This window comes from Motacilla alba, chromosome 1A, assembly GCF_015832195.1.
Source record: "Motacilla alba alba isolate MOTALB_02 chromosome 1A, Motacilla_alba_V1.0_pri, whole genome shotgun sequence".
Classification (NCBI taxonomy): Eukaryota; Metazoa; Chordata; class Aves; order Passeriformes; family Motacillidae; genus Motacilla; species Motacilla alba.
The window spans coordinates 42,540,663-42,601,610 of NC_052031.1; the positions used below are offsets into that span (position 1 = coordinate 42,540,663).

Sequence of the window (60,948 nt, forward strand, 5' to 3'; positions counted from 1 at the left end):
CATTTTCCTCTGCTTTCATTGCTGAGCAGATGCCAAAAAGTGTGGAAATCCCTTTCTTCAGCTTGGGTCAGCTGCCCTGGCTGTGTCCCCTCCCACGAGCTGTCTCAGCCTGCTGGTGAGGGGAGAATGTTGGAGACACAGCCTTGGTGCTGCTCCAGCACCGCTCAGCAGTATCCAAAACACCTCTGTGTTATCAACACCTTTCCAACACCAACAGGCCAAACCCATTAATGAAAATGAATTGAGTAAAAGTTGAAGATTGGGCATATGTTAACTGGTTTACAGAACTGAAACTTCAGATTTCTGAGCAAGAAATTAAGTCTGACTGCCGTAGAAAAATTAACCACATCCATCATTACACAGAAGAATATCTGTACTTACTAATTTCATAATTCAGTTGAACACTTAGGTAGTTAGGCCAGTGTAAATGTAGCCTTAATTAATTTAATTACATAAACTAAAGTAAAAGGATATATTAATACTTTGTGGATTAGCAAACTAAATACAATTTTTAACCTTACTGGTGAAGTTTCCCAACAAGTGCAGGAAAAGCACAGTAATCAAAGTACAGTAGTGTCCCGGAGCCAGTCAAGTGCTCTTACCACTGGGCTACAGAGCTAGACTTCATCTAGTTCAATTTTTTCCCCCAAAATACAGAATTTTTCTGGGATAACAAGCAGAAATTAATGTTTCAGTAAAAGTATTGAAGGATGTCCCAAACTACACAGTCTCCTTTGAACTGACCCTCCCTTTTGATCCTGTGCCTATGTAGCTAGTACACACTTCCCAAATGGGTGAGTTTTAGACTTAAATTTCTACACTTAGTGAAGTGTATGGATTCAGGTTTAGCACTTTGATATAAAAATATTGTAGTGCTAATATATGCTACTATCCACCTCCTCCTTGAATCCAGGTCTTTGAATGAAAAAGACTGAGACTGTCCATTTCTGTGCAGAAATGAGGTGGGTGAGACATATTTTAAACCATCTACTAAATCAGGGGTTGCTGCTAAGAACTGTTTTGTTGCAAATCTGCATAAAACCGATCTACAATAGAATTGAGGTGGGAAATGGGTCGACAACCTCTCAAAATGGATTGTTTGTTTAGATTTAGACTTCTATATTTTTGTATCTAGAAAATATCATGATCCAAAATGTTGACACCAGCAGTGCACAAAGGTCTCAAGTATCTGGCAGCCTTATAAAAGGCTTTTCAGGATCACTGTGAAATCTTTCATTGCATAAAATATTTTTAGTATTTACTGCAGATTCTTTGAATCTATGCTTTCTCCGTGTTATGTTGAATTAAAGTTTCCCACCTTCAGAGTGCTGATCTGAGATTGAGTGAGCTGCTATGAAGCTTCACAGAAAATATTTTCTTCTGCCTGTTAAGTAAGACCAATGACTAAACAGGTTAATAGCCAAGAGTTTTAATGCAAGTATCTTTTTATATTGCCCAAAAAAATGGTAACACTTTGGTTTGCAAATAAGAAATTAAGTACTTCATAAAAAAGAAGACTTAAAAAATATTTCTAACTTTAAAAATATTTTTTAAAAAACATCAGACTAGAGTAATTAATCTGGATTATTACAGCCACAAATACTATTGAGAATGTAGGCAAACCATCATCTTACCATATGCAGTAGGGACAAACTCTGCTAGGAAATATTTTGTAACATATTTAAATCATGGAAATGATTGGTGTATATTTCAAGTATTTGTGATTAAGCAGAAGCTTAAGACTTCATTGATGCTGAAACTAAATTATTTAAATTGACCTTCTTATTTTTCATGGGCATGATTTCCCTGTTACTGCACTCATAAACAATACAATGGAGATGAGTTGAATATACTTAGTAGAGCCAAAACCTCAAGTATTAGTAAGTGAAGTGCAGTGGTCAAAGGCAGTCAAACCATGCATTCTAAACAGGTAATTTACGAAAGTGTGAGCAAGGTATGTCCCCTGTATTATTAAAAGTAAGCTATTGTGTAAGTCCTGTATACTTGAAGGCTATCATTACAATTTACAGATGATGTTTTACTCTTAACAATATAATAGTCACAAGACATGAATCATGTAGGTATCTTAAGTAGCATTTTTATTTGTTATTATTATTAATTCATTAGAAATTTATAAAATCTTATATAATTATTGTATACTGAATGTAAAAAATAATTTTTAGTGATTTATTTTTTGCATATGGTAGAATTTATTAATTTTTATAATTTTTTAAGGAAATTATATAAATTTTCCTTCTATTTTGTTTCGTATCTACTTATTTTATCTGGCAAAACATGCCTAGTCTTCAAAATGTATCCTTTTTACTAGTCAAAAAGCTCAGCCCTAACCCACAGATAGTAATTGTGTTCATCACTTTTTATCCAGTTGACGTGATTGATGATAATTACTTGAAGCAGGAATATAATAGAGTATATGGGTGGAACTGGAGGTCAGATTTGGCTCCAGGCACTGCTGTTAAAGATAGCAAAATGGTCCTACACTCACTTCTTAGTTTCCCCATGTTGATATTGTACAAATGACAAATAAACACTATTGATAAAGCGGGACCAATATAAAGAGTGAAATAAGCTCCTAGTGAGAGACAGCCTTTCTTTTGATTGCAACAAAAGTAAGAAATGTGAGCATCTAGGACTGTGTGTCCTCCATCTTTGTTTGTTTGTTTGTTTGTTTGGTGCTTTGGTTTGTGATTTTGTTTGTTTGGTTTTGTTGTGTATGTTTGTTTGGTTTTGGTGTTTTGTTTTGGTTTGTTGTTGTTGTTGTTGTTGTTGTTGTTGTTGTTGTTGTTGTTGTTGTTGTTGTTGTTGTTGTTGCAGTTTCATTACTTTTCTTCTTTCCATCCCATTTTTTGAGTGTGTGAAGTGCCCATCCAAAGAACAATAGAATCCATCCCGGGCTTCTCTGCTGGAAAGATTTGGGCTAACTCACCTGTGGGGTATGGCACTGTGGGGGACTGAGGAGGGAAAGGATCTAAATGTACTGAAAGTATTAGGAGACATGAATAGTACCTCAAGAATAAAATATTCAGGGTACTGGGAAAGTGGTAATCTTTACACCCCAATAGAATTCTTCAGGAATAAATCAGAGACACAACTTGTAATAGTTAAAGGAGAATAGCAGGAGAAGACATTAATATTGCTCTTGTCTTAATGACCACCATGAAAACTTGATAGCCTCCATTCCCAGATGACAAGGGACCATTATTTTCAATGTTCTGTTCAGGATAAAAACTTTAAAACCTTATCCCACTTAAGCTATATTAAGATTTATTATCAGAAAGTCATTTAAGTAATTTCAAAAATGTTCCAGGGGTTCAGATTAACAACCATTCATTACTTACTACCTTTTTAAACTAGGATTTAACATATTGGTCCATTTCAGCATCAAGTGAGGTTGAGACTTTGCCATCATTCGTTTTTGAATGTCTGTTCTTGCTGAGGCTTACTTAAGCATGAATGGTTTTTCTTGGTTTTATACCATGAGATTTTATCTCCTAAACCTACTTAACCTATTTGTGGCCTTCCAATTAGCATTTAGCCAATGCTCAGTTGACTGATCTTTTGCTACATAATTAGAAAAGATTTTGCTTAAAAATAATCATCCTATTACATTTGACTAATAACAAGGGGAACAATGTATATAAAATGTGTAACTGAGGAACAATATACAAATTCAAATTAATTTAGATGATTTTTCCCAATGCAGATGATAAAATTTAGTGTCTTTTCAGTATCCATAGGGATTTGATTTCTGGAAAGGTTTAATTTGTAGAGTAAATGATTCCAGAAGTGTCTGTGTAAAGATGCAGAGGTACTGCATAATGAGTCAAATATATTAATAACACCATCTGTAAAGATATAGTGAGTTTCTCAATCTTTATTTTACTTTTTAGAGCTGTAAAGAAATTCTGCTTCTCACATCTCCTTTTTGAATTGCTAGTAAATTTTCTGTATTAGCAATTTAAAGTAAGTAAAATTCAGAAAATTTTTAGTAATAAAAAGTCCATTAATGTTTACTTTATCCAAATGATGATTTTGCATATTTTTATTTAATCCACTCTCCTCAGCTATATCCAGTTCATCCTACTTGATCTTTTAAATCAAGTATCAGAATGCATGATTAACTGAAGTCAGTCCTTGACCTCCTATATGACTCTCTCAAAATGAAAATCTAAGCCCTTAAACTTTTATGATGCCACCTAGCTTATTTCAGGGTTGAAATTACAGGGCTTAGTGTATTCAAAGCTAATTATAAAGTCATTCTGAGACAGAGCAGAGACAACCAAACCAGATGGAATCTATTACCAATTCTACTCCTGAGACTGTCTGGTATTATTAAAATGTGTAATATTTCCATGTAGCAGTGTCTATTGAAATCAGTTTCTGTCTAGGTACCAACACTAGAGTCACTTCTATGAGCTCTTTGTAGAGGCTATCTCTTCTCTTTGCAGAAATAGGTCTTGTCATACTTGACTCTTTCATCTGAATTAAATGGACAGTCCAAAATGAATTTGAAGATAGTAGGATGCTTCAAGAGCAATAAAACTGCAGAACAAATAGTTCAGGATTTGTTGAAATGAAAAGAAATAGGAAAAGTATGTTTAACAGCTGATAGAAAAGCAAATAGTACTTCAGATTAATTGAGAAAAAAATTGGTTTCCATTTTGGAGTCCCAAGGAAAAATTTGGAATAAAAACTCATTTCTTATTTACATGTCTGCTTCCCCTCCCCCTGTTTCTTTTGTCTTATGGAAGAGAAAGAGTAAAGAAAGAGGACAACAAATGCCACACATATTTTGAACTTCTCATAAGCACTCAAAATTTGTTTGGGCTGACTGAAATGTGTGTCACCATTTCTTATTCAGATAGAAGCATTTTTAAACCATCTGCACTCCAAACTAGTACACAGACTTTATCAGGTTGTGAGTACAACCTGATACATCTCACCTCCCATCCAGGCTGATTAGCTGAGTATTACCCTAACCATTGCTAAAGCACCTTCAGTGCAGAGCTGGCTTGGGTCCACGAGTCCTAGGGCTTGTGGAGGGGTCTATTTAATTGCAAAACCCTGCATTAACACAATAGCATGAAGAATAGGACTAGATATCACTATGAAAGAGAAATTTCATCAGTATGAAATAAATTCTATTAGTTTGAAAAATTATGAACATCAGATATGAAACTAAGCATGTTTAATTATCTTAGTAGGAAACAGCCAACATGTTTACAGGGATACTGATTATACTCTTTTATTGTTTTAAATTTCACAACTGAAGAACAGGCTCACAGGACTGAAGATATGAAAAGTGAGATTTGTAATTAATAAATTAAGATAATGATGTCTTAAATTTCCTGTCTCAACATGATGTTACTCCCTATTCTACATCACTCACACTTGAGCAATTGTCCTGGCTCCTGCAGGAGAAAGTCAGAAGATCTTCAAGTTGCTTATTTTCATCTGTAGCCCATTTTATCTAGAATTCATAATGTGTATACTTTCCAAATTAGATTATTAGTTAAAGAAATTTAGAAGCAATTTATCAAATACTGTAAGGCAGTAAATCCTTTTTTAGAACCTGCTAAAAATATCTCTGTTAAAAGCACATAAATGACACTAGAAGTTGATCCCATTTAAACAGAGAGTTGGAGGTTAGTCCCTTTTCTTGAAGAATAGGGACAGTGCACTCAAGATTTCTGAGGCTCATATTGGATTCAGCTGTGAAGTCTTTATTTCTAAGCAAGTGTCACCATGTGGACCTAGTATAGAAAAATCTGCCTCCTGCTCTGGTGTGTCAGTGCTTGCCCTCAGGAAAGGATTTAGAGTTCTGAACAAGGGGGGGGAAATGCTCACTGTGATTTCTGAGCTGAAGCTTTCTATTTAGATGCCTTTTGATATTTCCTGCAAGCCAGCCTGGAGCAATACCGTGTCCAGCTGCTGAGTGGCAATTCAATATCTTCTGGCCTTTGTGTGGGAAGAAAACGTGCTTCATTAAGAAGTTGTAATCCAAGGTGCAATTTCAAACCTGGCTGACTTTATGTGGGATCACTTCAGTACAAAAACCCTTCACACCTGAAAGCAAGGGGAAAAAAAATCCCAACCCTAAACTTTGTCTTCAAGGAAGAAATTTTCTAGCAGGGTAGTTTTCTTTCAAATTGCCTCTGGGAAAGTATGTTATAGCTGCCCTGAAAAAGACTACCACAGCACTCAGGTTGAGTTGGCTTGTGTTACCACCTCTCCAAAGACTTAGCTCTTCATTCATCCAAGATGGGCATGTGTAATGCTACCCAAGAACCACATACTCCTGAGTTTCAGGCAGCTTTATAGTTCTGCAGTTGAGATGGACTCATCAGCTCAAGGTGCTTCTCCACCCACTGGCCATAGCAGGGATCTAGATGAACTAGTTCAATCTAGAAGCCTCACTCTTACATAGCAAACTTAGGAAAGATGAATCCCAATGTGACTGCACTGAGGCATCTCAGAAATTTCTCCTAGAAATTTCTCCTAGATCTAATGCTGAATGTGCTAACACAGAGAGTGAGGGAAAAAATATTTTAGCAGTAGGTATCAGGCTAGAATCAAGCTGTGCTCCATAAATCCTAAAATGATTCTTAAAATAAGAAAGCTTTCTGTGTTTTAGCAATATAAAAATAATTATTCAGCTAAAATGGAATGAAAACCAGCTGGTTTATCTAGTTGCACATTATTTGATTTCTCATTTATGAACTTTAAAATGAATATATACAAGAAAGCAGACCAAGAAAGTAGACTGAGCAGGGTTCAGTACAAGGCCGATGAAAAACAGAACCCTTGCTGTTCTTATCAAGCAAATGGAAGACAGGTAGCACTAAAAAAATAATAGGAGGAACCAACAGGTTAATGTGGTAAAAATTCCTGCACTTGCAGCACTAATGTGTTTATTGGCAGAGATGCAAAAATGCATGTAGCCTACTTTCAATTTCCCAGAGCACAACAGATTGAACGCTCTCATGTTGCTCAGGGTAACAGACTCCCACCTAGGAGTCCTCCCACGTCACAAGATCAATGGGACCCTGGAAGTTGCAGCAGAAAGAAATTATAACGTGCACCAAATTGTAGGAGCTGATAAAGAAAGCACATTTGCCCTTCATGTATTTTTAAAAAGGTTCTTTTTCATTATGACTGGTAAATGGTTCCTCTGTGAACTGCACAGATAAAATTAAAAGAGGTTTTTTTCCCCCCAGTTTTTGGAAATCTGCATGTCTCTTGTCCAAAGGATGTTAATATTTCAGGATTACAGATTAAACTAGTCTACTTGCCTGCTTTGAGTCAAGGTCAAGTATAACTGAGCAGCCCCTGACAGATGTTTTTCTCCTGTGTTAATCATAAAAACATTCAGCACAGAGTTTCAACATCTTCCCAAACTAGCTTGATCCCATTTGACAATCCTTACAGTTAGAAATGTTTTCTAATATTTTATCATATTAACTATTGAAGCAAATTTAAACTGGTTGTGTGTTTTTTTTTTTTTTTCCCTAGTCCTGTGTTCTACAACTGTGGAATGTTACCAATTACTGTTTCCTTGGTTAACATTTCACATAGTTGAACTTTTCTATGGTCCTTGCTCTAATTTCCTTCCTAATGCTTTTATCCTACCTTTCCTTCTGCACCTTAACAATCTCATTCCTTGATACAGAAAATTTACAAATTTCCTTTCTTACTGATTTTCCCCTAATTTGCATTAAGTCGTTGAAAAATGTTTGAAACTGTTCTTATATATGAGAAAGAACTTGGAATAGAATTACTGTCTTAACAGTAACACAATGACATCTGGCTTTAATGGAAAAATCAACTAAGTCAGAAAGATATTTCCAGACTTTGTAGTTCTCCCCTTTAGGATTCTGTAACATTCTGTTCAGCTAGTTAGTTCTCAATTTGAAGCTATGGATTTGATTTTCTTCCTGGATGTGATATCTCCATTTGATACTACGAAAAATAACCTTACTGTATCACCAAATCTCCAGTTTACCCATGTCATTTGAATTCAAATCTGACCCTTCCAAGATTTTTAAGCCTTTTACGGCTAAATATTATGCAGTGATTTTCCAAGTACAGGCCCTATTTTATGATCTAAACATCCCACCAGATCTGTCTTTCTAATTTGACAACAAACCATTCATAACTACACTGAGAATGTTCGTTTCCAACTATTTGTGCATGGAATTATTAGCAGTTTGTTCTTTTCTGTTTTTTCTAACTTTCCCACTGCATCACAGGATAGAACTATGTCCAGAGGGCTGTTGGGATCAAGATGCTGCAGTCATCTCTCTGGAATTCACAGGCCAGTAATCTCATCAAACGATTACACTGCTGTGACATTAGCTGCTCTTGACAAATTCATATTGGTGGGTAGTAATTTCCTCTTAGGTGAATAACCATGTTTCTGCATAGTTTCAGGAACTAAGTTAATTGAACTGTTCTGTAAATCCATCACTCTTGTTTTCTCCATCAGAGGAAGTTTTATCTAAGCTGAGCATGTGTCTTATCTCTGCATCAGAGATGTACAGATGTACCTGATCTACTGGTATTAACGATAATAGCAGTGTCAGGCAGAACTGAACCTTTCTATCTGAAGTGTCATAGCAGAAAAAAAAAATTAAATTCTTGTGCCATTCATGATATTTTCACACCTAGTCAAATAAATATAGTTTCTTTAAAAAAAGGATATATTTATTAATTCATTTAAAAATAACTTTTATGTTGCCAGCTGAAATGCTTCCCGCATGTTAGGCTTTAGGATTTTTTTAACCCCTACCCTGTTTTCGTTATTAATTAATATTCTGTGGTTGTCTTTTATTGATTTTCAGGGTATTAGGTAACTATACTATCTTAACATCCTACTGAAGAAATGTAGGAAATTGGTATATCAGGCAGTTTCTTTGTTTAACCAATTTCAAAATTATTTCTTTTTATTTAAAAAAAAAATAATTCTCAAAATTAGTGTGGAAGTAACCTTCCACTGCAGGGCTTAAATGCAGACAGTGGGAGGAAGACCAATTAATTTGAAACAACAACAGAAAAAAATGTAGCAATTTAATCATGTGAGTAGTATGTTATGACTAAATATAAAAAAAAAACCCATTCTTTTTTAATGTTGAAAATTAGTGGAATTAATCTCAAAATTATTGTAATTTCTGAATTAAAACCCTTAAGCCTACAACAACATGATGTTGGTATGACAAAGAATCCCAATATGGAAACTACTTTTTTTTTCTTATTCTTTGAGCTTGGCTTGAAATGCTAACCACTGCCAGAAAAACAAGGGACCATATAATAGCAAATTGTGATAAAGAGCAAATTTCTGTTAACTGTTTACAGAACAGTGCTCTAAGGCATCTACTGTGAAGCAGTTTAAATTAGTGTCACTTTCTTTAACTTCCTAATGTTTGCTCTTGTAATCTTAATAATTAAGAGTGATCTTATCTATACATCTATATGTAACTGTGTATGCAGTGACAGTGCATGTAAAACTAGGCTCTCGCTAACAGTTAAAATGTGATGCCTCACAGCATGCAATTCTATTTCTAGTTCTTTAAAAGTTTAAGATATATTAATAGATCTTAATTAGTAATAATTTATATATTTAATATGAAATATAATTATTTCCCAACAAATTTTAAAGTTTAAGTTTCCAGGCTGAAATTTTCCTCTAGAACAGAAAACATTAGAAATGAAACAGAAAACAGGAAACTATTATCAGATAATATGTACCCCTCTAACAAAAAATGTCATCATACACTAAGATACATGCTTTGAAAGATAGAAATGAGACACCCTTAGAGTTACAGATACACTTAGTCAACGGTATGAAAATGTATCCAAATATATGATTTACTCAAAAAATATCTCTGTTCATAGTCAGCCATGTGGCTAGTAGCTCATGTACCAGCTTCTTATTCACTGTGTTGAATTGTTGATGCAGGTCTTTAATGAATGGAAAGAGTAAATTTGACGTTTTCTTCAGTCACCTCCTTTAGCTGTCCTTAGACCATGACTCTGCATGTAAATATAACTCATAAGAGCTTTGCATTGATTGGCTCTCGTTTCCAGGATAGTGTCTTGCCTCTGTTCTGCTAACCCTTTCTACGACCATCAACCATTTCTACCTGCTCTCTTTTGGAAAACTAACTTCAATAAAACCTATCACAAGGCCAGCCTACCTTGCATGTGGCTCCTGCTAAATTCACATATCAGAATAAGGCAGTTATTCTGTGCTTTACATTTCTGCAAGTTTTAAAAAAATTTTTGCTGTATATTACATTCCCAAATTGAAAGGAGCAATATCACAATCTCCTAGTACAAGGTGTATTTCTTTCTACATATTACTCATTAATACTCCAATTTGATTTTTTTCCAGCAAAATATTTAACGACACACCAGGTTTTCTTCTCCGTATTTCTTAATTATTGTTTTTAATTTATGTTGTCCTTATTCTGGATGTTCTACTCTAGAATCCAGGGAACTAGAATAGGGAAATAAAAGAGGTTTCTTTAAGCTGCTTTATTTGTGAGAAACCCTTGGCTGGTAACTGGGTGTCAGGAGCCTGTACTTCAAGGAACTTTATAAAAGTTAAGTAGTTGTTATCTCTCCCTCCCACACATATGGACATGCAAAATTTCCTATTTTTTCTAGTCAGGCTGCCTTGAGTTGTCCTGATATGTCAGATTAAATAACGTTTCCAGACTTTTGAGTCCTAGTAATGGAAGTTTATGATGTCCTTCGTGCTCCTTGTCAGGCTCAAACTAGCGAAAACAAACCTTTCTTTCAATAAACATCTATAATATTTTCTCACATCACAGACTTTCTCTTTGAAACTATGTGATAATCCCCATATCTTTTAATTATAATTAAAATATATAATTATATTATAAACTTTGAATTTAATGTTAGGGTATAAGACATATTCTGCATTGGCATACCATCACTTGCTTCTGTAAGTCTGGAATTTTTTGCTTGTTTTGATGGGGTTTTTTCTTTGTGTTTTTGTTTTAATAAACAGCTTGTGGTGGTTTCAGTGCTGGCCAGTGCACTTTAGAAGGGCATTATTGCTATAAGGTTAGGTCTAGTTTCTATTTTGTGACCTACGGATGTATATAAAAGTAAAGGGCATAGTATTAAATTCCCCAAGATGGATGACAACTGATGGATGATTCATTGTGTGAGACAGAACACATCATACAATCAGCCTGCCAACCATACTCCTTTGTGCTCAACTTTGTTTTTTTAAAGAGGAGGAGATAGAATTTGGGTATGGGAATTTTGCCCTGTTATTGTTTGATAACCACAGACAAATATGACACGTTTGCTGTTCATGCACGTACAAATATCCCATGATGAGACAATGGGATGAATAATACAGGACAAGGAAAGTGATTGAGGAAGTCCCCCAAGAACTTAAAGAATCACAGGTGAGTCAATATTAGAAAATTGTACAGTCTCATAAGGCAAATACTCTAGCACTTTTAGTTTATCCTGATCTGTGCCATAATTTTTTTGTTATGTGCATTTGGCTAGCAGCTTCTTAGCCAACATGATAAGCAAGTAAATTTTGTTTACTTAACCCTTGCATTCCGGCACAGAAGGGGATCATCAACAAGCTTTGCTCTATTTAGTAATAAGAGAAGTATAGTGTGTAGTAAAGAATACCAGAGCTCATGACAACTGTATGTGTTTGAGTACAACTGTAATTTTAGATTTTTTTACTAACATCAATTGCAGTAGCCTAAAGAGAAGCAGACATGTAACATACCATTAAACTGATGCATTCATGTTTGAGAGGAAGCCTTACAAGAGTGAATGTCCCAAAGAGAATCATGTTGGCCTCTAAAGATTAACATGAGTTATGTGCAAAACATAAATCTTTATTTTCTTCAAGAAATTCAGTTAATTGAATTTTTTGTCTTTGTATGATGTGACTCTTGGTCCCTGTTAACTGTAATGTATATATTTTCTTCTGCATTGAGTCGATTGAAAAGTATGTAACAAGAGATTATTTTCATTCCTCACCTCCATGTACATATATATCCACCCCATGTGTACAAAACCACATTTCCCTGTACGTGTGCATGTATATATATACATTTCTGAGTCGAGAGTATGTATCTTTAAAATATTATTTTTATTTATTTTGGAAGCCTAAAGAGTGAATTTGAAAATGTAAATTCAGTTCTTATGTCAACTATTTCGTTTACTACCATGGAGTGTTTCAAAGTGCATCCATCTACAAGAGATCCTAAACAAGTCTTTATGCAATGTTTCATGAGTTCCTGTGGCCATTTCTGTATTGGTTGCAGAAATTCAGCTATTCTGAATAATGAAAGGAGTAAGACAGATTGCCACTCGGGGGGAGAAAGATTTGGAAAAAAATTCTTGCTAGAGATTTGTGCAGATTTCATATAAAAACAAGCCTGGTAGGAGAAATAGAAAATGGAAAACTGCTCCTGCAGAAATAACCTGGCCACAAGGGAAGACAGTGGCTCAGTGGCCCGTTTTTGCTATAACCAAATAGAATTGTTAATTGATTGAACTTTCAGACATGCTCAGGAAAAGGCCATTGTCAATTCTGTGATAATTTGTACTCAGTTTTTACGGCCAACTGTGACATGCAGTGCTAGTTATTTCTTGAAGTGTAGAGTTTTCCTGAGAATAAGGTTTACACAGACCAGAAAAATAGGCACCTACTGCTCCCATCAAACCCTGCAGTTATTTGTCAACTGTTTCTACAAATCCATTATATATGCAACAGAAAGCACAACTGACAGAACAAAATAGCAGTCTAAAAAGAGAAACAAAGGTACCATTTTGGCAGTCAAACAGCATTCATTTCTTTCCCATTAGTCATCATGTAGCTTGACTCCCAGTGTTTGGCTAAAGAAGCAAACCCAAACTGAGTCATAATATAAAATCTTATTCCTTTACACATTTAGGAGTACATACAGCATTCCTCTTTTCCTCCTCCATCATCATCAACAGCAAGTAGCTTTTGCTCTTTATGACTTCATTATAACATCACATAACTTGCATTAAACCTATTTTTATAAACTCCCTCACCATTGTCAAAAGTTTATTTCCAAACTGCTTTGACAAAGCAGCGAATGGACATGTTAAATCTGTGGTAGTTTTGTCCTTTTACCCTAGTTCAGATAATGAGATTATCAACATTAGGAAGCAAATGTGACTAAGTGGGTTTGTGTATTTCCCTAGAGTGCTTATTTCAGCATGACTGGCCTACAGTTATGTAGTCATGATACTTCAAATAAGAGATGAAAATCTGGAATATCTACTAGAGATTTTACAACCTGATATTGTGTGCGCACTTAGTTCATTGACTTCAAGCTGTACAACATTTTGTGAATTTACAATTATGTTACATAGGAAGGGATTTAATTTAAAATATTTTGGAGTCTTAGTTAAGGTTTATCATGTTTGCATCTTACGGTACCATCTTTTTTTGTCTTTCCTTTTTAGCACGTGCTATCTGGACATCTCTGCCATTCAACATTATACCTTTTTGTGTCATATCTCTTGTTTGCTACCAACATAGAGAGTTTTTTGAACTCTGGTCTTGCCTTTTCTTTTAGTTTTTCTCCTTTTTATTTTAGGGGATTTTTTTAAGATCTTTTTTACTTCCATTGTATTTTCTGCAGCTGTTTCATGGGACCCTGTCCTTGAACCAATTCTTGTCTGACATAATTTCATGTTAATATCTCCAAATGAGAACTATCTATGAGATAAACTAGTAGCTGAATTGTGTCCAAACCCATCTTGTCTGCCTTTTGGAAGTATTTTGCAGAAATTTGCTGTAAGCTGAAGCTCTACTTGGCTAAAATCTCTCTTAATCTCTCCCACACGAATCTTTCCTTCCTTACTTTCTCAACTGTTATGTCATTCCTCTGCTGGCATTTAAAACTCTTTCTGTCTCAGAGAGCTTTCTGGATTTTCACGACTAGGATATATTTCATTTCATCTTCTGTAAAACCTCTCTCTCCTCTCTAGCCAGATTCCTTTTGCTATAAGTCTCTGATGGTACAGCTATCCTTTCTCTGGACCCAGAAATGCCTTATTCCCCTCCTCACCTCATGTTCAGAAGCATGTTTTCATGTTTACCTACCCAAACCTGGAATAAATATTTTAGTAGAACTAGGATAGATCCTTCTAGTTAATAATTTAAATATTTCCTTTGAGAATCAGGAGTGAAATAAAATAGTGATAGAACGGATTTTCTGAAATGGTTTTGTGTGTTTTCTATCATATTTCAGTCAACCTCTCCTGTGACTCACATTTCTCATGTGATTCTCCCAGTCCTCCTCACCAATACACATCAGAGTTCTTCATTTGCAACTTCATCTGGACTCAAAGAAATTGGCCAGGGTCTTCTTTAGAGCCATTAAACTATCTTTAATTAATATCTGCCAAGGTAATTAATAATTTTTCAACATATAGTAACTCACGTTAAAAAAAAAATGAAAAAAGACTAAAATAGGTCAAGGTAAAACAAACCTAGCAAGCAAACATCCTGAAGTGCTTGAGAGATGTTGAAAGCTTCCTGTCACAGAGAAACATCTCAGAAATTTTAACCCAAGTCATTTAATAAAGCTAGCAATAAAAAACCTTTTGAAGGTAGTGTTCCTGCTCTAGCGAAGAGATAATACCAGAAACACAAATGGAAACCTTCCCACTTTCAGTCACGATCTTTCTGGTCCATTCCAGCCAAAATCAGGAACTGACAAGAGAGTTTGTGTTTTCTGATGTAATGCTACAAGCCAGAAAAAAACATTTAAGTAAGTGACTAACATCTTTTAGTCCAATTATTTGTCACATTACTGAAAGGATGATTGACTCAGTCATTCCATCAATACTTTCTGGATGAACACCAATTGATGCAATTGTTGAATGAACTTTACTTTGAGCATAAAGTTCACCTTGAAAAAACCTTTTTCTTTCCACAAAACAAATTGCAGTATTCTCTTTTTGCTCCATCTTAAGAATGTACTAAGTAGCATGCTGGAAATAAAAGCCAAGAGTTATAGCTTTCTGTTTGATATTCTGTTTGCTGAAATGGGATATCCCCTTAGGCCTCTTTATAACCCAAATGAGGAAGCGATATCCCTCAGGGAAAATGAACTTCTACTAAATTTCAATTGTAGCTACATACAGCTTAAATATTACTAGATATGACTTCTCCTTGTTTCCCCACTAGAGTTCAGTGATTTCTTTCTGCTTAGAAAAGCTTCAAAATATGTGTTAAAGCATTTTATGCTAAGAAGCCAGGGATAGCCATGACCAGCTTCTAGAATTTATCATCTAGGCTCCACAGCCCACTTTGGAAACACGCTTACGGGGCTTTACTGAATGCATGTCTAGTTCTCATCAGATTTCAGAGCCCTGTGAGAGACACTGTAACGAACTTTGAAATCTGAACAAGGAACAGATTCCTGAATTCTGATTTGAGGAAGGAGTCATCAGTTAACTGAGACTATTTTGTGTGTGAAGACTGATAACGTAACCTGCTAAGAGAGGCTTTCTTGTGATGTCCTTCACCATAACCGGACCTGACCAGAAAGTCCTGTAGCACTTCTTGCGTCCTGGTGTCTGAGAACAAATTACTCACTCCATCATTGTTTCAGTAGGATTCAAAAAACTTCAAAACTTACACTTGATAAGCTTCCTTTTTGAATGAAATATATCTTTATGTGTTTCATATTTATGTGTTAAGCACTATACAAATTTTCATATTTAATTTCAGTGTTTACCAAAAACTATACCAATTTGGAATCTCTCCTTCCAAAGAGAAGACAACATAGCAAAAGTAGAAGGAAGTTAGCAATGTTTTTGTTGACATTTTTTCAGTTCAAGGAAAGGGTGCAGAAGTAAACTCTCCTATGACATTTAAATAATCTGTCTTTCTCAGTGAGATACTGACATGTCTTAACAATTTTGATACAAGCCTATGTTATTTCACTGTCCCATCATGAACTAACAGACAAATCACAGGGCACAAGCAGAGTGACATTTTCTTTGTTTTGAATTATGCTTTTACTGCAGTATGGAAGCTTAATCTAGCTGGATTTAGTACATTATGTGAGAAAAGGATTTCAAAGCAGTCTTTTTCCTGTGAAATCTGATCAGATATTTACAGACTGTCACTGACAATTATGGCAATTATCTGTTTATGACAAGGCTGATAAACAAATTATTGTACAAAGTCATAAGAAAAGCCTCCATGATCTGACTCAAGACGACATAATTAGAGAGATCCACCTCAAAGTCTTACTTTAAGATGACCAATAAAAAGAAACTTAAAAATGCAGCTCAACAATATGGAGCATTTTGAAAGTAAGGTAAAAAAGGAAAAATTTTATTCAAGGTTATTAATAATAAATACATGTTGCAGATGGTCATTAGGATTTATTTAAAATTAGCAGAGAATCTAATGAGACACATCAGAAAACTATTAAATGAATAAACTTATTTTTAGCATCTTAGCATTCAGAAACATTTAAAATTATTCCCTGTGACTTTTCCCAGGTATGTAATTTCAGGCAACTTGACCCCCTCAGGAAACCCTTCACTCACATTTTCATTTATTATGTAAATAAACACATATTTTTTTTTCCTTTCTCTCTGCCCAGAGAAGACTGTATCATTCAGTAGTTTATTTTAGTCACTTAAGATATATAGTCATCTGGAAGCCTAAAACTTTGAAACTGAATTGTGAAGATAAAGCATAACAATGACAGTTCAATCTGAATGAAGATGCAATGCCTAGACCATTGGGCCTCTCTCATCATAGATGCCTTACAGAGCAATTTTCTAAATATTCCACATTACTAATCTCTGCTTCCTAGCTAACAGCGCCATTACTGGATGCACAGTAAGGCAAATTATTGCCTTTCAGGTAAAGAAACAGAACAGGTGTCAGAGATATATTTCAAGGTGGTTTTAAACCAGATGTCATTGTAAGAAAAAACAATATTTTCTTATACTCTGTTTACTTTTTCTGTAATATTAAGTAAGGAAGATTAAAAATGTTCGGTATTTTTTTTCCAAAATGGAAAGCATATTTTTTATGTTTCTTCATGTTTTGTTTTTTGTTTTGGCTCTAGTTTTGGCTGTTTTTTTCTGTTGTTTTGTTGTTTACTTTTGATGGGGTCTTTCTGGGTTTTTGGGGGGGGGTTTGGATTTTTTTTTGAATGATGCTGATGTGCTACTGTCCTAGTGGGAGGGAAGTAACACCTTTTTGCAATGGAATATATAAAAGAATACAATAATGTAGATACAGATTGTTGCCAGTACGCCAAGCCAAACAAGTGGGAATAGAGCTGCTATCCTGACCACCAGCACTCAAAGGACTTAAGATCAAACTGTCCATCTTTCCAGCTGCAGATTTTATGGAATAGTGGTATAAAGACACCTAAATTCCATGTTTTATTTTTAAATGCAGTTCACTTCAGCCACAAGCAGATTTGACAATTTAATAATATCTGTCTATTTATCTGCAGCTTTTTTGTGGGCTTCAAGTTTTTAGATACACGTCTAGAAAAATTGCAGTGCTGGGTTTTGTTCCATTTTCGTTTTCCCAAAGGTTTGGTAGATTAGTGCTTGTGTAAAATTGTATGTGCTGGCAGGAGCACATGACTAGTGAAATCTCTCCCATTCACACAGGTACAAGTTTGGTCTGGCTATCTGAAAAACAGAACTCTGCTTTAAAACTCTGGAAGAAAATACAGTAGGGACGATCCCACTGCAGGTCTTACTTCAGAGGTTTCAGGGAAGCATTGGGACTTAGGTCCTGTGCAGATATCAGGGAAAGTAAAATTGTAAAATTTAAATATCAACATTTAAATTGTAGGAAATGCTTTAAGGTTGAGAAGAGAAAAAAAATTGTCCCTTATTTGTGGAGACCCTGCTACACAGCAAGTTCTCACACCAGCAGAAATTTTTCTGGTCTTCAACAGGAGATAACATTAAATCATATTGAAAAACCCTGGGCTCTTCAAAGAAAGAATGAAACAATACCCTTCCTCCCCTGGCATCCTGAAGCCAACTGTGTGAATGAAAATTAGTTATTAAAAATTAATAGCTTCTGGGTTGATTTGGTTTTTTTTGCTATTTTCCCTATACAAAAACTGTCTTTCCTGACTAAATTAAATTCAGGTTACCTGGAGCACAATCCTGGGTCACAGCTACATCTTCAGCCTGTTCTGTGTGTAAATGAGACGAACCATTTTTAAAATGGCCTTTCGTTTGTTTCTACTCTTTTTATTTTCCCTGTTGCAGATTTTTCATCCGTCAGCCCCTTTTTGTGTTTAATGTGCCAGTGAGGTGAATATTTCAGCCTGTGAGATCCAAAGCTCCTTCAGTCTTCCTTGCTATAAGCCTGTGCTTTGGCTGTGTACCTCAGAGGTTGAATGGTAGCATTTGATGTGTAAAAAGACAGAGCTTCCATATTTCTGACTGGCACACAAGATGTTTGTGTGCAACACATGAAACCAACAAATATGCGACCACTTTGGACCAGTGAGTCCAATGTATATGGGGTCTGCCATGTTTGAATCTCTGCCCTAGCACTTGTGGTGTTGAACTGGTCTCATCTCTGACTAAATTAGATACGGCACCCAAGTACATCCAGCCCAGTTTGCAAAACAAGCGTGTCCATATCTCCATCCTCTACACAGTGCAGTCGGTAAGGTCTGTGATTCCCAGGTATCACTAGCCCCTGGTGGGCCTATTAGGATCACTGCAATTTTACATACTAAGGCGCCTGGACTCTCTAAATCCCATACTAATGGTCAAAGAAACCTAACAGTGGTAAATGATACCTTAGAAAAAGTGCAGGTAGGGAGATACCTTAGAAAATGTGCAGGTAGGGAGACTGCCTTGGAAACATGTTCATGGCAACCTTTCCATCTGGCTGGTAAGCATTTTCAGCTATGAGATTACCATGCCTTTTTGATCTACAGCCAATTTTCTTCAGCTCTTTATTCATCTCCTATGGAGTACACTGCTGAATATATTTTTTCAAGCCATGTCTTGACTAGAGTTACTGCCACTCCACAGTGGAACTCCTTCCAAATCCCAGACAAAGCTACAAACAGCCCTCAGGAACAGGCAGTTGTGTCTCAAGGGAAATTAAAAAATCCCCCAGTCTTTTACTACCTATATTTAACCAAATTTATATGGGGATTTTGTACCATTAAGCACAGGGGAAATAGTGCTGCCAATATTTCAGACCCTTAGGCTTCCATCAGAAACAGGCTGCTGCAAAAAAATGTATTTAAACCATATTTAGATCATAATATCAGTATCCCAAAATTGGCTCTCAGTGGAAGGCTGAGATTTTTCTCCTGAAGAAGGAACCCCTCCATAATTCATTAGCTTCTTTTCTGTATCGTAGATTAAAAAAATGAGCAAAAAAGCTATTAAATGATTTTAAGTTTCATGAAATGGATTGTATAATATTAGGCTTCTGGTACACAAAAGTTGTAAAATATATACATTTAATAGGCCTAGAAAAGAAATTCTCATTATTTTGCTCAGCAACAAGAAAGTCTTATATTTCAGAGGAGTTTTTCACCTGTGTGCAGCCTAGTTTATGAAGTGAGAAAAAACATTTACAAGAATTACCTGACTTTTTTGAATCTCATGTTGGCAAAAAACTTTAGACTGGAGCCTGTGTACTTATCGACTTAAAAGGCATAGCCACCATAGCTGATACCAGTAGAAAGCAGCTGGCAATTTGAAATTCATCCCGTTCTTTTCTGCCACCCCTGAAAACTTACTCTCTGCAAAAGGCATCGTGCTGGGAGGTGTGCAGAAGAGTTTCCATGGCTGATTATCTTCCTACAAAGCCTTATCTATTTGTTTATGAACTCACAAAGGAATGGGGACACAGCAAAAATCTATACATCCAGTGCCTTGTGCTTGCTATTGCTGCCACCTTAGTGAGGCAAGGAGAGATGTATGCAACATCACACAGATTACAAAAGTCGTGTGCTGACTTCACTTTTGTAGCACTTCCTAAAACATGGGGCTGTTTCCTGCTAGCAACGATAATTTGGGGCCAATTTTGGTAATTAGATAATTTTTAAATGCCTTACTAAAAGCATTCAAGTGTACATTAAGCTCCCACATGGACAACGTCATTAATACTTTGACTTTTTCCTCCTGAGGAAGCAGTAGGATGGGTAGCAAAATTAAGAATTAGTCATGTTGCTAGGAAGTAAGAGTTTTATACATGCAGCATAATCTGTTCTGAATATTGCTGCTGTATTTAATTGCAAGGTTTGCAAAAAGAAAAGTTCTGAATTAAGAGTAAAAAGAATTTTTAAGAAAAACTATATTCTAGACTTTGTTTTAAAAGTCTAGATTATTTAATTGACAAAGAAAGGCTATCTATTTGCCAAACTTAATATAATGTTCTTGACATTAAAAACAAATTTTACATACAATTGCATTATAGTACATGCCACTCATTTTTCTTACAGCCATGAACTTTTTTTCTCTCTTATTCATCATTTTCACGAGAAAATTGTGAGAAGAATAAGCCCTTATCATTTAGACAAATAGCAATCAATTGACTAAAGAACTATCATCCGAATGCCACTGTAGGTACATTATTTTAAAAATCTCCAATAGGTAGGCCTGAATATAAATCTTAGATCAGAACTTTGAATTCAGGACCTACACATCCTCTTCCTTTATTTGTGGAACACAAATATTCTGTTCTAAACTCTTATACATATTATACATATAGGTTTGGAGCCTGAACTCATTGTTGCGTACATCCTAGAAACGTTTTAAAATCAGCTGGATTGCTGATTGCAAACTGGGACCATGGTCAGACCTTGTTTTACTTGGTCATCTTTTCCACTGCTTTCAGACTGTTTGTGCCATTTGCTGGGTGTGGCTGTAAATGGAGAAATCTGGGTTGAGGCGGGAGATCAGACTCCCTGGCCATTTCTGCCCTGCTGGAGAAAGAGCTCTGCATAGCAAAGGAAGAACAGGCTTGCTTTGAACACTGGTCTCATACTGCAGGTCTTCATCCAGAAGAGGACTCAAGCACTGAGCAATTAGAAAAAAGATTCTTCATGAAATCATTATTGATTATAGAATATAGTTGCACATACAGTCAAAATTAATCTGAGTCTCCTAAAATCCCATGGCATATATTTTACAGATGAACCTGCTTCTGGGCCCCCCCTAGCTTACAGTAATTTTTTGGCCAATTTATTCCTTTGAATCTCCTATTAAATTCTGTCTGAATTGTTGCACAGGTGCAAAATTTCCCTATGCCTGTTGTAAAGTGTGTGATAATTTTTAAACATTCACTCCTAGTTGTATCTGTACCTCCATAGTCTATACTCCAATTTACAGTTTTCAGTTTAAAGAATCACATCCTTGTTTTAATGAATAATTGATGTTGAGAGCACTGTATGCTTCAAGATTTTGTGGCATCTAGATAAAAAATGATTTAATATGCACAAGAAGCAAGCTGACTTTTCTCTTTTTTATTTTTTATCACTTGTATTGATATCAAATAGACAGGGATGTAAAGGCAGCCTCTAATTTGTCTCTGTGTACTAAACATAAAAAGAAGAACAAGGCTTTTAAAATTCAGAGCAGTTCTGTCAAAAGATTGCTACATGCAGGTACTTAATTCCACTTCACTTCTCATTTACATATGAAAACTTGTCTGACAGGCCTCTGAGTCCAGAGTAAATTAGAAAAGTTAACCACTCTTTATCCATTATTTATGTGCTGCATATTCTAAAATTACAAAGTTTTCTTCATATACACTGTGCTAAGGTATAAAATTAGATATAGAATGGGTTTGAGTGGTTTTTTTTTTTAATTTGCTAGAAATAAGAGCATAAAAGCATTATCAATGGTTTTCTTTATAATTAACAACTGGCATTTTAAAGTATCAAGATATAAGCTGCAAAGGAGAGCTTTATAACCTACCCTGAAGAGGAAAGAGAAATTATTATCTAAGGTAATGAACTCAGTTCTGCAATGCACTGGCTAGGGCTTATTGATATGAAGTAATAAGAAAATCTGGCTAAAAGCTGAAAGGGGAAAATCTTCAAGCTGTTGTGAAATGACCACAGAGAACTGATGACAGAAAAGTAAGTCAGACAGTAAGTATGCAGCAGGATCTGTAAAACTGCCACTAGATTTCCTGCCGAACAAAGTTGCACTGAAGAATTGTATGACTTCTACAGTATAAAGGAGGAGTATAAGGCAACGTCTCATCTTAGTCCATAGAAAAATCAAAGAAGACAGAGTAAATATGTTTATTTCAGTTTCAGACATTGTGTTTCTAATTGGACATTTGCTATTTTGGCTTAGAAAAGAAGATTCAGTAGACTACATTTTGGGCCTGTTTTCAACAGTATGCTCTCCCTCCAACACCTACTTTGGCTGACGTTCGTAGAATTTCTACATAGTCAGATCTGTCATCAGCAAGATAATCATAGATATCATTGTGTATGTACTTTTGTTGGAGAATCTGCATTACCTTCTCAGATTATTTCTACTTCCAAATCCTTTACCTGAAGAGAAGTTTTAAAGAAACTTCTACTTCCTCCTGCTCGGAACCATTCATTAATTACATCCACTCAATCATTATTCAGAGAGTCACAGACTTGTAGGATGGTTTGGGCTGTAAGGGAACTTTAGGGTCATCTATGATGACCCTGCAACAAGGAGGAACATCTTCAACTACATCAGGTTGCTCAGAGCCCAATCTAACCTGATCTTGAATGTTTCCAGGGATGGGGCATCAACCACTTCTCATGGCAATCTATGCCAGTGTTTCATTATCCCCACTGTAAAAAATTGCTTCCTTATATCTAGTCTGAACTTATGCTCTTTTAGCTTAAACCTTAGCACTTGTTCTATCAGGCCCTGCTAAAAAACCTGTCCCCATCTTTCTTTTAAGCTTATTTTAAGTATTGAAAAGCCACAATAAGGCTCCCCTTGAGCCTTTTTTCCTTCAGGCTGGACAGCTCCATCTCTTTCAACCTTTCCTCATGGAACTGGTGCTCTATCCCTGTGACCATTTTTGTGGCCCTCCTTTGGATCCAGTCCAACAAGTTCATGTCTTTCTTGTGCTGGGTGCCCAGAGTTGGGTGCAAAATGTCAGTGGGTCTCATTGAAGTGTAGTGGAGGGGAGGAATCACCTACCAGAAGCTTCTGGCCACACTCTCATTTGATGAAGCCCAGGATCCTCAGCTGTGCCAATGACACTCCTTGCATGATCATACAGTGAAATGGACCAGGGAACTTGTCCATTTTAGATTAAAGCTAATCCTAAAATCTGATTCTTATATTTAAAATAGACCATTAAAGAGAATTTTCAGATGAACTAGCAGCCTAAGTAAGAAAGGAAGATGTGGAAAAAAGAGATCAGGAGCAGGATGGGATGGCAATTTTTTGGTATGGTGCCCTGAAGATGGGTTCAGAAGCCCTACAAGTGCTCTCCCAGAAAATCAGAAGCATTAATTAGCCAGAAAATATTTAAATCCCAGTCCCCAATTTCTGTACTATCATCCTAATTACCTTCATAAAAATGTATTGGGGGGGACTAGAGTGGGTAATTCACTGCTTATCTTGATGAACACAGTTCAGAAGTTTGCAGGGCTATTGAGCAAGCAGGGGGTCAAAACTCTGAAGCCTGGTGACTCAAGCACCTGCCTGTAGGAAGGGCTTCTACCTTTCAAGGATTTGAAATGCATTTCACACTAAACTATAATGGACAGAAGCAATTAGTGGTCTTGACGAGCTAGAAGGTGTTTGATCTGTGAAATTCAGTGACATATTTGTCTTATTGACATTGAAAGTATTTAGGCATCCTGTAATGGTAGGATTTAAAAGTCACCCTTATGTTCAGCATCTCCTCTTGGCCAAGTTTGGTAGCTCTCAATCTGACAGACTGACTGCTGTGATCCTCTGACAAGTCCCATGTGCTTCCTCAGCTTAGGATGAGAGTTGAGGTTTACCACTGACTGCAGATTCCAGTCTCAGTGGGTATGCTTCTAAATTAGGCATTGTAATGCTAAGCAACACAGTACAGAAACCACCTTGTGAAAGTACATAAATGAGTGAAAAAATCAGAGACTGGATAATCAGATTTCTACTCTCTATTGCTTCTAATATGTTGCCTGAAATTTCTCTTCAGATACAAATAACTGATAAAACAAAATTGTTATATATTCTGTTTTAAGTGAAATGCCTAAAAGGCTTCTTTTTCTAATAAATAAATATAAAGGACAACTTCTTGATGTGAGGATAAATGCTTGACTTTCTGAGGTTGGAAAAATCCCCTATGTCTGAGTCATGTTTCTGATAGAAGCTTGCCACAACCTGGCAAATTTGCAAGAGTCAAGCAGTGTGGAATTTTCCGTGAACTGGTGCCACCACAGTATGCACTGTGTAAAGTTAAGTTTATAAGTATTTAGGGAAAAAATAACAACAAACACAAAACAGGAAGTCTGTAACTTTTGGCAAAGTAGAAAACTAGATTTTCAGTCATGGGTTATCTTCTGAGATTATTCTTTTAACTCTGTGTTAGCTGATTCACATAGATTTAAAAGAAAGCAGAACTTTATTATTATCATCAGTGACATAGGAAAAATATCAGAAAAATAATGGAAATTTCATGCATACAGTGCATGTCCCAGCATGTGCAGATATCACAGTGATGAAAAAAGGGTAGCAATTTTTTTTCCTTAATTGTTTAGGTTTTTGAAATTCATGTATGCTTTTTCAGAATGGTGATAAACCCGAAGTAGGCCATTTATCTTAGACACACTTGTACATAGGCATATTTCAGTAGTAGGGAAAAGGGTTGCAAAGAGCCTTCTTCTTCCCCAACCTGCTCCTCCAAGTCAGTGACACCTGTCCAAGCATCAGTGGTGCCTGTGGGTGTTTGAACTCAAGAAGGAAAGAAAGCTTAATCCCTCTGATGAACAAACTCCAGAAGCCACATGATGCTGCATGTTGAGAGCTAAACATGAGACTGGTGTTTTGAGAGCAGCAGCTGAATAATGAAACACAAATTATAAGCTCAGGCTTGGGCCTAGAGCACTAGAGCAGTAACCCAGGTTACTGCACTTAATGCAGTCTTAGGTCTTGAGTTATCCAGAACAGTGTCAGAGAGTCAGGAGTTTAAACAAAGTCTGGTAGGTGAACATAACCCACTGATGAAGACAAGAGCACTAAAGACTTTTCAGTATCTATTCCCATCAATTTTATTTGTTAAAATAAAACCACATTTAATTTGTAGTTGAGTGTGACATGGTACTAGTCAGAGAAAACCATATTTAAGTTAGTAGCAGTTTAAAAACAGACCCTGAATGAACTGTTCCAAGTGTTTAAGACACTGTCTTAATTGTGCTGTTTCCCTTATGTTTACTTGCAAAGCAACTCATAAACAAAACAGATAAATAAGGTCGGTCTTCTAGGATGAGAGCATCTGTTACTCGAGGACAAAACTCTTCTCTGCTGTCTTTCAATTAGAATCAACAGGAGCTTAAAGTCACGCATATGTATGAGCAGTATGCTGATTTGAAATAATAATGAGAATTCCATCATTTAAGCCCTGCATGTTTTTAAATATAACTTCAGATGTAACTTCAAGTAGCAAATTACTTCTCAATGTTCAGTGACACACAGAAGAGCAGACAAAAATAGAATAAACACACTTGTGATTTGCATAAAATTCATACTAAGAAAGAATTTGCTATGGTTAGAAAGATTTAAAAAAATACAACAATCCAGTGAGAGCAGTGGGAAATAATGTCATTCTTGTGTGAATTACTTCCAGTTGTAGACACTGGATATCTTAAAGAAATGCTAAATGTACTACTGAATAATTTTATATCTGTAGAGTTCAAAAAACCAGTAAAATATTGCTGTTTGAGGTCTGAACCTAACAAACATTAGGAAGGCTTTGCCAAAGTAAGTATTGACAAAGAGCAGCCAAGGGATTACTTAAGAAAAGGGAACAGAAACAAATTAGTCATTTCAAACAAACTGCCTCTCAAGGGAAATGGAAAATAAACTCATACAAACGCCTGGCAGTGTAGTTTTTAAAAAACATGACAATCAAGGTGACATGGGAATATGTCAGAGAGAAAAATGTAGTATTTACTCTGTCCCTCAGATTTTAAGTGAAAACTTGTCTCTGTTGATCTCCTAGTTTAATCTCTAGTTCTTCCATTAATGTCTACAGTGTTCTCAGCTGTAACATTATATATCATATAACAAAGTATCATCTACCTAGAACCAATTAGTCAATCCCAATATGACATATTTTATATTTAGGATTAATTTGATGTGCCAATCTATGATTCATTTCTTTTCATATAATTTTAATATTAATCTTTGGTGTTGAGTGATAAACTCTATGTCTTCTTTCTTTGACAGTTAACTGCTTACCACACACACAGCATGTATTGCTCATTAGTACCTATGGTTCACTCAGTAACTTGATAATTCATAGCACAGGAGAAACCCAAAGATGGAGGTACCCAGGGCTCAGTTCTGAAAGATACTGAGTAGCCTGGCTCTCACCCAGTAAAGCACTGAAGCATGTATTTACAGTTTGGGTTTTTTGTCAAGAGATGCATAAAAATAAAGCAAATGACTAAGGCTTTTGCTGAAGGATCTCCAGGACCATCTATTTCTGATGATGCCATGTATTTGCTGGCAGAGTTGATTGCAGAAACAGACCTGCTTCTAATACCAGTCTTTGCTTTAATTTTATTCTATCATAAGTGTGAAAGCTTCTTCATAGTTGTTTTGAAGGATGCTCTCTGTGGCATTGCACCAATGTACCCTTTCCTTACCTTCAGGATGTTGACATTGATGTGAACCCTCTTTTTCCATTCTCTCCTCCCCTTTTCCTCCAAAGCATTACTGATGTAAAAAAAAACCCCTCTGTTCCAGTGAAGCCACTATTCACTGGGCAAAGGAAAAGATTTACTGTTTTAATTTTAAATGCTGTGTCTGAATGCTTTCACAGATGAGAAACAGAAATGATGTAGCATGTACCTAGCAAAGTCTCTTTAAACTGAGAATGACAAAGAGATTTAAAGAAAATAAGCCCTGTGCCCACAACTCTGATAGAATACTTGCACTTTTACAACTTAATGATTTTTTTTTTGAAGACAGTTTTCTATTAGGGACAGGTGAAGGGAAAAAATATGTATCCCATGCAGGCTGGACATATTTGTAGAACAATTCATCTTACAAAAGCATGTTTACCTGTTCTTGGGTAACTAAAAGAAAACAAGAAAAATACCATTTCAATTAAGAAACATCACCTCCATTCTCCTCTCTTCTGACAGAGATTTACTCTATGGTGTCCCTAGCCTATTGTGGTCTAGATCACATGAACAGAGGCTGTTAGCTATCCAAAACATCTTGAAAAAAAGTTTTTCCTTTCTATTGCATGTTTGAAATATCTGCTTTTCATTGTGTTCAGAAAGAAGAACAAAATGGAGGGGATTAATACCCGTGAGGTGTAATGGTGAGGAAGCACAAGGGCACTTATCAAAATATTTTTGCTGTCCATCTTGGGCCTTGCCACAGGAAACCCCACTCAACCCAGTGACTTTTGAAGAGAATGCTCCAACTGGACACAGAGAAAACCTTCTGAGAAGGGGCTTGTGCTTGTCGTGCTGCTGTCAGGTGTAAGAAGGTCAATAGGAAGGACAGCCACCATATTTCCATGGGGACTTCTCTAAATTAAAGAGCCTGGAAAGCTCAGAGACGCTATTGTGTACAAGCACATTCCTTTATGTGCCATTTGCCTATTTTCCTTGTGTCTCACTCCAAAATTTCCACGTCTGTGAAGGATAACAGGAATGATTTTCACTAGGCAGAATAAGGAATAAATGGGTATGGTACTCTGGTGAGAATGGCACAGAAAGGTTGTCCATAATTTTCTATGGAGATTGAAACAGTTTCCAGTCATCCTGAAGTATGTGCCAAAGGACCTTAGAGAGGATCCAAACTTTCTCCTCTGAACTAAAAATACAATCTGGAAGCATCTTGTCCAGCTTTGCTGGTCCTCATTCTCACAAAGAATCAATCTATCATGGTGTCATGTGAGTCTTGCATATAAAGGGCTTGTCAAATTGTTATATTTGGGATCTGGACTCCTTTCCTTTTTACAACTTATAATTAGAGTACCCAAAATCAAATATTGCCAACCATCACAAAAACCATGCACTTCTTAATTTTTTCTTCTTTTCTTACTTTTTTTCCTTCTTTCTTGCACTCTTATCTCTTCCATGTAAGGAGTACCACATTGGCAGCAGCCAAAGGAATAATTCAGTCTTTGTCTGGGACTGCCTTCAGTGGCACTTCACATTGCTAAATCAAACATTAGATTTGGAGCATCCCAGATTTGGTCTAGAACACTCATCTTCTTTGACTCCGTCCTATAAAAACATTTAAACATATGCATGCTCTTTAGCTTTTATTTCCCCTGTTCTGAATGAGACACTAAGGTAGGTACAAATGTGGTAAAAAGCATTCATGATTAAGCATGTACATCACTGTTTTGCTGGGTGAAGGAACAAATGCCTTCTCTTAAACTATTTATATAAAGGCCCCAATCCTGTAGGTTTGCAGCCTATGCTCTGGCTTTCAGTTGCATTTGTTTCCATATCCAAATGCCTTTCAAATTCAGTTCTGCTCTCTGGGCTAAAATGAACACTCGTAAGAACACAGTAATTAAACACAATTACAAAGATGTGCACATTCCACGCTGAACAGCCACAGGCCGCTTTCCAAGAACCCCTTTTTATTTTCGTCATCATCTGTAATTTTCCTGGCTTCTTATTTACGCTCCTCAGCTAACAAACCAGTTTTGTGGGACCCCAGGAAATTCTTCGTAATTTTTGTTGCTGTTGCAGACTCCCACTACACTTCTCTGGCAAGTGAACAAATAGAAACTCAGGAAGGAGAAAAGATTCAGTAATCTGTGGAACCCAGCTTCCACTGGCTTTGCCAGCTTTAAGTCATGGCAGAATTTATAAAATCGCCTGAGAAGCCAAAAACAAAAAAGAGGTTTAATAGAATTGCTCCCTGTCCATACTGAAGTGTGTCATGCCTTTGTGGGAGTTAATCTTATGAAACAAAGGCCACATTTGACCTGTCAGCATTGGGAGACGTTGGCCTCTAGATCACCTGTGCTTCAAACATCATCAATCTTAATATTTTCTAAAACATTTTTTGAAATATATCTGTGTTCTTTATACAGAAATTCATTGCCAAACCTTAAAGTCAGTTGAACAGATATGGGGAGGTTTTTTACAAAATTTATGTTATTTTCTTGTTAAATCCTTTAATGCCATCTGGTAGAAAGGTTTCAAAATGCAAATATTTTGGGATCTTTTGTTGTCTCCTACTGTATGTAGCTCTTTTTACATGTTGTCAAGTGGCAGGTTAGTTAGTGGTTAGAAAGAAGCAGTCTTTATAGCAGCACTAGAATTTAGGTCTTCAACTGTTATGGAGTTTGGCTTACTTGTCCCAGGTGAGAATGAGGCTCTGAGGCATTCTTTCTAAGTCTTCAAATGAGGGATCTCATGATCTGGGGGATGATTTATTATAGAATAATTAAAATATATAATAATATATATTTTAATATCTATTCTGCATATAGACTATATTATTCATGCCACATATTTTAGACAAGGCAGTATGATAAGTAATCTAGCTTTCTTGTGCTCTAAAAATAGCCAGTGGATAGACAGACTTATCCAAAGAGAAATTCAGGGCATGCTGCTGGGTTTCTGCACTGAAGCATTCTCTCAAAGAGCTCTTTTCCCCACACCAGTTATACAGGCAGCTCAGAGAGACAGAACAGCAAAATAAGATGCATGAAATTATGTGATGAAACCATCCCCTGCCAGTCCTAATTCTAATGCATCAAGGCTCAGGAGAATATTGGACATCACAGTGGTTTAAGGGAGAAAATAGGAATAATTGCTCACAGGCATCTATGAACTGCTCATCAAAAAAAAAAAAAAAAAAAAAAAAAAGAGAGGTCAAGAAAAGGAAGAAAAGCACCAATTGTTTCTTCCTTCTATTAATGGGGACTTTGAAACATTTTGTTTGGCAGAGATTCAAAAAATATTATTTTCAGGGTTGCTTCTCATGGGCTCATTGACAGCCGTGGTGGTGTTTTGTGCTCTTTTTTTGTTTCTATTTTTGTTTTTGCTTTTTTTTTTGTTTTGTTTTGTTTTTAATTACAATGTCATCCTAATTCAACCCCATAAATCCCACTATTATGCAGATCTCAGGACCTCACACTCAGAATTGCTCAAGTGAGGCCCAAAATGGGAAAAGCAAGTAATAACAGATCATGGCTGTAAAGCATACCACTGTTTGGGACAGCCTGTCACCCGCTGATCACTGACTGGTGTCCAAGTCTAGAGGCACAGATGTGCATACCAAACATGGTGAGAGAAATCAGAACCAGAAGAGAAAGGAAAAATGAAACAAAAATAAAACACATCAACTAGAAAAAGAAGGAAAACATACTACATATCCTCATGGGGAATCAGAAATTCCTGTACTTCTAAGATTACATTAGATTATGACTTTTTCTGCTTTCTAGAAGTTTAAATATTTGCCCTTGTCATTTCATGCGGTATAGGAGAGTGCATGGCTGCATAGTTTGAATACTTGTGCCTGGCTTTATACTGGAGTGCTCTGTGACTACTTAAGCCAAGCATCCTGTGCAATGGCAACAGATTCTAAAAACTAAGTTTAAGATAATAAAAATTGCCTCTTGCCATCTATAAATATGTTGATAGAGACTGTACGCTAACAGGTAATGCTAAGATTGAGAAAGCATTTTTGGAGAATGAAAACTGAACTGGAGCTACAGGAAGAGAAACAAAATCTATTTACTTATAGGTCTCACTTGGTAATGGCAAAATATTTAAAGCATAATTCTGAAGGGAAATTTCCAAAAAAGCTTCTCAGCAAAAGCAAGCACTGAGGTGTTGCCTCTGGCTTTGAATCACTAACTAAGAACTTTGTTGCCTCTGCTCATACCATGGGCATCCAGAAAAAGCTTTACTGGAACCATCAAGAATTTCTTGGTAAAAATAAGAGAAGCTCTTTACTTCAGCTATCTTTATCTTTTAAACCCAGATGGACCATTATTTCCTTGGTTTTCAGTTATCATTGATTACCAAAACTTCTGCCTGTGAATGACATCAGTGAAAGTCATCTCTAATACATGATCTTATACTCTCATTTACTCTAAATATATAAGTAGTCTGACTGACTTCAGTGAAATTACCCACACAAGGTTGTGAGCATATGTATGTCCCTATAATGAGGGACTATGTGGAGGAAATTTTTAAAAAAGTAAATAAAAAAATTGGTGTGAATTAAATGATACATGAACTTCTATTTCTATCTGGTCAGAACCACTATAAGAAAGAAAGAAAGAAAGAAAGAAAGAAAGAAAGAAAGAAAGAAAGAAAGAAAGAAAGAAAGAAAGAAAGAAAGAAAGAAGAGAGAGAGAGAGAGAAAGAAAGAAAGAAAGAAAGAAAGAAAGAAAGAAAGAAAGAAAGAAAGAAAGAAAGAAAGAAAGAAAGAAAGAAAGTTTTTTGCAGAGATTCTTAGCATAAACATAGCAATTCTATAGAAATGCAGCTATAGGTAATGTCAAACTTCCAAAAATATGTCAAAAATAATTCACTTGCTGAATTTTCTACACCATATATTTTCAAGAAGAGACTCCTCTCTAAGGCATGCTCTCAGCAAAGGTATTAAGAAGCAGTAACACCTTAAATCATTATAGACAGTCATTATATTGATAAATACACCTGACTTCCCAAAATGTTTCTATTTAGCTTTAAATAACTTTGCTTTACTAAAAGATATTACATATACTAGTCAGAGTCATGTTTTTTTCCAAAGTTTATTTTTGTTGTGGGGGTTGTTTTTCCCTCTTCAGTTAAAAAAATACCAAAAAGCACTGGTTTCTTGGAATACTCAGCACTGAAAATTACCTGAACATTTACTATGAAATGCAGGGAGAACAGTTAATTTACTTAAACATACACTGAAGTAGACAATGCCATTAAATTGCAAAAGCAAATAGATATTTATACATCATCTGGGGTCAGCTTGGCATTGTAATGTTTCCTAAATGTATAAAGTTGTTCTCAGGCAATAAATCAGAGTACAAAAAAGGAAAATTAGTGTTAGGTTGTACTAAGCAAAATATTTTTTGTATCTTCTCAACAAACTCAAAAAACAACATGGAAATCAAAGTTTTTTGTGTTAAGAATGCCAATGCAAATGCCATCATGATTTCTCAACAGCTTCTAAAAAAATTACTCTTTTGGTATTTTTTTTTCAAACTTTGAATAAAAACAATATGATTTCATTCATGGCAGGAATAATAAATTTTGCTAAAAACTACTAAAAATTGTAACAGACTCTGATGTGATGGCAGTACATGATAACATAGCTAAACAGGTAAAAGGTAGTACAGCTCAACGATAACACTCTTTGGAATACGAAATCAAAGTATTGAATAAGAATCCTACCTCCTTTGTTTAGCCTTCGGTGACCTATTCTCAAGCTATGAGTTGTTTAAAAGTACAGCATCCTTGAGAACTAAGAATAATTCACCACTGCAATTATTACAATTTATTTATTTATTCATTTGGAAAAATAAAAATTAGAGTTTTGGATGTTAAAGTGATAATTAATAAACAAATAAAATTGTATTGAAACATAGTATCTGAAGACAAATTGCTCAACTACTATTTATGCCTAATAAATTAGTTAGGAAGAAAAGATAACATAGCCCTAGTTTAAGGTTTGGTGGTTTTTGTTTGTTGGTTTGTTTGCTTTTGTTTTGCTTTGTATTTTTCATTTTTAAAACTTAAAAGAAGGGTAGCATTTTCTTTCCTCTGTTTTGTTTCCCCTATTCTATTTCATTCCATGAATACCTTGTCTGTGCATTGACACCCATTTTAGGGCCTTGCAACTCTTTAAAAGCGGGGTATCACACGGTAATTGTCTCTTTCAAATAAGAATTAACACGCACTTGTGTTTGCAGGGGAATCAACAGGCGCTACAATGAGAAGATGCTGCTGTTCTGCTGCTCTGTGGTGCCGCCCCCCTGTGTGAGGCTAAAGCCCCTCCAGTTACAATTCTCTGCTAAACCTGCTACATGTCTGTCTGCCTGTACCAATCTTGTTCAAAGTATCTGCTCTCTGTGCAGTAACTTAGTAAAGACCTGTCTCATGCACAAAAATTCTCCCTTCAGGGCATAAGCATTCTGTCTCAAGGCACATGCATTATCTTACAGCATTAAAAAATGAAAAAGGAATGAGTAGATTTCAGTCTTTCTTACCTGAAATATGATATAATGTACAATAGAGTAAATAAACCTTTCGCTTATGCTCTATTTTCTGCCAAATTTAATATTTTATAACACTTTATAAATTATTACTCCGATGTAATGGAGCCTTGAATACATTATTCTCACATTTCTCTATGCTTTCTGGGCCAATAACCAGCATAAACTTTGTGCTGAATCATTCAGGTGCTGCATAGGTATTGTCAGGAGTTTTCATGAGGGGACTTCAAGTCAGCCAAAGTTTAAAGCTGAAACTCCAAATTTTTTTGAAATGAGTGCTTCAGAAGTAGAAGAACTGAAACTAATGCCATTTTCACCAGTCCCACTTTCCTCCAGCCTTGCTTTCCAAGCCACTGACTTTCCAGCAGTTTTCCTCCAAATCAAATTGTACACCGTTCATTTTGGTTCCTTTACAATATTTCCTCCTCTCATCTCAAGATTTAAGTCTCTGTTCTTTTTGTCTTTCTCTTCCTGACAGGCTTGTTTCACATCTTCTTCCTCATTTAGACAAGGCACATAGACTGACTTCAGCTCTGCTGTCAGTCTCTGTACTTTAAATAGTTGTAAACACTATTCAGGATATAGCCTATTAGCTAACAAATAAAACAGGTATACCATCCATCACAGTCTAGACTAAAGTAAATCTTACATTTTTTCTACATAATCTGATACAGACAAATTTTCACACAGAAAATTCAGCCTTCTACTCTAAATCCAATCTCATAAATCTGGTCTACATTTCTACAGTCCTAGGCCAAGATTTCCAAGTCACATCCAGTCCAGACTCTTAGGAAGAGAGCTAATTAATCTGAGAAGACAACAAAGCAGGAACAAAACAGAGAATTTGAAATCACTCATTTGTGCAATAATGGGGCTTTCAATACCCAGTGAAATTTATTTGCAAAGGATTACACTAATGAAAAATATTACTAATATTAGCTTGTTTCTTGAGAAGATAATTTTACCTCCTTACCCACATTATAAAGCTTTTCAGTTGACTATGAACTTGTCTTATGCAGTTACAGCAACTGCGTGTTGGTTTTGTACAATTTTTTTCACAAGTAGTTTTTTTTTTTTTTTTTTTTTTTGCATAAAATAAAGCAGAAACTTTTAACTAGTTATATTTGAGAAAAAAAAAATTGTTGGCTATACCAGCAGTAAGAGCAAAGGTGGCAGGAATATAGTTTATTGTTACCCAACCTATTTAAACTAGTGAGTTCCAGGACATGCCAGAGGAAATTCTTCTAAAACTTCACACTTACTTTATGTGCAAAATGGAAGTTAAGGACTTCCATCAGTAGTTATATTTTAATCAACTTTTGCATGAAAATATACATGAATAATATATTAAATTTACAGCAACCCTGTATCTCAGTGGCATACTTTCTTCCTCATTGTTAATGAGAAAACAGAGGTGCATTCTATGCAAGGCAGAAAGAATGAAAACACTCTATGACTTAAAATGGCATCAAGCTATTCTTGGCAGAGCTAGTGATTTGAGAACAAAAACACAATAGCCTTTCTTCTATTAAATTCAAACTGTGCTCTTCATTGTAAAGCAAGAAAGATACAGGTTCAAGCACTAAAGGTTTACTGCCATGAAAAGTTACACAGCGTACTGTTGTCTCTGTGATAGAAAAAAAGCACCGCTATGTCAGACCACAGTACAACAGAGCACAACGCATGAGCTGGTTGAGACACTGGTGAGTCACAGCACAAGGGTTTTGTCAGAACAGAAACTGCACAACAAAACTGTTCAATTAGTCAAGATGCATACAGAATTCTGCATATTTTTCATAAGAATAAACACTATTGAATCTTCAGTCAAGATAGGCAAAGAGTGAAAATATTCCTGACAGTATTCAGATGACATTTTAAATGAATGCTCTGGTTATGTTACACTGAGGTGGTTTTTTCTGTCACTGAGATTTCTGTCACAAACAGACAATGAAGTTCAAATCACAACAATTTTTCCCTAAGTAAGCTAAAGTATTTAGCACATATGAATATTGAGCTAAGAGATTGCACAGTTTTTCAAGTGCTGCGGGAAAACTATGCTGTAGATATTCTCTAAGCACCCAAGAGACTCTTGGCTGTAAATAAGCACAACAAATGAGCAATGTAAGATATGTAAAAGTTTATTTATAAATAGTTTAAATACTACTAAACTGAAAACATTATCTATAAGCAAATCAAGGGGCTGAAGTAATTATGCAGAATACCCTTGTAAAGTTGTAAATGTTCAGTACGAAGAAGGAAGCAACTGGGTATGTCATTGTAGCCATTTTTTTCTGATTCCAGAATCTCACAGATAAAAAACTAACTGAGCTAAATAAACAGCCATATTAATAGTTGCAGCTGAACAAAATTTTCATAATGGCGTTCTCAACTTCATTATGGAAGTGGCTCTCTAGAGGGGACAAAACTGATATGATTCACCTCAGGCTGATACAGGATCATCAGCTGCCCACATCACCTCATTTTTAAATGAAGATCCTCCAGCAAGACCTCATTCCTTAGCGTATACATCACTGAACTCTTTGCATTTTCCCAAATCCAAGGTTTTCAGGTTATATAGTACCATAGCAACAAAGTTTTCCTACCTCTTCCTTCTTGCACATCTACTGAGATTTAAACTCTCTTCCTATCCTTTTAACCAGTTATTACACAACTAAAATATAAAATCTTTTTTCTGCATCCATTCTAACAAGTGGATACATAAAAACACCTGCAATATATTTCCTAGATTATTCATGAGATACTTGTTTCGGGAGAAAAAATTGGACATCGGGAAGTATTTTTTGTTATAAGAGAACAGTGGAGTGACATGAAACAATGTGAAAGCGAAAGGAAGAATAGAACATCCCCATGTTAATGGTCATATCTATTTGAGCAGCAAAATAACTTGGTCTTTACATTTTTATTTGTTGACGTGTAGGCCTGTACTAAAAGAATAAATAATTAAATTCCCATGTAGCCTTCGCCATTCTGAATCTTTACCTGTCCATCCCTTTCTCTATGTAAGCTGTTTTAGATTTAAAGCATTTGAGGAGAGTATTTTTGTCTTTGTACGCATTTGCAGCAAACAGGAAGCAGAAACATAAATCTTTGCATGGTTCTGTGGATACTATCTCAAAAGAATCAATAATGCAGACGTTTTATTTGAAGACTTCTACAAATAAAATCTGTTTTTCGGCAATACTGTCTTACCTTGATTATTATGTAGCCTACTTTCTTCCACAAATCCCTTTCCAATCACATTAATGGAACACGATATATTATTTGAAAAAGTAATAAGTTAAAACTGTAAAAAAAACAATAGAAATCTCTTTTCTCAGTCCAAAACTCTTCCAGTGCCTGTCACAATTCAAAAAGGGACAAATATAAACCTGGATAGTTTGTCTGAAGCCTCATGAACAAGAGACTAAACAACCTCAGTGTCAAGTCTACCCTGCCTTTATCTTGCTTAAAAAAATATATATACAGTGAGATAAATGGACCATAAATAATTTTTGCTTTGGACTTTTATTTTCTTGAAAATTACAGTGAAAAATATTTCATTTTATAGTCCTTCTAATACTGGCCAAAGAAACAAGAGGCTGGATTCACAGAATAGGAGCAGAGTTGAACAGTTCTTTATGACATTGACAGCTGTGATATGTTAACCCCACATGCGGATGTTGGAGCTCCAGTCCAGTATTTTTTAACCAACAGATGAATAAACTTCTGGATGAGTCTTTCTCAGTCTTGCTTAATATTTAAAGGGATATTAGAGACTGGAACATACATTTCCTTACCTGCCTTAAAATGGTTCTGAAAACTAAGGTAGGGAAATATTCTCAGTGTATCTATGCAAAGAGGAAGAGCTCAGGCAGAACACAGTGAGGCCAAATAAACTTTGGTTTTGAGAGGTGGAAGGCTGAGCTGGGTCATCTCAGTGGTGAATGAGGTCCCTTGGAATGGACCTACTATTTAGATAAAGACCACCTCCCACCAAGGAAATTTGGGGAGGTAAAAAGTAGCTCACCATAATTTCACAATTCCAATGACAGCCACATTCTGGGGCATATATCTTGTGCTTGTCTTCTCCTATACAGTATTTATTACCTACCACCTCTCATTTTCATTTAAATATTTTAATGCTTTATTAAATGAGGTACAGTGTCTCTTGAGATAAGCTTCTAACCAATAAAAATGGTGCCTTTAGGTGAAGAGTAATGCAGGCGAGTCTATATGCCAGTACTGGTTTTAGAAAGAAATGTGAATCATATTTGATTTTAAATTAAAAAAAAATATTTAAACAAGCAAGAAGGCAATTATGACAAGATGCAATTTGCTGTGATTAGCAATGGTCCAGCTCATCTGAAAAAGGGTGAGGACTTCTTAATTTCTACAAGTTATCAGGGCTATGGCTTTATATTCCAGCTGAGATTGCATTTCCAGAAGGGAATGTTGTCTTCTGCCATGCTGGAATCGTCTTCTCTCGGCAGTTTCATAGAGATAAGAGTGACACCTAGTGAATCATTAACACTTCCAGCATTTTTTCTGGGAATGAAAATGGTGGGGAAGGAACCCTTATTAATCCCTCAAGCAATAGTTAGATAATCCTGTTAAAGATCTGATGAAATTTCAGGCTTAAATAGTTTAACAGTATTACATGACAAGATTAAATATTAAAGAATTATATTAAGTGTGCCTGGTGTGTCTAATTTTTAAAATTTTGATAATGCATTTGGTAAAAGAGTATAATAAATTACAAGGTTTCTCTGAGAAAATAGAAACTCTTCCTTCCTTTTCAATAACATTATGATACAAAGAAAGTGCAAGAACAAATTTATTTTCTTTTTCACATCATTTTCATCTTATTCAACTATTAAAAAACAAATCCTTTGGGTCTTACTAAATATTTAGGTTATCTGTATTTTCATGAAACTATAATCAACACATTCTTACCATGGAAGACAATGAAGGGAATATTTCAGTCCATCCTAGTTCAGGTAATTTAGAAATTATTCTTTGGTAAGGCTGACTGAAAAGTGACTGCAGTTCTTCCTCCATTTTAGCAGACTTCATACAATGTTTCATGAGTCTAGAAGTCCTTTAAGGTTTAAATGAACATAAAGTGCCTTTGCTATTAGTCTAGCATTATCAAAAATGTTGGCACTGAAATACTTTAAGTGTAATTCAGTTTCTTTTACCTCTTTGCTGTTCAAAGAAAATGAGGAAGAAAAAAAATCTACATGCAGGCCAGAATGTTGTCCTGTAGTTTCCATTTCTACTGATATGTGTCCTGTAGTTTCCAATCTACTGATTTTTAGCACTCAAAGATGGATGGATTTTATTGCAAGAATATATCTCTTTTTCCAAGGCAATAAAGTTGTCAACAAGTCACAACAGACAACAGCATAACTATTAATTCACGTTATGAGGAAAGTAAATTTTCCAACTTTTTAAATCAAAGGTATGCTTTAGTTGTAATTCTGTGAAGACTGTTACTTTAAAAATAGTACAATTATCAGAATAAAAAAACTGCAGTCTCCCAGCAGTCCATGTGTTCAACTTATGATGATGTTGTAATTGCATGTCAAATTCAGTAAAAGCAGTTGATTTCCACAGTGTGCCAGATACCAGCAAGTCAGGACACTACACCTATTGTAAAGCAGAATTTGCAATCAGGAGATAGTTTTGTGACACAAGTTAAAAATTATCTATCAGTATAGTCTGATGTTTGTTATTTATATCAGTTAAAATCTGTGATTCAGTTTTATTATAATTCATTATATGCTGATTTAGATAACCTCTCAGTGGAATTTTCAAGATCCATTGGGGTGAAAAATGCTGGTTAGGTTTACATGAACTTAGTAAAAACAAAGCAGGAAAGTTTTTCAGGAAACAATTTGAGGATGCGGCATGTCCAGCCTAGTTGTGTGTCCTGGCAATCTCAGATGTCAGTGATAATTCTCCTTTTACCACTTTTTCAAGAGTGTGTTTGAGCCAGACAGGAATAGCTGTGTACCACTGCCTTTTTTCCACCTCAAATACTGATAATACTCCATCTTCAGAGTTACAAAATGAGAGGTTACAAAACCTCTTACCCCCAAAATAGAGAAAGTTTTTGATCCTGTCCAGCATTAGTGAGGACTTCCTAATGACAGGACTTTAAAATTGTAGTTTCCAATTTCCAAAAGACTCTGTATTTTACATCCAGGTTTCTCCAGATCTGGAGCTGGTCTTGAGTCTTTCCATATGTATGCTGATTTACATGAATGTTATATCATAGCATAGCCTCCAGCACATCACAACACTCACTGCTTACAAAAGAACCCCAGCCTCAACAAAGGAGAAAAAAGAGGTTGACAGTAAACTTATTTATAAGCATGTTGCTCAAAGGTATCACACTAAAAACACCAGTTCAACTCATTCAGAAACTGAAAAAATACCAGCCAGAAGAAATTTCGGAATAAGTTCTTAACGTTGAAACCTTTGGAAACTTCTGAAGTGTTATCACACAACTGATACATATTCTCTTCAAAAGAGCAGATCTCCAAAAAACACCAAATACAATTGTGAGTCAACAGGTAATCACCGACTTTTTAACACTGGTATTCAGCCAATTCTTCACTTTTTGTTTTCATGATGATTCATTTATTTAAGCATCCACGGACTGGATCTCATGAAAATTTTGACATGTATTTTTTAGACTCCACTGTGCCTCACTTTCAAGAACGTGGCCCACAGCAGGACCAACACCCAATATAGTAATTGCTTGTAGAACACATCTGCCCTCAGCCAAGCTCTGAGTGCTGTAACCTTTGACACAGCATTGTGCAAACCCTGCTAACCTGCTTCTTCAACAGTCCTGCTTCCTGCCTCACCAGCAGAACTGGAGCATTTCCATTTGTCCATGAGGTCTTTCACATGTTGCAGGTCTGGGAAGTGTTTGGCCCCTCATGCTGGAATAGTCCCACTCATGATAGTTAAGACACAATAGAAGCTATGCCTGAAATCCTGCACCATTCCACTACTTGGATAAGACAGAGCCAGACACTTCCATGCTCTGCAATTTTAGAATCCAAAAATCTGTTCTTGAAGGTAGAGGCAACTGTTATGTGAAATGCCAAGCAGAATTCATAGTTTTATTTTTTAAAATTTAGTTCTATATTCACAAATTCCATTGCATCTCTTATTCTTTGGTTTACAAGATATTTTTTCTATGTAATAATCCGACAGAAGTGATTCTTCTCTTTGTCATTCTTGTCACCTGAAGTATCTGATTTCTTCTAACAGTTTTGCAAATAGAAATTTGCCTCTTCAAGTATGCCTAAATACACATGAGGAAAGATAAACAGAAAATTTAAATTTTAATTTTGTGTGGGCTTACTATGAGAGGTATCTCATTAAAGTAGTTTCAACATTTGTTTATTCATATTCCCAGAATCGTTATAAGCTAAGTATTATAATCCATTTATAGATGAAAAACTTTGCTGCTGTCAAACAAGATAACTACTCACCCAAAATGTTTTACAGACTTATGAGTATAATCTGGACATCTTGCCTTGTAGCCAGGGTTTTCCTAGTGTCAAAAGGAAAAAAAAAAAAAAGAGAGGGAGAGAAATCTAGAAAGAATAAATATGAATGCCTGGCAATATTTCCTCAGCTGTATTGCATATTGCTGAACAACAAAGTAAATCAGAGGATAAAAGTCTTTCTATGAAACTACAGGGGAGGTCCAGATGATCTCTCATTGTTTCTGCCTTCATTCAGAAGAATTAGGAACATATCTGCAGAAATCACCACATTTTGCTGGGGACCTTATATCCATGCTGTATTTCTTTCAGGGTGTTTTGCTTTGAACTGTATCCAGCCTGGTCCCATGCACTGAGTGTTCTCAGCAGCTGGTGTGCTTTAGATGTAATTTGGGAATGCATCTTCTGGCTTGTCTTGCTCAAATGAAATTCAGTTTGTCTGCTCTGAGTCATCCAGGCAATAAGAACCAAAGCCCAGCAAATGGGAACAGCCAGGATATTTGCTTTAGTGCGCTCCAGATTCTAGCAAAAATGCTGAAGAGGACGTATCCTTTTTATTTGTTGTGTCAGTTAGGCACATTTCTAGTGTGCTTTATAGCAGCCTGACCTCGGAGCGGCAAGAGACTTTAGGAATTCCCTGTCTCCTCTCCACTAGCTACAAGAAAGACAGCTGCTGCATTTTGAGCACCAAATTGTGCTGCTCTGCATGGTTATTTCCAAGCTCTACAGGACCTGAATATTAATGTCTCCTTTCCACAGCAAAAGAAGCATTAACTTGGCCTTCAGACTGTATCCAGAAGGAGTCATATAGGCAGTTATCAACTGTTACAAAAAAATGCAACCAAGTCAAGCCAAATATTTAATTAACATCTCCTATATTTGATAAATGCGTTGGATTAAAAGAATTTGCTAGTCTAATAAAAACGCCCAAAAAAATTAACACCGTCAAAAATACAAAACAAACCAAACACAAACCTAACCAAACCTAAACACACCAAAATGAAAAAACAAAAAACCCAACATTACCCTCTGCCCCAAACCACCATTTTAATCTCTAGTGATTTGTAGGGCTTGTAAAAACTTAAGAAATTTCTGTCATAATTTAAAAAAAAATCAGGACAACTTCATTTTGAGACTTATTTCTATTTTATTTTAAATGAATTTTAAAATAATTTTTATTGCTTTTATTTTCTTTATCTTTCTAGGCCTGAAAATGAATACTTGAAATAGATATGTACATATGAATACATATTACTTACTGGAAAATAACAACTTTAGTTTTAAATACCATAATATTATATGTATAAAATACTGCAGTATTGTAAGTATTACTACAGTATCTTAGAAAATACTAACAGAATAGAACCAATTTCTGCAAAATTTAGGTGGCATTCCTAATTTGTATAGATCTTATTTCTCTTAATAGCACAGCACATTCATGCCTAGATGTTCTATATTTCTACCATGCCTTTGATATGAAAGGTTCTTTAAAGACCTCTAGAAATATAGATTGGGGAAATATTTGCTGATTCTCCTGACTCCATCTGATCAGTCTGAGTCACATTGTGCAATGTGAAATTACTTTTATTATGACAACCTCTGTTGTCCCAGACATCACAGAGAAAATGATGCAAGAATTTAGGATTCAGAATGCCTCACAGCAAGCCATGCAAAAAAAAAAAAAAAATTCAATAGAAGCAAAATTTAAAAAAAAAACAACAAAACAAAACCAATTAAAATTAAAATTAAATTAAATCAAAAAGAACATCAGAGTGTTAACACAAGTTACATACAGAAAATGAAATATTTCTGTTAGGAAGAAGCAAACCAGAAGTCTGTGAAGACATTGAAACAACGAAGCGCTGTTCTGAGTGGAGTATGCACAGTAACATCTGGTATTTCTATGCACACACTTAGAAGACAAACAAAATGCTTCTTTAGTCCAATGATTAAGGGACTAAGGGATCTGTGGATTTTAATGCTATGCATGGACAACCTGCTAGGAAAGCACATGGCATGCAATATGCAGGGAGAATAAGGAGCATGAGGTTTCCTCCAGCCATATTTGCTCCTCTCATCACTCTCATACTCTGATGAGATGCTATGATGAAGGGAGAAAGTGGGGTATTTTTTGTGACCATGTAAGAGAGAATCAGACTGTGGCATATTAGTACTTTCATTTCTCCTAGAACAAATAAGAGATAAACAACACAGACATCTTCCGCAGCAAAAAAAAAACCAGATCTCCCACATTTTATATTTTTTTCTCTTTGCATAGACTAATAGTGCTGCTTCATCCCTGTTTAAGGAAGCTAAGAAACTATAAACCAAGTAAGAACCTAGAATTCAAGTCTTGGTACTTTTTCCTTTTGTTCATCTGGTATAAAATTGCTTCAGGAATAGGATGCTATTCTTATCTAGATCTTGGGCAAGAGTTCTTCACTCTATCACCTAATGGTAATGAGCTACATTCTTTAATTTTGTGCTGGAATCCTTCTGAAGCCCTTTAGAAAAAGCAAAGACATAAGGTGAAGGATGACATAATCCAGTACAATAGTGATCTAACCAAGCTGAATAGAGAAAATAACAGCAAAGTATGTAGTATAACAAAATAATCTCAGTGTTGGTCCTACAGTATTAATTCTTGTCTATAGAGTCTAAGTTAGGTGTCAACTCTGAGAAAGCCTGTGCTATTAGTTTTGACAGGAACTTGTCCAACTCATACTCTAGGAGTCTTACCTAACTCATATAGAGAAAGCTCTGCTCTTTGGAGGTAGGCTTGGAAAGTGATAAAAGAAAATGGATCTATTTTATCACTATTTATGTAGGTCTTTAAATTTACTTGGGACTGTACAGTATGCTGTTATGACAACCTCTGGCCAGGAAATCTTACAGTTAAACAGCACGAGCCTGAAACAATATGTTCAATTATGCAAATAAACACAGAATGGCTCAAAGGGCCAGATGGTGTAAATCAGTCAAGTCTTATACACTGAAGTGGTACTCAGGCAGTTTACAAGAGTTAAGAATCTTCCCCAAGATTGGTTCAGATGGCAGGCTTTGCAGAACATCTGCATTTACAGCTGTTTTGTGAGAAAGGGGTGAGAAGTCACTGGGACAATGCTGTCCAGGCACCCAAGGAAGAACAAATGAAATCATTAAAGGCAGAGGAAACAGAGTTCACATAGTGGAGAGGAGAAGCTCATGTAGTGTAATTGGGTATGCAGTTACAGTGACATTTATTAACTTTAGATGAGCTAATACATCATGGATTTCTCGACTAGTGGTAGTCCACATTCTTTCAGAATGTTGTAGAAGAAAAGCAATTTTAAATTGGCATATTTACTATAGTAGATTTTGTCTGGTTTTGTTTCCCTGGAATGTAAACAAACTTTTATCTTCAAATGTTTGACAGCTGACATACCGCAAGGAAAATTAATAACAAAGGGGCAAGCAACCACACCTTTTAAAAAATTAAAACCAACACTTCTTGGATGTGTGGATGCTCTTCCTTTTTTGTTTGTGGAGATGCTCCCTACTATGCACTAATGCCAGCTACTACCTACTATGCACTAAAGCACCCCAGTAGTTCATTTGGGCACCCCCTGGGTATGGGCCCCTCATTTTATAACCCGCACTGTTGGTCAGCTGGCTGGATTAATGCTCTAGTATCGGGCAGGGAGGAAGCCCCGCCTGGCCTAGACAGGTTGAAATGGTGGTGGGGCCACTTCTGGCAGCACCAAGGTTTGACCATTGCTGTGGCCACTGCAAGGAATCTCTCCATTGCTAAAAAAATCTAGCCTTCCATTATAGCTCCTTTTCAAGCTGACTTTTTTGTTTCCAAAATAACTCAGTAGTTACTTTTTATTCTCTTTTGTGATTATCTTGCTTTACAGTGTAACCTGTTTGGGGCAAAAGCCCCATCACACAGTTTTGTGTATTTCATTCACACACACAGATATTCCCTCATTAGCACTGATATTCCCTATGCCAACATAATTTTTTCCAAGCATAGGCTACACAAGGACCCTCCCAGACTCTGACCAGGAAAACATCTTGGGACAGTTCACAGTCACCTGAATGTAAGCTCCTAATGCAAGGCAGGAGGAAAAGGACTCAGTTAAATCTTGAATTTATAGGTAGTTACTATGGAAACATGAAGAAGATATTTTGCTTTTGGAGTGGTCCAGAAATCTGTGTTCAGCTCTACACTGCATTCCAAATTCAAGAAAAGTGGTGGAAAAACCACTTCAAATCTTAATTACAAGAATGACAATTGCATTGAAATGCTTTTCCTGAAGGTAGAGACATCTGGAATTGCTTAGAGAAGACTGATCTCAAAGTTTGCGGATATGTACAGAGAAAAAAGAAAATCTAGGAAATAAAGACATCAGTAGCAAGGAGCTGAAGCTACACAAGTTCAGATGGGAGAAAAGGTAAATATTTCAGGTGAGTTTCACAATCCTTCCTCTTTAATCACTTTAAGTAACTGACTTTGTCTTTTATAGTCCAATTTAAGCATCAAAGTCAAACAATACCCTGAGAACTAAAAAAACCCACACAAACTCCAGAACACTGTATGTAAAATTGCATTCCATGTTCTTTTAAATTTAGAGCATAAAATTTGGTAGGGTATATTTACATACATATCTATCTACCTACATATACATATATTGATATATATAAAGTTTTCCATGGTACAAATATATGCCCATAGTAGCTTAAATCACAGAAATAAAATTATTACCTTGGGATATGCAAGTTCAGATGTTTCAGTTACAAGAGAGTAATGGAAAATGAAAATAAATTCTGCTATGATAACATAATATACAAAAAAATACCACTTAAAAAAAGTTAAACTTTAGTGCCTCCTTTTTCTTATTAAATGTGAAAGCTGTTGTACTCAGCAACATGTCATCCACAGACCTTAGGAAAGGAATTGTTGTTAATTAGGAATATAGCGGGTGAATAGAAGTGTAATTACTTTGGGCCTCCCACAAAAAAAATCCCTTTATCTGAAAAAATTAAAAGTTAAAAGAAGCTCAGAAGAAAATATAAAGAATTGATAAATAATTGGCCTATGGGCAGATTCAATTAAAAAGATATTAATATTAAAGAACTGGAATGCCTAGATTAATGTCACTCAATAGACAGCAAATGGAGGTGGCACTAAATACCTGTAGGTAGCAAAAAAGTGGTGGGAGGAAGAGAAATGCTTGCCTTTTGTTCTGAAATCAGCTCTCTTAAGAACTTGGCTACAGGCCTGGCTGCTATCAAACCTTCATACCTCTTCAAGATCGAGAAAGATTACCCACCTTTCTTTCTGGAAGATTAAAGTTTCAGAGTTGGAGATGTAGGGATCTTGTAATTTTAAATATTACTTTGATAAGCCTTCCACTTATTTTTCTCAATTAACTCGTGAAATCATCTTCATACATATTTTCATTTGTGGAATGAAAATAATGTTCTGTTCTTTCTAACAGGCAATTGATGTGAACAAGGAATGCTGAGGGTCCTTAAATGAAGAGCTGCTATGGGCAGCAGGATGTGAAAGGGAGTAGCCATCCTTTTACTTTGCTGATTAAAGGACATGATTCTACTGAGTACAGCCATGGAAATTCCACTTATTCAAATCAGTAAGAGTATGTTTGCTCAGACTCTTCACCCTTTGGACATTTTCTTACTTTCACAACACGGGAGTTTAATCTTCCACTCTTCCATTCAACAAAAGGAAGACAAACTGTGAAATATTTGCTATGATGAAATCAGTCATTTCCCAGCCCACTCTGTACTAGTGATAACCAAAGTCTACCTTTGTCCCTAGCATGAGCAGGGAAGAAAATTAAAAATAATTTAAAAAACCAAGCAGGCAAAAATATATATTGAAGTTTAAAACATGGAGTTAAAAACAGCCCTACAATTTAGTAATGGTTGTATTCCCTTTTTTTAGGCAATGTTTAGGCCACAATAAAAGTCGATGACAGATACTCAGTAAGTACTCATAGAACAGAAACTGTTTGGTTATGGAGTGGAAGAAGAGGAATAAAAAGACATTGTGACAGAAGGAAAGCTTAAGTCCTCTGTGCCAGCCACACTATTAGTCAGCATATCTCAGAAGTCACAACACCTAGAGGAGAATCTCTATGCAAGTATTTTATTTTATTTTAAGTTTCTCAGGAACCTCTGAGAATTCCACTCTTTAATGAATATGTTCTCAGATAATTCTGATTTTAGCTCATGAGAAGTCCTTTCTGATACATGTAATATTCTCATCAAATTTTCAGTCTGTGCAACAAAAATTTCTACAGGGTCATGAAATTATTCTAAAATCACATGGAAGCTAGGAACAGTAACAAACATGATCAACTATAGATTCTTACTTTTAAGCCTCAATTTTTGTGTGTAAACCCAGAACTTACATCACTGCATATCTGATTGGTTCTTTTGCTCGTGGAGAAATTACTTTCTCTTTTGAGGCCACAAGCCCAAATTTGTTCACAAATGGGTGTAAAAATAAACCAGCGATCAATATGAAAATTTATTTTGAAATAAGGATAAACAAAGGAAGGGGGATATGCAGGAAGGTGTAGAAGAGGTACCTTTGGTCATGTGAGTAGAGGTAAAAACCAGATGTTTCTGCTCTCTCTCCAAGCTTGGCAGGTAGAGTCTATCCCTCTGTGTGTCTGTCTGTCTCTCCCTCTGTAGTGGATGATGTCTAACAGAATGCTCAAGCTGGGATAGCCTGCTGTCAGTAAGTCCCTGGTAGTGCAGACAAAGCGCCACGTGAGCAGCTGCTTAATTAGCCAGGCAAAAGGAAGAGATTCACAGCTACCTGCCTGGAAAGGCAATGCTTGCTTACTTTGACGAAAATACTGCAGCAAGTTAAACACACAGAAGAGAAAATGAGTATGACTCAAGAACAATATTGGCATTACAAATACCAATAAGAGGACTTAGAAAGAAGCTGAATGTAAAACCATGCCTCTTGGGCTGCTGTGGGTCCACTCCGGTGAGCTATGGACCCCAGCCCACACAGTCTTACACGGATGAAAGTAAAAGATGAGAAACACTCTTCTCCATGTGGGGATGAGAGTCCTCAGTTTACTGACTTGAGAGGGAACACCTCAGACCCTGGCAATCTCCCAGGTAGAAGACAGCACGTTCCCTTCTTGCAGGGGACTTTTATACCCGAGGGAATGGGGACGGGGGGAAGAGGACAACAGGCAATGGGACATCACTGAGGAGGGGCGAGGGCAGGGGCAACCAGGGGACAGACCACTGGGGGTACAGGGCAAAGGGGTAGATGAGGGAGAGGCCATGTGATGGGAGAAGGGAACAACAAACCACGTGATATAACACAAACCATTCCACGCAATACAAGGACTGCTCAGCGCAAATCCCAAATCACCCAGTGCAAAACAACAACCAAACAAACTAGTGCAATAAAACAGCTGAAGATGAGAAAAGCTTCCCAATAACCTTCAGAGAAGTATTCCTGCTCCATAGTATCTACTCTTCTCAAGTTGATGTTTGCCATATTTATGTGTGGGATTACATGAGACCTCTGACAATGGCAAACCAGATAAGATGCTGTCCAGTAAACACTGTGAGTCCTATACAGAACACTTTCAGCAAAGGACTTTGATAGTGAATATAATGGGGCACTTGATAGAATTAATTTTTGTTAGACTGTATATTAGTACCAAATTTAAGATGGGGAAATGCATTTGCTTATTACATTAAAAGTACAGCTGGATAAAGAGGTTGTGGGGGTTATCCACTGGGTATATCAGAGTATACAAATGTACTGGATACATTGGAGTAATCCAGTTTTCAAGATGGATTTCTAATCAAATAAAATTTCTTCAGTTGGAAAAAGCTGCTCCTTTGAATTTCACATCAATCTCTATTTTTAATGTGTGGTTTTTTCCACCTTGTCTGTCCTTCATGTCTTGGTTAAATACACTTCTCTAGACTTTGCCAAAATGAACTGTTAATCATTTTCTTTCTCTCTCTTTCTTTTTTTTTTTTTTTTTTGGCATGGATCCCTTCAGGTCAAAGATTAAACTTACTGAAATCTTATTGAGGCATGAGTTGTTGGAAAAAACAGTTTTTCCATGCAGCATCTGACACAAATATGAGTCAGTATAATTGTACAAATGTAAACTGTATGGCATTTTATTTTAATTGTTAAAAGAAAATTATGTAAAAAGATTAGATTTAATATAACATTTTGGTGACTAGGACACAAATTATTGTAAATAGGAATGGTAGATTCTAGTATGAAAATGAAGGGGTAACATCATAGGAGAGTGATACTGCTTTAGGTGCTGCCTGTTAAAGAGAAAATAATAATGTGCTAAATAGGATTTCTGAAAATCAGATTATGAGGCTTTTGAGTTAGGCAGTTTTCCAGAGGTGCAAAAAATAATGTCCCTCTTTATATCAAAGTAATCAGCTTTTGCACTTACAGAGTCCATTTACTGGCTCTTGTAGGAAAGAGTTGTTTTGCCTCTCAACTCAGCTAATTACTTTAAAGTTAAAGGATAGATTAGTGTAAAATAATCATTCTAATACCTACTAGTTTGCTTGAGCTTTGGTAGACATGCAAACTATCCATTATAAAGGAGTAAAATATATCATCATAGCATTAAAAGTTCTTTTTGACATCTCTGCAATAATAAAACAATGGTAGCAATGTAAAACTGTTTGAGGTCCTGATGAAACTTAGGTATTATTTCAAAGAGATAACTAAGAGTTGAAGATGATAATCTGTCATAGCCAAGGGTTAGATATAATAAGGTATCAGTATCTCTGCATACTGGCATGGCAATGCCTCTGAACAAAATCCTGATTAAGTGTCCAGGACACTTTGCATTCAGGAGAGGTTGATTCTGGAAAATGGTGGTCCACAACTCTCATACACTGAGAGGGAAGCCTCTGAAGGTAAAGCACTGGGAAATGCCAGCTGTGGCTGAAATCTCGCCTTTCACAATGGAGGCTAAACTAAAGCAAAACGTTAATTCCTGATGGGATTCTAAGCTTTGCTTTCCCACCTCGCATTTTCATTCTTTACTCTTCAGAGCTGTCTCAACCAGAAACAGAGGAAGAAAGCAATTGACTGAAATAGATTTTTTTCTTGTTTCCTTTCAGCTATTTGCAAGTTAGCATACAGTCTGAGGGTCTAAACCCAAGGCAGAAAAATAACACTTTCCTTCCACCTGGCTTAGACACCATCTTGGAGATAATCAACATTCTGCTGGAGAAGGCCTATAGCAACTAGACCTAACTTGAATGACGATGCTGTTTTGAGCTGGAGATCCAACGAGATGACTTCTGCATGCAGGTCCTTTTCAACCTAAATTACCATTTGATTCTCTGACCCAGGGAAAGAACATCCCATAGAATATCCCTCAAGGTGGAGATCCGTGTAGAAGCTCTGGAATAGTTCTACTCAAAGTGAGTCAAGTTAATGTTCTAGGATAATCATTTATTTGGCAAAAAAAAAAAAAAAAAAAAAAAAAAAGGATTTCAGAGGTAGTCTGAGGCTTCTCAAAAGGGTAGGTAATGCCATCTGAGGAATGGCAAGCTCTCTGTACTCAGGAAACATCTTAGCAATTGGAGTCTGCAGATTTGGGGGTGAAGTGAAGGTAATAACTTTGCTGTTGGAAGGGGCTTCTCTCACTTCTCCCAGAGCTGCTGCCAGGGTACATATGCCAACTGCTCCCTCAGTTGTGGTAATAGCTTGGTTTTCCAGGACCCCAAATATTAACTATTTGCCATACGTAGTTTGTACAGCCATAACCTCCACCTTTGCTCAGAGCTGGCCAAAATTAAGTCCATCACTAAAATCAGCTTAAGATCTCTTTTCCTTTATTGACCATAGGTCATGATAAAGAAAGTGTGTAAATTCACTCACCAAAACACAGAGGATGCCTATAAGACCAGAATCTGAGTTGTCCTACAAAGGAAGTTGAATCCAGGAAAGTAGAAAAGTACATGCTCATTCTACTCTGTTCTAATACAGTTTAATCCAAACTCTGAGAATGAGACAAAGAAAGACTTCTTCTCCAGGGTGGGTTGTGTTGACACCTTCCCTCTGGGTAGTCTAACCTTGCTCTGAGACCCCTGTCTGAGAATAAATTCTGTGAGGGCTGCAACATTACTTTCTTTAGGTTTCAGCCCAATACCTTTTACTGCAGTCTCAGTCCTAAGCTCTCTCACCTTCAGCTTCTAGAGTACAGGATCAAATACATCTTTTCAGTTCAAATAAAAAAAATTCAGTGCTGAAAGCAAGCAATAGGATGGCTACTGTGTCCATGAGCTCTACTCCCAATGCAGAGCCTGTAGCAAGTGTGCTTGCTGTGCACTTTCTGTCTGTTTTGTCTCATGTGGATACAAATATCTGTGCAGAATTTGCAAAACCCTGAATATACACCTCCAGCATAAAATACTGTTCTCTCTAAAGTGCAGTCTTTGGTCCCTCAAATCATCCTTTTGAAGGGGATGCTGAAAACCACCTCCGAAGTCTCAAAATAGGCATGGTCAAGTCACAAAAGTGTTCTGTGGTTCAGAGCCCTTTTACAGCTTATCCAAAACCCTGCAAATGTCTACAGACTGCAAATGTCAAGGGGAATGTAACATATAATTACTCCAGAAGGACAATAACAATGATGGCATAAAAGCTCTAAATACTCACAGTGTCTTTCTTATTTATATATCTGCCGTGGTCATCGACTCTTTCAAGATGAACACAACTCTGAAGTGCAGCTTTTAGTGGCTCAGTGAAAATGGAGATTTTGGTAGTCTGGGTCACAGGTGCTCTATTAATAACTAAGAGTTGGAACTAGCAGTTTTTTTCAATCACTCCAATGACATTTTAAACTTTTTGTTCTTCTTTGCAAGTTTGATGATACTTTCCTGAGTGTTTCTGAAAGATTAAGGTCCAATAAAAGTACACACAAAGGATTTTTAGCTTTAAATTGCTTTTGTAGATTCTCCCTCATTAGTCCCTCCAGATTTTTAATGGTTCATGACATTAACTTTGCATCCCTTGGGTTTGTTTCTTCTTATGCATTCTAATATTTGCTTAGCTTGTGCAAATAACTCTGTTATTTGCCTTGAAAATTCCTCATGCTAAATGAAATTGGCCTGCTGATTCTTTATTTCACATTAAAAGTTTTTGACGGAATTATCATCTGGGCTAGCAAAAGCGACAAAGTTAACATAAAAGTAATCCCAAACCTTTCCAGAAGTTAAGAAACTTGTTCATGTTTTGAGGGGTTTTGTATTTGTCATTTATGTACCTTGCAGACCTTTCTTCTAGGAAAGAGTCACAAGCAGACATGCAAAGGAAATGGTTCCGTCACTGAATTTGATGAGCTTATTAATTAAGGAAAAATAAAAACAGGAAAAAGTCTTCTTGTAAGACACGCAGGAAAATCTTGTTTGACAAAGTTATTTTTGTTTACCCTTTTTAAGCATTAAAAAATCAGAAAATTAGGTACTTCATAGACTGTTGAGCTTGTGAAATTTAGTATATCTTTATGATAACTTTGCTTACTGTGTATATTTTATTCAGGACACAAAAGCCTGTTCCTTGCAGACTCTTAAGCACTCAAAAATCTGTTTCAACTATGTATCTCTTGCTGAATGTATAAGTATATTCTGTGGCAGCAGCAGTTACTCAGAAGACAAATTCTGAAGTTGTATGAACAAAAAGACAAAGTTTATGAGAACATAATCAATAATTTAAAAGTACTGCTTTTTGACTATTTTTTTTTTCTTTCTGTGGTCAATTTCAATTTTAGCTTAATCTGTATTCTGATGTGGTTTACCTGCCAAGCCCGGAGGACATGACTAGACCTGATTGTTCCTACCCAGGCCTTGCAGTCCCTGCACATTACCATGAACTGAGAGACAGCCAGACTGGCACAAAGGAGAAATGTAACCAGTTACAAAGGTCATGAAATCAGTGCCTTATTGTAAACACTCTTTTTTATCCTTTGCACTTATCAACGATCTTTCAGCTTGACTGCTCTCCATCACTTTATAGTATCACCAAAATTGACACTCATAAATCACAGCTACACAGAAGGAAAAAGTGTAGTGTCATAAAAGATACTACTGGATAATGAAAATATAAGTTTTTACTAACTGATCACCAGAAATAGACATTTTTTTTGTTTCTTTATTTTAAATTTTAATTGATCAAAGTGTTTTCTATGGCTCTGAGGACAGAGAAAGAGGGCAGCAAAAACAGATGCCAGGAAGAGATTTATGTGATGTAATTATTTCTAAAATAGCTGTGGCTGAAATGGAGTAACAACAGGCTGGTGTTACTGTAAAGAAAATGAAGACAACACAAAAATGAAACAAGAGTCTTTTGGTGTCTGCCCAAAGCTTAAGGGCTTTGTTATTTTTTCTTGGGCTTTTCTTGGAATGAAAAGAAAAGGTTTTCATTCTTAAATAATGATTCTTTTGTTGTGTTTTTTTACTTTTTTTTTAAGATATCTGGCTGCATTTTTTTGTCCATCCCTCATTGATCAGCCTCTATTGATCATTCAGGAGGCTGTTTTTTGGCCCCCTCTCCCACTGGATATATGAGTCTCAATAAAGTCCAATTACTGAGTCTGTCTTTGGACTTTTAAATATGATATCATAAAGGAGCTCTGTTTAACATCAGTCTTGAGGACTAGGAATGTCTAATCTGACTGCCAAAGTCCTAGGACTAATGCTTCTCTTCCAAACATATATCCTGAGGACACTCATTTTCCAGAAGTCCAGGCATGTTATACTATGATTTACAATAAACTCTCCAAGGAGTAACAGAAGCCCATGAAAGCCAAGGGTCACAACGATTCTACTACTGTTTTTACAATTACAGCCAGAACAAAAACACAGAGGAGAAAAACTACACACCTTCCCCTTTTTTATATTCATCACTATCAGAATTGTATGAGGCTTTGTCAAGAGGTCTTCCAAGATGTGTGGGATCAGTCTCCTTAGTTTTGTCTTGTCTTCCCCTTATTTGCTCTTCTTGTTATCAGTGGCCTTCTAGTCTCTCTGAAATAGCTCATGAAACCTATTTCCTTTCATGTCAGTTTTTCAGATGAGTTTGATCATTCCAAACAGCTGATCAAAATGTATAATTGCTTAATCTTCACTAACTCCTTTTCCACATTGACTGTATAGCGTTTGCAGACCAACTGTAAAATGCATTAATGAATCTCAGCAGTTCACCCATCTGATTCTGATTTATCCACATGAAATAAACATGCTATCCTGCACCACCATCCCAGGTGCAGCATCCTGGGAAAGTAGTTAAACCTCTGAGGACAGATAGAAAACAGATCAAGGTCAGCAAGATAAATGTCAATATTATGCTGAAAGGTTAATTCAAATATAAATTATCACACATTTCATCAGAAAAATACAAAACCTTCCTTTCTTTCTATGTGTTGCAGGAGTGAGCAAAAAGAAACTTCTGCAGTGGTCAAGATTGCTGCTTGCTGGCAATGATTAATGAAGCATGCTCTGAAGCCTATTACAATGACAAATATTTAATATACCACAAGGAAAGTTAACAAACATGAGAAAAAATAGTTTGGAAGGGATAAAGAGAGAAGCATTCTAATTCAGGCTGCTATCACACTTGAATTTACTACTGATCTTGACTGAAATCCTCCAGTGCAGTTACATTGAAGCCCAAGTCTTTTAATGAATAAATTACCATCAGTCGGGAAAAGTTGATTTCTCCCTAGTGAACAAACCATTGATTTTCTAGATATGTTTTGGGGTTATGGATTTTGGTTTTGTTTTCTTTTTTTCTTTTTTTTGTCTTTTTAATATCCTGGCCTACAGAAGAAAATAAGAATTTTACTAATATCTCTACTACACATCGGGCTTCTCATCAAAATTTCAGAAATTTAGTGGGATAAGAACTGATATTTTGGAAAATGGAGAAAGTAACATTACAGAGGGCACCCAGTTGGTCTCAGATGGCTCTCAGCTTGCAAGAGAGATAAAATGTCTCTTTCTTTGTCATGTAAGCAAGAGCAGTTACACAGAGTAATTTTCCAGTCTTAGTAGCTGCTATGAAGGAGAACTGGGATACACAGTTCCCTAAGGGTGGCAAGCACTCCTTCCTCTGAGCCACCTGGGAATGTGCATGAGGGGCTATGGACCTATGTTGTGATCACAATATGGGTGAAGTCCAGTCTGTGATGAGCTGCTGCAAGAGAAAGAGGAAGGGTGGGCAAGAGAAGGCAGTTGCATATGTGCGGTTTTGGCATAGCTCATCAAAATAAAGCAGTGCCTCTTTTAAAAATCACTTTGAGAGGCTCTCCATAGGATTCTGATCTTTACAGCACTCTAAATCTGAAGAGTATTTTAGTAAATAATATGAGATACTTGGTATGCTCATCTCGGATTTCAACAGCAAAATTTTTATTCACCGCATATAAACACAGAAAAAAAAAAAAGCTCTTTGAAATCAAGATTGGCCACTACTTTGCATAAAAAGTTATAGATTTTTGGGTGAATTTCCAAATGAATTTCTAAAGATTCTGTTTTTCTGTTAATTTTTTTTTTTTAAATCATTAGTGTCTGAAGCAATACAGTGAAAGATCTCAGGGGAAAAAAGGGAACAGTTAACTTTTACCTGCTGCTTTGGTTCAATTTTATTGTCATATTTAGCCATCACATAGGACTAACTGAGCTATGCCAGTCATAAAAACAATGTAAGAAATAAGTAAAATTATAAGGACCCACCTGGAAATAGTCTTATTTCTTTAAGGAAAAACAGACCTTAAGTGTGACTTTAGTTGAGGTTAATTAGAGTTGGCACTCAGCATTTTGAAATACTACCGAAGAACAGAGAAATCCAAAACCTGGACTTTAACTTTGAAAACTTTTGCTTTTAGCAGTAGAATAATCTCTTTTGCTTTTTAATAGGAAATTTTTTGATGTCTTACTATGACTTTGGCATACTGCATTGTATGTTGTATTGCATGGCTTTGATTTCAGGCACAGGTAAATATAAAAGAATAGCAGACAGCACTAATTTATTCATTTTTTTTTTTCAGAAAACCACACTTTGATGCAAAAAAGTAATGGGATTACCAGGCCTATAAATAATATTTTATGACAGAGGCCAATGTCTAGCAACACAGTAATTTTTTTTTTTTTACCTTCCTTATCAAGCAGAGACTCAGGAAAGGATTGCTATTCACAAGTTTTCTGGTTGCCTTTGATGCTCATGCTCTTAGGTCTCTAGTCTTGTAAAATATGACCAAAAATATAGGAAGAATTATTTTCCATTGATGTTCATAAAACAGTAACCATTAGTGTTGTACAGTATGTATATATACAGATTGTCCTGTATTTATTAAAAGTTAAAGATGACACAATACTTCTTACCTAAAATGCCTAAGGAGGAATGTAAGAATGTGGGTAAAATATAGAAGAACCATTCATAAGTGACTGGGTGAGGACACTGAGAAAAAAAGCTGTGTTGTAGAAAAACTTTAAGAGAAAAAATAAAAGGCAACAGAGATTGCATTTCTTCAGCAGAATTTGTTTAGGATATTGTCCTGAAGAACTGCAGATAGCATACAACTGAATACCAGAGGAAAACAGCAAATCCTTGAAGAACATTGGTATCAGTGTGGTAGATTTTCAATACTCTAGAAACTGATGCTCTGGAAGTTGAGTTTAGGAGGGTTTCTCATTAGAAGAGCAAAACATTCCAAAGGTTTACAAATGTGTTCTAATTTTCAGTGGATTTTTAATGATTTTTTTAAAATAAAAATATGGTTTCAATCTATTAATCCCTAACAAGGCATTAGAAAATGTTCATGAGGGTAGTAAGAAATTATCTTCTTCCCTAAAAGAAACCCAAAGCATGGTTGTATTTTGAATCTCTAAATCTTAAACAGTTATTTTGCACAGAATCTATATGCTGCCCAGGTATCCTTATAACTGTTCCCTTCAAGAGAGGGAAGCCCATCCACCTTTATAATGAGCTAGTGCTGCCACCTATTGCAAAAGAGACTTTGTCTTTTAGCCCACTTCAAGCACAGTGCATATTGAACTATATTAGAAAGAAAAGCACTTACAGAATTACAACCGGGATATAGAAAATGGATGACAGTTCACTGAAAATTGAAAATTGAATGAAATCTATGTGCAACAAAAGCAATTATTTTTATACACTTCTATTTATTGATTAATTTCCTGGTTGTCTCACAAAAGTAATAGCTGGCAAATTCATGTAGATTGCGTTCCTCAAAACAGTCTTTTTTTCATCCTATATATCCCAACCTGATCATGATGATCATGTCAAAAATATCCTTAAAATTGAGCTGCACCTTCCTTTTTAACTACATATTTTAAATGTTCTCTTGTAAGCTATCTGGATCTGAGTTCAGGAAATAAAATATTTTCCATGTTTCACATATTCTTATTTACATACAAGTGGCTTCTGTCATGGCCAGTTCTTCAAATCAGCTGGCACCAAGCAGTAGTAGATTTAAAGTGTTTTTTAAGAAAACCAACCTTACTTTTACATTCATTCTGTAGAATGTCTCCTATCCCTGAAGATCCCAAGCATCTGAGCTACAGGACAGTCCCACTGATAATTGTTTGAAAAGCTAACACGTAAAGTTGTAAAAAGAAATTGGTAAAACACACTGACATTGAATTCTTCCCTGTTTCTGGGAACTTCAGAGATTTTAGTGATTCTTTAAAACATAAATTTGTAGACAAAATGAAACAGTAATACCATGAGGTAGACGTTTTCTTGGCATAAGCCAAACTACCATCCTTAGCAATGAGTCATGGCATAGTTTCTCACCTGGTTTTTTAACTTATCAATTATGCCAATTTATTGGTTGGACATTTCTTCCAGAGATGCAGCTTCTCTTTACATGAAGAAGCAGAAAAAGAAGGATCACAGATCATATTGATGCCCCAGTAGCTATAGCTAGTGCCAGTGAGAAGATTAAGAAATAGCAAATACACTTACTACTGCAGAATCATAGGGAGCGCAGGCTAGAAGTGGAAGCAATCAGTCTCGTGAGATGCAATGGACAAGTCCTGTGTTACATGACATTATTTCACACTCCACAATACTTTTAATAGAGCTTTAGATTAATTATATAATTTCTGAATTTTATAACAAATAAAATAAAAATATCTAGAAAATATACAGGTTGTTAATGAAGACACACTAATTACTATATATGCATTTTGTAGAGTAAACATTGCATTTATTCATACAGTTGAAATGGATCACTATATTTTATAGATAATTATTTTTGTATAAAAAATTAACATTGTTTCCTGTTCCAATGTTCATGCTTATTTTAAAAATAAGGACTCTTGCAGTCAAAGTAAAGGGAATTATGATTGTTATTAACAGTAGTAATAATAGCAGTACTAGTATGTGATGGATATTAGTTTTTCTTTATGTTTACATGAAGAGAAAGACCATTGCAGGAACAGGTTGCTTGGCTTGCTTAGAATCTCTACCATTTTAATCCCTTTAAAAGAAGCTAGACAAACATGATTGTGTTTTGAAAAAAAGCAACAGACTCAGCGACATTCTAGGTTCACTGTAGCCTTAGTCTGTTATTTCACAAAATTACCAGCAGCAATATTACCTTGATGCCTCCTGTTCTGCTTCTTTGCTTTTGCCCTTCCTTTCTTGTTCCCATTCCTTAGACCCATCACAGGCTGCGCAAGTGTTTGTGTGATCACACTCTTGAACAAAGACAGAAACACTTGAAACAAAAATAAGTCTTAAAAAAATAATTAATTTTTAAATGCAGATGCACTTTAGACTGCAACTGTTATTGAATACCTTGTCTTTCAAAATCCTGGCCTTATTTTTCTGTGATTTTCTATAATAATTTCATCAGAGTAATAGACATTCTGAATTTCTACAATGCATTCCCAGCCATCACATTGTCCTAGCACGAGGTTCACATAGAGCTATTCACTCTAAAAAACAGCATAGTTAGTAAATCCACTCTATATCCAGCCCATAAACTCAAAACTATAGTTTACAAACCATTTGTACAAAAACCATTTATTATACTTTTTTTCTCACAAACTGAAAAGATAAGTGAAATGAGACAACAGGTCTTGTTCAACAAGATCTTTCAGCAGATGTCCAATTTAAAGCTTATGAACAACTCCAAAGTCAAAGCACTTGCTTGTATGCATAAGGATATTTTATTGAATCTTCTGCAGTACTGAAAATGAAGCAAGTGAAGGGTGCCATAGCAACAGTAACTCAGCTCAAATTCACAGCACTTTTCTATGTTTAATGCAGGTCTCTATGTTCATTTTGCAAATAAATTTTTAAGAGATTAACTGAGTTTTTAAATTAACGTATTCATGGACAGTGTTCCCCAACAGTCCTGAGACTGTAGTGTGGAAACAGCGCGTCACAGTCATTCCATTGACTTCATGCATTTGTTATAAAGCAAGATAATAAAGAGGGGTTTTACTCTAAGTTAGCAAGGTACATCAGCTGACCAGTAACTACCATATTAATAGGTTTTTAAATTTGTCACCAGTTATAAGAAGAAATACCACAGAATATTCCTTGGAAATTTACAAATTCTGGGAAGGCAAAATGCTCAGTGTATCTTTTAACATAACTGAAAGAAAACTGTGCCTGTATATCATTACTATAATTTTGTCTATATTTGTGTGGAAATATAAGGACTCTTAGCTTGTTCACTTGTTCACTACAAGATTCTTGTGACTCTTGAAGTCAGCAAAAGATACTTTCACTTTACTTTTGGTAAAGAAAAGAAGAAAAAAGTTTATCTTTGATATGTATTGCTGGTGATCTACTGAACCTAAATTATCCCTCTACAAATGGAAAGGGATGAAAACTTCAGTCCACCCATACATAAGTGTCTCAGATGGGATGACATCTCCTCTCTGTTCCTCCACAATTATTGTTGAAGAAAAGCAGATGACCACCGAAAAATAGATTACTAAATTTTAAGCCTAGGCAAAACACACAGACATCAAATTTGGCATTACTTTGGTAATTATTTAGCCTTTACAATGGAGTCATCATACTTGTGCAGAGAAATCCTTTGACCTGTCAAAGACTTGTGCACAAGGTAACATCCATGTAAATCACATTTTTATTTGTGGCATTTTCTTAAATACACTGGAAAGAGTATTTTGTAGGTATTTCATGCCTATAGAGGTAGATTTTTGCTTAGATAGGCTATTGAATAGAAGAAACTCATCTAGACTAACAAGAATGTCTTAATAAATAAGCAGTAAGGATGATGAGGTATAGCTTAGTCCTCATGAACAAAAAATCTAACAATGCATCTGTGTGAAATGAGATGCTATTAATCTCTGAACAACTGAATGTTTTGAAGGCATGAAAACAACATTGCAACTTTTGAGTAAATTAATGGAAGAAAGCAATCATAATGCCTTTATTTTTGTTTCCTTTTCCACTTCAACAAATGTGTTATTTTCGAGATCTTTCAGCTTCCTCTTAGAGCAGTTACTCACACAATTGCATAAGAAATAGAGGTGAAAAGGTGTTAATTAACTAACAATGAATTGTGAAGTTCAAATATGAATTGCGTTCTATTGGAGAGAAAAGGGAGGGAGGGAAAGGCATCTACATTTAGCTGAATGTAGCTAAACCCAGACCTGTAGAGATCTGTGTGCCTGCTTACCTACGTGGGAGTACTTTGACTGTCCAAGTGAGCTGAGTAAGCGTACAAGTAGCTATTCATTGCTTCAGAGCCTTGAGGTGTGCCTTTGTTCAATATTTACAAGTGCTGATCGCTCCTCAGGGAGCCTGGCACCACTCAAGTCTTCCAAATCTATCACAAATGCCATGCAGAGGTAGGAAGGATTGTATTTGAGAAGGGCTGGAATTTAGTTTTTTCTTCTGCATTAGTATCAGAC

General features: G+C 35.9%; 1 long non-coding RNA gene across 1 annotated transcript; it reads right to left on the reverse strand.

Moving 5' to 3' along the window:
* Nucleotides 1–35,585: 35,585 nt before the first annotated feature.
* On the reverse strand, nt 35,586–47,735 carry LOC119708821. Its single transcript, XR_005259227.1, has 3 exons — nt 47,589–47,735; nt 40,975–41,036; nt 35,586–40,784 (listed from the first exon to the last, which is right to left on the reverse strand). It is a non-coding gene; the product is annotated as an uncharacterized LOC119708821 (long non-coding RNA).
* Nucleotides 47,736–60,948: the final 13,213 nt, after the last annotated feature.